Here is a 72,089-nt window from a genome sequence, read left to right on the forward strand (position 1 = left end):
GAGGGGGAGCGCCGGACCTGTCACGGAGGAGTGGGCACTGGACCTGGTCATTGGCCTGGAGAGAGAGGGCAGTTGCCAACGCAGAGGTCAGTATTCGGCAACCAAATGAGACCCCGCTGAGTTGCGATGTCCCTATAGCACATGTAACATGACCCCCCACAGCACCCCCTCACCACCCCCTCGCCTTCCCATCACAGTTGTCTCCAACACCCTCCACCATCCCAGAGACACCCATCTCAGTTAGTGAAGAGGCTCCTGGGGCACTATCTGATGTGCACCAGACATGTGCAGTAGTGAACCTGGAGGTAGGAACAGCCGAGGGAGCGGACGGTCAGGAGGCGGCCCGACCCCAGGGACTAGCTGCCGTCCAGGCGGGTCTCGGTCTTCTGGAAAGGGCGGTCCCATCGATAATGGAGATGCAGATACAGAGCCAGGGACTACGTGAGGGGGGTCAGCAACCATCCAGTGCCTGCAGGTGCACTTGGAGATGTCTAATGGCCTGCAGGGGTAGGAGGTGGTGCCAACCATGCATGCCACTGAGGCCAACACTGAATGGGTGGCATCAGCAATGGTGGCCTTGGGGGCAAAGGCATCAGCCATGGGTCAGAATGTGCAAGGTCCAGGGCACTTTGTGCGGGTGGTGGCTGAGGCATAGCACCGAGCTTCCCTGTCACAGACAGCTATGTACCAGGGCCACCTGGACATTGCAGTGGTGCTCAGGAGCTTCGTCAGTCACAATGGTTATGGCTGAGGGTATCGATGGCATAGCCTGGGCACTGGCTGACCTCAGTCAGTCCCTGGGGGAGGTGGCACAGTCATTGAGTGATCTGGCATCTCAGGATGCCGTGCACCACTCAATCTTGCCCGAGTCGTTGCATGGGCGTCATTGTAGTGTGTCTCCATGTCATTCTGTGGCCTCCGGATAGATGTCACCAGCCACTACTGCAGTGGATAACCCAAGTTGCCTATGAGCCAACCCCTCATACATGTGTGTGCCTTGAAGGTGTCAGGAACCATCGAGTGTGCCAGGATGAAGGCGTTTTGCACACTGCCCAGATATCGGGCAAAGACGTGCATGATATGCAGAAGATGGTCACACACCAGCTGCAAGTGCATCGACTGGAACCCCTTTCAGTTTGTGAAGACCGGCCCATGTTCGTTGGGGAACAGGCCCTGCCAGCGGCAGGACCGGGAACCCATGGTCGTGCCTCTGGGAATATGTCCTACCTCCTCTCTCTCGCTCTTTCTCTCTCAGCAGCCACGGCGCCTGTTTCCCGATTTTTAAAAGCAGAAGTGAACCTCACCGTTGGTAATTCCTCCTGGTGGAGGCAGAGAATACTGGGTCGGGCCCGTTAATGATATGCCAACAGCGTTTATGTACATGCTGAGTAGAATCAAGGAACCGGAGCATGGCATTCTGTCGGGCGCCCGGCGCTGGCTATGATTTTCAGTTCATGAGCGATTCTCCGCCCAGATGCATTTTGCGATTCCAGTGTTGCTGGATGGAGAATCCCGCCCATTATTTAAAGACAAACAGACTAACAAACAAGCCAAACCATCTCCTCTGCCCACCTTCGGTAACATTTCTCACAAAGAGATGAATAACAACACTGGAGACTTGAAGTGGGAAACCACAGGGAAATGCTACAAATATGTAGCGGAATCTGAAAAAGATAAAGGATGAGATTTTCCGCGCAACCTTCCATTTGTTTCACAGCAGGGGCTGTTGTCTGGCATTGGCCAGCAGAGGGATGATCCCATTGTTGTCAACGGAGTTTCCTATTGAATACAATCCTCGCCACTGGAAACCCGTGCAGAGAGTGCGCCGTCCTTCCGATCCCGCCGGTGTGATCAGCCGGAAAGTTTCGGCCAAAGAGAAAAGTTTAATATGTTAGGTTAATGTAAATAATAATACTGAACTGTAATTCTATGCTTGTTTTAATAGAATAGTATTGATGCATTCAAAAATATTAATTTACTCTTATGCCATCATTTTTGCAGATGTTTAGAGCACTGCTGTGCTAGTGGCTGTTATGTTATAATGTCAATTTTGAATTCTTTTCTGAGTGGGTAAGTGGAGAGAGAAATTGGCTGATGCCCGAAAACTGGTATGGTGATTGTGGTGCGTAATTAACTCAAAGTCATTTGTGCTGTTCCAGGCAGCAGGTTAAAATAGCCATGTGCAGCCAGCACTCCCTGAACTCGTTAATTGGCTACCATTATATAAAGGCAGCCGTTCTTCTTAAAGGGGAGTTGCATTGTGACTGTAAGGATGAGAATTTTTCCACAGTTCCACTGTGGTACTTCAGGAGAACATTTGAAAGAATAAGCACCGTCATTTGCAGACAAAGCACTGGATAACTTGATGCAAGGGATGGAGGGTGTAGGGAGGGGGGATGGAGGGTGTAGGAAGGAGGGATGGAGGGTGTAGGGAGGGGGGATGGAGGGTGTAGGGAGGGGGAATGGAGGGTGTAGGGAGGGGGAATGGAGGGTGTAGGGAGGGGGGATGGAGGGTGTAGGAAGGAGGGATGGAGGGTGTAGGGAGGGGGGATGGAGGGTGTAGGGAGGGGGAATGGAGGGTGTAGGGAGGGGGGATGGAGGGTGTAGGGAGGGGGAATGGAGGGTGTAGGGAGGGGGAATGGAGGGTGTAGGGAGGGGGGATGGAGGGGGGATGGAGGGTGTAGGGAGGGGGGATGGAGGGTGTAGGGAGGGGGGATGGTGCTCCTAACAGATCATTAGCAGGCAATGGGAACAAATACAGGTGAAGGTCAAATCCAGGAGGGCTGCTCCAAGAACATGGATGGAGTACACAAAGTTTAATCATTTAACATGAGTTGTCAAAGTCAGCGAGTTGTTCTTCAAATGTTGCAGCCTATTAACAGAATTGCTAGTCTCACCCGCTGTTCAGGTCGCTATGTATCCATCCCTCACTTATGAACATTCTTTATCAATCAGTTCTCAGCCCTAAAATCCCAATGTTTTGCCGCCTCTCCCTCTCACACACACAGCACCACTGAAAACCTCTCGCCCACAACACAAAGATTGCACAGACTGGTAGCTATTGAACCATGATAGACACTTCACCTATAAATTGCAGGACTGTCACTGATATACACCTCCGTCTGTCTTTCCTGCAAGACAAGGTGGCACATGACGGCTGGCAGAATGAAAGAGAGGAAGGGAATCAACACAGCTGCATGTTTTAACCACTGTGAAGGATGAAGGAGCGTCACTGAGGATGTGATTTCTGGCACGGTTATTGCGGGAGTGGGGGGGTGCGGGCAGGATCGATAATGAGGGAATCTGCAGAACTAATCTTCCTCCACTCAGCCCATTTCCCCCTTCTCACTGAATCCTTTCTGACTTACAAGCTGCAGAAGGTGTAGACATGCATTTTTTACTTTCTCCTCTCCCCTCAACAACCCTATCCTCGAGGAACAGGAAGAAGGAAATGACAGTGAAGAGGCACCAGTACGCAATCTTGAATTTGCAGCCACGAACTCAGCCATTGACACCAGATGAAATGTTGACGCTAGAATAGAGGAGGAATATGCATGTGAGATTGCTCTCACACGGAACAGAAACTCGTGTATCTATTCAAAAACTACTTAATGCCATTTCTTATTTTTAAACTGGACTTTTCTGCTCAACTAAGACAGTTAAGATGGTTGACTCTTTGTCTGGCAATTATCCTCGGTGGTTTCAAGAACAAACTAATTTTCTTCTCAGTTTCTGGAATGCTGCACCTCGTTATGCCTGAAGAGCTTCTAACAGACCACCTGGGACCTTACAGACCAATTTCAAAAGGAGCTACAAGAATTTCATTTGAATTTAATGAGCCCAACCTTGCTAACAGAGTCTGTGAGCGGGTTTCTCCGTCCCACCCTGCCAGATTTCAGGTTCAGCACGCCGTCGGGATTCTCCATTTCGCCGGCTGGTCAATGGGATTGCCCATTGTGGGGCAGCCCCACAGCGCCCGGGCTGCTGGCAAAATGAAGCAACCCGACCGGTGGAGAATTCAGCCCCGTGTGTCTGCTGAGGTAATTCTTCCCAAGTATCAGAACCTCAACACAGCTGGCTCCCCTTTCAACCCATAATGGCTGAGACATTATCAGTCCTGGGTTGGAAGGCAAATTCCATATGCTGGATAAATATCCTTTGTTGAAGTCACTGTGGAAAAGGAATGTCACATGACCCACGACACAGGCCTTTTGAGCAGATTAATATCACCTTTCTGAGCTGGGCAGTCAGTCAGCTGTTTAATCCCCAACTGGCAGGCCACACAGAAACAAGCTCTATCCAGGTGGAACCACCAACCCATCTAACCTGACCCTATTGTAAGATTTTGGATCCTCACCTACAGAAATTATGCTATCCTCTCCATGCCTGCTTCATCTTGCAACCTCAATACCACATGAAAAAGCAAATCTAGCCAGCTAACCATCGAATGCCTACGTGGAAGACTTCCTCATTGGACTCTGACTTTGGGACTCTAAAACTCACGTGAACCTAGATTCAGTATTTCCGTGGTCCTGGTGCTGTAAATCTTATTTTCTCCATCCCCCCTTCACTGTGTGAATGCAGATTTTGATTCCCTGCTGGGTCACTGTCTGTGCGGAGTCTGCACGTTCTCCCCGTGTCTGCGTTTGTGTCCTCCGGGTGCTCCAGTTTCCTCCCACAGTCCAAAGACGTGCAGGTTAGGTGGATTGGCCATGATAAATTACCCTTAGTGACCAAAAAAGGTTAGGGAGGGTTATTGGGTTACGGGGATGGGGTGGAAGTGATGGTTAAAGTGGGTCGGTGTTGGCCCGATGGGCCAAATGGCCTCCTTCTGCACTGTATGTTCTATGTTCTACGGTCAGAGTGGGAAGTTACAGCCACCCCTTTTCGCCTGTTTTTTGAATATGAAAAATAATCTATCTTTCTGTGTTAATCCTAACTCAGGTTTGCTGTGGGAGCATTGGTAAAATTGGATCACGCAAAAACAGAGAGGCTTAAAAAATATATCAACGCTTATTCTTTTTGAACAAAATAATTCAAAACACCTTCTGTTTATGGGCAGATGACAAGAGGAAAACTGCTTGAACTGACCCCCTCCTGTCTGTAACACGAGAATAGTACAATGGAGCTAGGATGAGGAGAAAAGGATAGAACAAATGGCAGCTCTCCAGCAAATGTGATCACACACTAGTTATGCTGCAGAAGAGCAATGTGAGGACTTTAGTTAGCCATGCCACAAAAGAAAGTTCATACATAACCAAAGATTTGATGCATTGGAAAGTCTACCAGAAAGCCGGTGCTCAACTTCAAGGAGAATGGAGGAGCCCAGCACTAACTACAGAGCGTTGTGTAGAGCTTGGAACCCATGATTTTCAAACATGGAATTTGTGGCCGCCCCCATCAGCACACCCATAGAACCAGCCAGGTCTGATGGCAAATGTTCCAGCTCCATTTGCAGCACAAAGAGCTTCCATCACATGTCTGAGTGATGCAGTCGAATCTCAGACTGCTGCCATTATGTCTCTGGATACCATTGTTCAAAAGGGTGTCCAAGTATCATAGCTGTTCAGTAATTATGGGCGGTTTCTCCGTCCCGCCACACCAGATTTCTGGTGCGGCACGCCGTCGGGATTCTCCATATCGCTGGCTGGTCAGTGGGGTTTCTTATTGTGGTGGTCCCACGCCACCAGGAAACCCCCGGGCTGCCGGCAAAATGGAGAATCCCGACGGCGGAGAATTCAGCCCTTGTTCTTTGCCACATCAGGGGGATTGCTGTGATGCTGCACTGTCAGAAGTGCCACCTTTTAGGTGAGATATTAACCCGAAGCCTGGTCTGCCCTTACACGTGGACATAAAAGATCCTAAGAGGGGCAGTGGCTCAACACAGTATGAACCTGCCATCCTCTGTCAGGATGCCAGTCTCCTTGCTTTCGCCTATCAGCCAACCAGTCCAAGCCAAACTGCTTTGGGGGATTAAAACTATCTCCACAGTCATTGCTTCGATTAATAACTTGAGTTGTGCCTTCCACAGTCTCCTACCCTTTTGCATCCCATATTTAATCTCTTTAAATTTAAACTTATATATGTGCCTTCTCATGCTAGCAAACTTACCCTATTGAACAGAGTGCTGTGCCCTCTGTATTGCCTTAACATCCCTCCAAACTGCAAACTGTACTCCACCAAGTGCTTGTGGCAGATCTCCGTGCTCATGCCTCAGAGAATGCCATAGCCAGGAGCCCGATGCTCCGATGTGGAAAAGTCAACTCATGTCATTAACCATTACCCGCTAAACTCAAATATGCGTCAGACTATGGGAAATCTTTAATTTACACATGGCAAGTTGGCACGATTTCTCCGTGTCTTTCAGTGCACCCAATGAGCACCAAGGTCAAGCCTGTAGGACATCTATCTTCTTCACAGTTGTCGCCTTTAGCTGCACCATGTGATTTAACATATTGTGTCAATTGATTTGAATTCCGAGAATTCGAAGAGAAGAGGTTAAAATTAAATATCATTGTGCTGCCTACTACAGAAGTCTGAGCTTTTATGTTGTGACTCAGACGCTTGTCAAATTTAGGTGCTAATCCCATCCGCCTATACACAGTTACTTTGTCACCTAATATTTTATGTGCACTGAGCCGTCAACCTCAGTTTTATGTGTCTGCTGATGAAGAACTCACAGGAGGTTTAACTATTTGACTGTAGTGTCAAAAACTGTACAGATAAAAAAGAAAAAAGAGACTGCAGGTTCCGGAGATATAGTGCAGCCTCCTACATCTGAAAAAAAAGATAGGTTATTAGTTCAGGTGAGAGAACTTTCAGCAGAACTGATTTCATTTAGATGTTGAGGGACCTGCTGTGTATTTCCAGAATTTTCTTCATTAAAAGATTGATCTTTGCTAGAAGAGAAGAGAAATGTTCAGGGTAGGATTTTGCCCTTTCTGACAGGACCCCAAAGTTGGGGTCAAGTAGGAGTCGCCAGCACTTTGTGAAAAACAGTGTAATTTTCTCTAAATTGGCCAATTAAGGACAAAGGCTGGAGGGTCAATCAGAGGCCCTCCAGCACTGAAGAAGCAACAGTTTGCAGTTCAGATAAGAGAGAACGCCTATATTTTGAGGCGCCCTCTCTCCAAATGTTTAACTTTAAGAACGTCTGTGGGATGCTCACACCTGCAGAGTGGGAGCACAGAGTGGAGATGACGAGGTCTGAGCATGATGAGGAACATGTGCTCTGTCAGGGATTTGGTATTGGTGGAGCGTTGTTGGGTATGGTTTTCTGCATCTATGGTACAGATTAACAATCAGACTCTGAGTTACATAGAATTTACAGTGCAGAAGGAGGCCATTCAGCCCATCGAGTCTGCACCAGCTCCTGGAAAGAGCACCCTACCCAAGTTCAACACCTCCACCCTATCCCCATAACCCAGTAACCCCACCCAACACTAAGGGCAATTTTCGACACTAAGGGCAATTTATCATGGCCAATCCACCTAACCTGCACATCTTTGGACTGTGGGAGGAAACCGGAGCACCCGGAGGAAACCCACGCACACACGGGGAGGATGTGCAGACTCCGCACAGACAGTGACCCAAGCCGGAATCGAACCTGGGACCCTGGAGCTGTGAAGCAATTGTGCTATCCACAAGGCTACCGTGCTGCCCAGTTAGAACTGCAAACTGGTAAATTACCTAACTTAACAGAAACTGCCTGGAAGTGGATCAATTGAAAGTGGTTGCTTAAATAGATATTCATTACTGTAGAACAAAGCTGACTTCACAGTTGTATCTTGGGTGTGAGTCATTGGGCGCGATTCAGCAGTCAAATCTTTAAGTCCACTTTTGGATCCATTTGGTGGAGTGTTTCTTGATAGCTGCAGTGCTGAGATTCATCTCGCTACTCAACAGCACTTTGCAATTGCTTTTTGGCCTCGTGGAGTTTGTCCCTGCTGAGGCCGTACTCAGAGATATTTCCTGCTGGCGAGCTGTTCTCACCAGCAGGAATGGCTGTTCGCAGATCAGGTCATCGTTTGAATGTTGGGTCTGATCTTCCCACTCCCCTTTTAGCCCCTCCCTTCTTTCTGCTCCCCCCTCCTCACCCTCCAAAATTGTCAAGGCCCCTGGGAATCCCCCCTCACCCCCCCCCCCCTGATCAATTGGCAATGCCCCCACCCCACCCCCCCCCCCGGGTCTGACCCCTGGCAATGCCAACCTGGCACCTGTGCACCCTGGTAGCACCATTGAGCACCCTGACCAATGCCTGGGTGGCACTGGCAGTATGCCAGGCAAAATTACCCAGGGGAGTGCCAGGACACCACCCTGTCCTTTCCCTGACCATCCAGGGGTTTCTCATGCCCTGTGAGACCCCCCTGAGCTGCCATTAGGCTTGGTCCATGTTTGTCCTGATCAGCACAAAATGGCACCCTGGTAAGGTCTCGCAGGAGCGGCTATAGACTACCGAGTGCTGGGTGAATCTGGTGTCCAGGTATTTATCAATAAAATATGCAGATCTAGATCTCGCGCAGTGAGGGTGACATCCAGATTGCGCCGAGTGAAGTTAGTCAGGTGAGCAGCGATATTAGTGTGCCATCATTGCAACCTGTGAAAATCTGTGAATTGTGTTGCAGTCCCAGGCAACCATATTTGTGGTAATCGTGGCTTGAATAACTTCAGCTCTGAGCTGAAATTTGAGTTTCTTACCTGATATATACACCAGAAAGGAGGAGAGTTGCTGGCACACATTGCTCCAGGGGCAAGTTATATCCCTAAGGTTAAATAGAACTTTAGAGTTGGTCAATGCTCAGGGACAGGAGAGTATTACTTAGAGTCAGGTAGGTGTAAGGATTCAACAGATAATGATGGAAGAGCCTCAGCCTGTGGCTTTGACTTTGTGGAGATGAGGAGAAGAAATGCAAGGCATACAAGCAAACTGAACATCAGTTCAGTTGGTGAAGGTCATCGATCATAGAATTTACAGTGCAGAAGGAGGCCATTTGGCCCATCGAGTCTGCACCGGCTCTTGGAAAGAGCACCCCACTTAAGCCCTCACCTCTACCCTATCCCCGTAAACCAGTAACTCCAGCTAACCTAAGGGCAATTTTAACATGGCCAATCTACCTAACCTGCACATCTTTGGACTGTGGGCAGAAACCGGAGCACCCGGAGGAAACCCACGCAGACACGGGGAAAACGTGCAGACTCCGCACAGACAGTAACCCAAGCTGGGAATCGAACCTGGGATCCTGGAGCTGTGAAGCAACTGTGCTAACCACTCTGCTACAGTGCTGCCTGTGAAGAACTATTCAAGGGGAGGGTTGAAGAGTGAGTGTAAAAGAACATGGTAGTTATAGGGCAGTACAGTCGGGGGATAGATACTGTTCTCTGTCGCTACAATCGGGAGTGCCAAAGGTTGTGGTTACAATCGGGAGTGCCAAGGTTGTAGTTACAATCGGGAGTACCAAAGGTTATGTTGCCTGCCCAGTGCCAAGGTTAAGGACACCCTCTCATGGTTGGAGATGAACTTGGAGTAGGAGGGTGAGGATCCAGTTGTCCTGGTCCAAATAGAAAGATACAGTGGAGGTAGAATTAGGAATGATGTTCTGCTGAGATACCTTGAAAAGATTGGGTCCAAATTAAAATGCAGAACATCAAAGCTAATCATTTCTGGATTGTTACTTGTGCCATGTACATGGTATAAGGTCAAGCCGATTAGGGAATTAAATATGTGGATCAAAGAGTGGGTTGGGAAGAAAGGAGTTTTGTTTCGTGGAGCACTGGTACCAGTACTCATGAAAGAAAGAACTGTTCCATTGGGATGGGCTTCACTTGAAATGGGCTGGAACCAGTGTCCTGGTGAATCATATAATAAGGACTGTGGATGGGGAGTGGGGCCCTATATGTGATTCTCTCTTCCTTACAAACGTCTGTATGTCGGGGAAAAATTCCATTGAAATCCAGGTATCAGACCGCCATTTTGAGCGGACGGCCTGATACCAAGGTACAGTCTTGTACAGCCCCACAATGTAAATCCTGCACAGGTCCCCCCCTCCGCTGACAAAAAGGGGTATCCTCCCCCCACCATCACAGAAATAACGGGTCACCTCCCTCTCCCCCTCTCATCACGCATGCATAAAGGTGACTGGACCTTCACCAATTCCCCCCTCAGAACCCCCCCCCCATCAGAGACCGCCAACAGAGACCCTCTATCAGATCCCAGGTAAGATCCTCCATCAGACCTCTATCAGAGACCCCCAACAGAGACCCTCATCAGACCACCAACAGAGAACCCCAATCGCACCTCCATAAGAAACCCCCAACAGAGAACTCCTGCAGAGACCCCCCATCAGAGACCTCATCAGCGCCCCGACAGCCCCCCCCCCATCAGACCTGCCCATCAGACCCCCAAAGAGAGAACCCCCATCAGACCCCAAAAATCTCTGATGTGGTGTCTCTGATGCTGTGACTCCAATGGGGGGTCAAATTGGGAAGTCTAATGACACAGGCCATGTATCATACTCCTTCCATCGGAGAATCGGAACAGCAGGCGGCGATCCCATTTTTAGCACCGATATTCGCTTCTCTGCCGGAACAGGAACCCAGTTACTGGCCGGTTTGGTGGACAATCCACCAAGTGGTGACCAAGTCTGGTAAATAAATACTCCAGTGCAAACAATATTTTGAAAAGACAGACGTAATGGCAAAGGAGGACGGGTAGCCCCAATAGCAATGAATAAAATCAGGATAATGGCGAGAAAGGATGGATGGAAATGGCGTCCACATGGCACAGTGGTTAGCACTGCTGCCTCACAACTCGAGGGACCCAAGTTCAATTCTGACCTCGGGTGACTGTCTGTGTGGAGTTTGCACTTTCTTGTGTGAGTTTCCTCTGAATGCTCCAGTTTCCTCCCACTGTCCAAAGATGTGCAGGTTTGGTGGATTGGCCATGCTAAATTGCCCCTTTGTGTTCAAAACATTAGGTGAGGTTACTAAGGATAGGGTGGGGGCCTAACCCCAGGCAGGGAGCTTTTTCAGAGAGTCAGTGCAGACCCGATGGGTCGAATGGCCTCCTTCTGCACGGTAGGGCTTCTATGAAATTAGGAATAGCAAGATGCTGGTGGGAGTAATTTATAAACCCCTAGCAGTAGCTATATTGTTGAACAGAGCATTTGGTAATAAATTATTGGAGCATGTAACAGAGGCAACGTAATAATTGTGGTGGATTTTCGTCTTCATAGAGAATGGACCAAATTGTAAGAGTGGGCTACAAAATGAGTCTGCAGAATGCTTTTGTGACAGCTTCCTGAAGCAATACATTGTGGACCCAACTAGGGATAAAACTAATTTAGATTAAGTATTGTGTAATGACACAGGGTTAATTAGTAATGTCACAGTAAAAGTTCCATTGGGAACTAGTGATCATAATACAATTGAATTCTGTAAGTTTGAAAGTGACCCACTCCAATCACAAACAAGAATCTTAAACTTAAACAAAGTCAATTCCATAGGTATGAGGGGAGAGCTGGCTAAGACCGATCGGGTAAATAGACTAAAAATCATGGCTGTAAGTAAGCAATGGAAAACATTTAAAGAAATGATTCCAAATGTTCAACAATACACATTTCATCAGGAAAAAAAAACTCAGCAAGAAAGATTCATCTGTGACTCACTCCAGAAGTTAAGGACTGTAATAATTAAACTAAGAGGCTGAGATGGTTGCAAAGAACAGCAGGACGTCTGAGATTTTGGGAATGTTTTGGAAACCAGAAAAGCCCAGGCCACCAAAAAGATGATAAAAGGGAATAAATAGAATATGAGAGCAAATGTAAACAAATTGGAAGAGATTTTAAAGTATACAAGAAGGAAGACAATAGCTAAAGTGCCAAGATGTCCTCATTTGTTGCAGCCATTTCTTCTCAGACATTTGGATTTGGTTGAGGTGAGACCAATATACTCAGGGACAGGCTGGCACCTGGTTGGCTCCCTTCTGGCTGTCATCAGCATTTGAACAAGCCACAGGATGATTTCCTTGATGGTCTTTGACACTTGTGCATCTGGACCCAGTTCCACCCTCCCTCTCTGCCACTCTTCCTCTCCCGAAGCTCCAGGTAAACTGAATGGTCGGGACACATTGTAACTCCAAAAGCTCCACAGATATCATTGACCCTGGCAAGCCTGTGTCCTCCCCAAAGTGACCCTCGACCTCTCACGCAAAGATCCGCAGCCACCTCCTCCCTCTTCATATAAAGTTTCTGTGGTGTGGCAGGCAGCAGCAAATAGCTCACCATACTCTCATCGGCTAACTCGTCAACTTTACATGACCATGAAACTGAACGCATGTGATCCTTGTGTACCTCACACTTATAATTCCAAAGGTTCCATTTAATCACTAAAATGTTCATTTTGCGGCAATGATATGCAAAGCCATTGAAATTACCTTTATTCCGTGTGGCATCAGTATTGTCTAGGTTTCTCTCTGGTCCTTTTCAGTGAATCAAGGGTAATGGGGGATATGGCAGGAAAGTGGAGGAGAAGATTATCATATCAGACCAGTCATGATCTCATGAAATGGCTGAGCAGACTCGATGGGCCGAACACCTTCCTCTACTCCTACGCCTTATGGTTTTACGGTTCTGGTCTTATAATCCGGGACTTTTTATCCCTAGCACCTTTTATACATGGCACCTCCCCTGTGATTCAATATGTCCCCTTCTGGACTCGGCCCCTGCTCCCACCCCATTCCTCATTGTTACCCCTGTGCCCTTCTGCCCTGTCCCCCACTCCATTGGCCAACATTAAATTCTGTCCATTAACTCTGTCTCTCCCTTCATTTTCTTACCCATATTGCCAGACCTGCTGTATATTTCCAGCATTTTCTGTTTTATGATGAGTTCCAACAGCCACAGTGCTCCGGTCTTGTAAAGTTTTGCTGAACCTGTTTAACACTGCAGGATAGAAAAAACTGCCTCTCAATGTGATCTGCTTCTGTCCTTCTCCATTTTCACTTCAATTTGATCTTCCTCTAATATGTTTCTATTTCTCACCAATTGCATAGCCTTCGATGAACTGAACGTAAGTGACAACATTATAGAGATTTTTTTACAACTTTATTATAAAATCAAATGTCATTTTTGTTTGATAGAAATATAAATTAAGAATGAAATGTAATACAGTGGAGCCCTTTCACCAGCATGCATGGTAATACACACTTTACTTTCAAATTAGTTTTTCTAAAGCCTCAGTCTATTGTCCTTAATTAAATTCCTCATGGAAAAAAAGGTCACTATCCTTTGGCAAAATCAAGTTCAATTTATAAAGGTTTGATGCAATTTAAGATCCAAGAGCATCAAAACTAGCCTGATCCATTTATAAGGTAGAGTGTTTTATGTGATTCTGTGGCAGGCTTTCTATTTAGAGAACCTTCCCAAAGGTGCAGGCATTCTGGGACAAAGACCGTAACTTTCTTTCTTTGTGTCCTTCAGTGCACTGTCCCTTGTCTCTTGCTTCATCGGCAAGAACACGAGGGATATGTCGTCTACCTTTCGTTTGCCCAATTCTTTTCTCCCATCTTCATTAATCTTCCTCCCTTCTGAGAGTGTACCATCTTTTTCTTACTGCGGCCATGTTTACAAGGGTACTGCTCTGTCAAGAAAAGTCATTCACATCTGCTGCTTATGGAACTTGGATTGAATGAGACAAAAGACTCTTTTTTTTGTGTTTCCCTCTATGTATTGTAACAATTAATTGGAATGAGATTAAATGAGAATGCCACAAAGATTTAGAAAAAGCTGTGGCTATTGTCAAATGATATGAATGTACTCAGTAATTACATTTCCATCATATGCAAGACATCAAACCGATGAAAAATCTATGGGCAATGTACTGGTTTAATATATTTTCAATGGATTATTCACCTGAATGAATCTATATTTATAGATACTTCTCTAATGATTCTCTAATCATAATCCCCAGCCTCAGAGCACTCATTACTTGTCTCGAAACAATCAATCACAGCCAACAATGGCACTCATTGCTCCCTAACACAATTAGCATCATTTCCTGCTTGAACAATATCAGTCCCAGGTACAGAGCATCTTCCATCTCACTAAATTCATTTAATTTGCTCTCTTGTTTCAGTAAACATTGCAAGGTTAAAAAAAGGCTACTGGTTTGCTTTTTACCCCGAATAAACCTTAAATTCTTTATAATATGCATTTCTCGAGTGCTCTCCATATGTGGTGAGACATCTCATCCAAGGTTTAAGTTACGCTTCCATCTATCTTTATCATATTTCTTCAATAAAAGATTAGGTGCTCATTCCACACCACAGATCCCACCTTACTTGGTTCATTCTCTTCTTGAACACATTAACATTAATAAGGACATTTGCAGTGCAAGAAGTCATCCAGTTTAATTAACATTAGAACTACTGTTTCAAAGTTAAAGCAAAATTGAACTACACTGTTCAGGAAAATGTTCAGTATTATGATTAAAATGCCTCTGGAGATAGATAAATAGTGCTTCACTCAAAGATTCTCAATGCAAATTTGTTCAATTTTGGACAAGAAGTTCAGTCCTTAAGGGTTAGCAACACTTTAAATAGCACTGTTGCATCTGGCAGAAAACAATAGTCTTCAAAGTGTAGTAAATTATAGGTATGTTGTTATTCAGTCATTCAGACAAAGGATGCTCCAATATTCAGCGAAGAAGGCCCATTTTGTCATTAATGGGCAGCAGCTTTCCAAGCAGGTAACTCAGACCGTTTGGCAGGGTTGAATGTCCACTGTACCATTTAGTTAACCATAAAAGAATTTATGATCTTAGCAGGTTGATCAATGTCGAAAAAAAAACATCTCCCCGCCATAACCAATATTAATGCCAAGTGTTAAGCCTTACAGTGCTTTGTTTCGTATGAATGCCCATTTTGCACCAGGATGCACTTCATATCAGTCAGTCCTGATTGATTAGATAGTGATAATCGCAACTAACTTTTGAAAGATTGAAATTGATACAGTCCTCCTGACATTTTCAATTTTTCATTGGTTTACTTTGTTTGCAGTAAAAAGACAATAATGAGGAGAGAACCGTGCCAACGTATTAGATCCTTTGATGAGACAGCCTAAAAAACCCAGTTGGCAGAGAGACCATTGTGGGATTGGAGGATGGAGAAGGAAGACATCTGGGTACATCTTTCACGGTCCTTTCTATCATCCTAGTTAGTCAACAAATCATTCAGACAGTGACACCAAAGTGTTCAAAAAAGAAAACAGCAGCAAGTTGTATTTACATAGTGCTTTTAATCTAGAAAAAAGCTTCAAGGTCACTTGATAATGAATTAAAGAAAATATAGAAGATGTGACAAAAAACTTTTCAGTTAGATAGATTTTAAGGAGGCTATGAAAGAAGGATAAGTTTAGAGATGAAATGTGTGAGCATAGGGCCGAAACAGCTGAACACTTGACAGGAAAGAGATAGTGGGAGATGCACAAAAGGATAGAGTTGGAGTAATAGAGAGTTCTCAGAACTTTGCAGGTCTAGATAGGGCATGTATAGGCCATGGAGGATTTGAAATAAGGAAGAGTATTTTAACTTGGAGGTGCTGAGCGGCCTGGGATCAATGCAAATCAACAAGAGCAGGAGTAATGGTTGTACGGGACTTGGCGAGAGTTAACAAATGCTCATGCCAGTGCAATTGCAGGTCAAGAGGTGGTTGCCTTCTCATGTTCTTCATATGGACGATGGGATTAAAGTAGTCTTCCTCACATGGCAGCTCACTCCTGCTGGCTACGTCGCTAGAGATGGTAAATGAACAGCATAGTGTCATCTCCCTTGTTCCAATGATTTGGTCTCTGAACGGGAAGGCCAGAGGCCTGGCACGTGCTATAGTTATGAGAGACAAAAGTGTCGGGCAAGTGGTTCCTCGTTATCTTGCAGGAAAAGAAGGCACTTAAGATGCAGGCTTGTGGCTGAGTGATGTGTACCAAATGAAAAGGGGGAGGACGGGGTGCATCAAAATATTTGCAGTTATTACCCTGTTAACGTACAAAATACTGAGGTAGCGTTTTCTTTTAACCAGACTTAAAATGAGGGGATTTTAAAATATACATCAGAGGAACAAGGCCTTTGTTCGGATCTGGAGTGGCTGGGTCTGGAGAAGTAACTTCGGCTCTGCTGGGCTCATCCGTTTGGTAGCGATCGTTGATCTTGAACTTGCTTCTGGTCGTGGTGATGCAGTTGGCTTCAGGTATAGGCCGGGCCGAAGAGTGCCGGTGTGCCAGGGCCGAAAGAGATCGAACACATGGCATGTCTCTTTTTATCCTTTGAGGTTTCACGCTCTTTTGGGCGGTCCTTAGCTTTGGACCCAATAATTCGGCAGGCTTCGATTACTGCCTTTGATTTGAGCCAATAAAGGGGCGGGTGCCTTGGCTGGGTGTGTCCTGAGCGGTCTTTGGCCTTGGCTGTTTGGGCTTCCTGGGTGAAGGGAGTGGCGCCAATGTGTCTGGAATTGTGTCTGATACCTGAGTACCAGTCCTTTGTCCTGGGGAAATGGGCAATTAGAATGCAAATCAGCTAGGGGTTTCGATACTGTCTGGTTCTCTGTTCGCAAATATACATTTAGGCTCTGAGTTTGCCTGAATCCTATATTGGCCATATTTCCCTTGAGTCTTTGCAAGTATCCATGTTTCCTTGGTAAGTGGCCATTCCAGATGGCTACAGTCCGTTCTCTTGATCCTTCATCTGTTCTTTGGTGTTCCGGGTACCCGTGGTCAAGGATAGGTTCTATACTACTTTGTCCTATGTATTGGAGCATTTACCTAAGTTTTTAATACATCACACATTCATAAATTCTAAAGGAGCACTATAACATTTCATCATTCATTTAACTTCTTTACACAAAGGGGAACCTCTAACTGTCCTTGCCTAAACTACACTTATGCTGCTCACTAATAACCAAAAAGAACTTATATTACAGTACAAACATTTTAAACAATGGCAGCATCACATTCCGACTTTTAACTTATTACATTTACCAAAACACGAACGTTATTTATCAGAAAAGGGTTCAAAAAGAGTGTGGGGTCTGTTGAAGTCCAACAAAAGGGGCTCGGAGTGTGTATATCGGGGAGCAGGAGGATCTCCTTCGCCATTTTCGAAGTCTAAGTGTCTGAACGACACTGCAGAGCATTGCAATAACTAATAGGGCTTCTACTGTGTATGAGAGGGAATACCATTTTACGATGTTATCGCACCATGTGGGGGTATCAGTGTTTATTTTCATGGGAGGTGTGGTGTCCGGGCTAGGGGTATCGTGTGGTACGGTTGTGTTTGGGGCCAATGTGGTGTGGGTTACAGGGGCCGTCGACGCACGCAACTGTAGTGATCCAACGATGATCGTGATGGAGGTCATCAGTTCTGTCTTCATCTTGTCTTTTTGTTCCTTGTATCCTCGTATATTCCTGGGGGTGCAAGCATAATATCTGTTATTATCTTTGTATAATATCTCGTTTGTCTGTCTGTTTCTCCTTAATATCAATTTCCCATTAGAATTGTCACTATGTGTGACACCCTCATTTTTTTTTTAAACCAACCATTTTGGAGACAAGACATCTGAAAAGAACATTCCTCGAAAGTGCAAGGAATTCTCGCAGTGTGTGGTCGATGCGTTGAGTGGGAGGATAATGTCTCCATCCAGCGCTGAGGTAGTTTGTGTAATAGCAGCAAATTTTGTTTCAACCAAGTGTGTTGAACATGTAAATAGCAGTTGGGGTTAGTGACCGAAGGGTCGCCGGAAACCAAAGTTGAGGCAGAGACTGCGGCAAAGAGCATTCTTTAAACCACACGCAAAAAAAAAAACAGATCAGGGGAAACAAAGACCTGCCAGAGACAGTAAAGAGTTTTAAAAACTTTTACAAATCAGTGATGGGAACATGAGGTGCGTATGAGCCCGCGGCAGGGCAAGAATGGGTGGAATCCCCGGGTAGGGCGGTGATCAGTGCCGTTGCTCCACTACCCGAGCTTGGCTGACCGAATACATAGGGGATCCTCAGGCAGGGCGGGGATTAGTGCCATTACTCCAGTGCCTGGGTGACCTTACACGAGTGGAAAGAGTCTGTAACATATGGACTCTGAGAATGTGCAGACGAGCAATCATGACTGCATCAAGAAATGTAATGGATGGGTGACATTAATTACACATCCGAGATCGGAACAATAAAGTGTATCAAGAAATTCGAGAAATAAAGGCGACCAGGCTCCATCAGAGAATAGGACATCGTAAATCTCAATCGGTTCGTTTTTCTCGTCATCTGGACACTCAGGGTTCCATTTCAAAAGGCATCGTGAAAGGGTTACCTTAACGGGAGTCAGACTCGGAGTCATCATCATCTCCCGATTGCCAAACTCGTGTCTGGCGTTTCCGTGGTGTTGCCGCGTGGGCCATCGTGGGATCCGAATCGTCATTCTGTATCAATCGACGAGAGTTATCGCGGTGCCAATGGGGAATTCTTTGTCAGTAGGGGTGGTAGCTGCAAAGGGCAAATTTTTATTGTCGGGCGTTGGCGGTGGCTCTGGTTGTGGCAATGAAACGGGGTATGAGGGGCCAAACATATATTGGTCGGGGTTCCTGGGGCTGGACCGACTGGGGCCTGGGCGGTTGTGCCATTGGTCGTTGATTTCAAGTAAGTTTGGAGTGCTGTCGCTAGCGTCCCAATCAAGTTTAAGGTGGAAAGTCGTTCCTGGGGGCGGAGTCACGGTCGGATCTGTGGACGTGCTGTCCTGGCTGGGGGAGGGTGGATGTGCTGTCCTGGCTGGGGGAGGGTGGACGTGCTGTCCTGGCTGGGGGAGGGTGGACGTGCTGTCCTGGCTGGGGGAGGGTGGACGTGCTGTCCTGGCTGGGGGAGGGTGGACGTGCTGTCCTGGCTGGGGGAGGGTGGACGTGCTGTCCTGGCTGGGGGAAGGTGGACGGGCTGTCCTGGCTGGGGGAGGTGGACGTGCTGTCCTGGCTGGGGGAGGGTGGACGTGCTGTCCTGGCTGGGGGATCGTGGACGTGCTGTCCTGGCTGGGGGAGGGTGGACGTGCTGTCCTGGCTGGGGGAGGGTGGACGGGCTGTCCTGGCTGGGGGAGGGTGGACGTGCTGTCCTGGCTGGGGGAGGGTGGACGTGCTGTCCCGGCTGGGGGAGGGTGGACGTGCTGTCCTGGCTGGGGGAGGGTTGGACGTGCTGTCCTGGCTGGGGGAGGGTGGACGTGCTGTCCTGGCTGGGGGAGGGTGGACGGGCTGTCCTGGCTGGGGGAGGGTGGACGGGCTGTCCTGGCTGGGGGAGGGTGGGCGTGTTGTCCTGGCTGGGGGAGGGTGGACGGGCTGTCCTGGCTGGGGGAGGGTGGACGTGCTGTCCTGGCTGGGGGAGGGTGGACGTGCTGTCCTGGCTGGGGGAGGGTGGACGTGCTGTCCTGGCTGGGGGAGGGTGGACGTGCTGTCCTGGCTGGGGGAGGGTGGACGTGCTGTCCTGGCTGGGGGAGGGTGGACGTGCTGTCCTGGCTGGGGGAGGGTGGACGTGCTGTCCTGGCTGGGGGAAGGTGGACGTGCTGTCCTGGCTGGGGGAAGGTGGACGTGCTGTCCTGGCTGGGGGAGGGTGGACGTGCTGTCCTGGCTGGGGGATCGTGGACGTGCTGTCCTGGCTGGGGGAGGGTGGACGTGCTGTCCTGGCTGGGGGATCGTGGACGTGCTGTCCTGGCTGGGGGAGGGTGGACGTGCTGTCCTGGCTGGGGGAGGGTGGACGTGCTGTCCTGGCTGGGGGAGGGTGGACGTGCTGTCCAGGCTGGGGGAGGGTGGACGGGCTGTCCTGGCTGGGGGAGGGTGGACGTGCTGTCCTGGCTGGGGGAGGGTGGACGGGCTGTCCTGGCTGGGGGAGGGTGGACGTGCTGTCCTGGCTGGGGGAGGGTGGACGGGCTGTCCTGGCTGGGGGAGGGTGGACGTGCTGTCCTGGCTGGGGGATCGTGGACGTGCTGTCCTGGCTGGGGGAGGGTGGACGTGCTGTCCTGGCTGGGGGAAGGTGGACGTGCTGTCCTGGCTGGGGGAGGGTGGATGTGCTGTCCTGGCTGGGGGAGGGTGGACGTGCTGTCCTGGCTGGGGGAGGGTGGACGGGCTGTCCTGGCTGGGGGAAGGTGGACGTGCTGTCCTGGCTGGGGGAGGGTGGACGGGCTGTCCTGGCTGGGGGAGGGTGGACGTGCTGTCCTGGCTGGGGGAAGGTGGACGTGCTGTCCTGGCTGGGGGAGGGTGGACGTGCTGTCCTGGCTGGGGGAGGGTGGACGTGCTGTCCTGGCTGGGGGAGGGTGGACGTGCTGTCCTGGCTGGGGGAGGGTGGACCTGGATTGTGGGTGATAGGCAATATGGAATTTTTGTTTTATCCCCAAAATCGTCAAAACGTTCTGCATGACTCTTCCTGTAAAATGTGAACCTTGGTCCGATTCAATGCTGCGGGGGAGTCCTCAGCATGCAAATATTTGCTGTGTTAAAATTTTGGCTGTTGCCTTAGCCGTGTTTGTCCTGGAGGGAAATGCTTCCACCCGTTTTGTGAAGGTGCCGATTACCACCAACACATATTTAAAACAATTTCTGACGGGGGGGGGGGACTAATATAATCTAGCTGTACATTCATCTATGGGCCATTAACAGGGCGGGTGTGTCTTAACGGACCTTTCCTGGAGTATCCGTCTGGGTTATTTTGAACGCAAATTAAACAATTCTCAACATAATGTGTGACGTCTGCTTTTAAATCGGGCCACCAGCACAAAGGTCTTCAGTGGGCAATGGTGGTTTCTATCCACTGATGTCTGTGTCCATCATGAAATTGACAAATAATCTGGTTCCTGTCCTGGGTGCGGATCACATAAATTCCATTCTTTAATACAATTCCGTCCTGTACCATCACTGTGTCCTTGAATTTGTTGTAGGGGGCAGGGAAGTTACCGTTTAAAATTTGCTGAAGAGTGTCGTCTGCTTTTTGGGCCTGTGCTAAATCTTGGTTATTCGTCTGTGAGACCTGGACTGCGTGTACTGGGGCACTCTCGGGGGGTTGTCAAAAGTGACCGTGTCGTGATCCTGCCTTTGCTAGGGCGTCTGCTTTTATATTACCGGGTGGGGAGGAACGATGATGGCTTCTGACTTTTATTATGCCATATTTGCGGTCTTCAGCTGTCTCATGAATGTGCTTCAGTAATGGCTGAGGGTAGGCATTTACCATCGGCGGATATGAATCCTCTACATTCCCATAGGGGCATGAATTCCGTCAAACTGTTACAGACATATAAACTCTCCGAATATATATCTGCGGGTGTCGGGAAAGAATCTGGGTGCTGTACTATGTATGCGATGGCTGCTAACGTGGCTGCCTGTGATCCTAAATGACCTGGTAATTTTAGTGATATCTCCTCTAATGCGCATCCTTCACATATATATACCACATCCTGCAATCCTTTTTCCATTATCAACGGTGGAGGAGCCATCTACGTAAATTTTTAAAGATTTATCCGTGGGTTGTGTTCTCTGCGGTCTGATGCCTGCTTTTGTGGGTAGCGATTTAGGAATAAAGGGTCCTGTGGTGTGCCTGGCTGCGATGATTTCACATTCATGTGGGGTTACTCCATACTGCAAATTATCTGCTAAAAATGTGTGTGTCTTTGTCCTTTTTACTGTGATGTACCTGCCTTGTAAGAGTAGGGTCCAGCGCGCTGCTCTAATCTGGCTAACTGAACCGTCCTTTAACTTACCATCTAACAGTAGTTGCGTTGGGGTGTGCTTGGTTAAAATCATTACGGGGTTGAGGCCTGTGATAGATGCGAAGTACTGAACAGCCCAAAAAACTGCGAGCAAGTGCCTTTCGCAGGCTGAAAATCCTTGCTTCACTGGGTCTAAAACTCATGAGGCATAGGCTACGGGTCCTAAACGATCGTGCCTTTCTTGGAGTAGTACGGGCGATAGGTTTGGTCGGTGGTCGCTACTTCTATGGCGTATGGGAGTGTGGGTCTGGTACCTGCAAAGCGGGGGCCGTAGTTAGGACGCGTTTTAATGTATCAATGGCATCTGTATGCTGTGGAAGCCATTCCCAAGGGGGGTCCCTTTTAAGGAGTTCGGAAACTGGGGCTGCCTTGGTTGCGAAACCGTCTATATGGCTCCTACAGTAACCAAACAGTCCTAAAAATGACCAGAATGCAGTGACATTGTGGGGCACGGGCAATTTAACAATCGAATCAATCCATATTTGCCCTATCTCTCTTTTTCCGTACGTGATGACTGTGCCTAAAGAAAATACCTTTTCTTTTAGGATTTGGGCCTTTTATGGATTGATTTTACACCCAATTGAGTGTAGGAGACCTAACAGTTCGGAAAGAAGCGAAATGTGCTCTTCGTTGGTATCAGTTTGTAGGAGGAAGTCGTCCACATACTGAATGAGGCATTCGGGTCGGGAAAATTTGGATAATCCATTTACCAATTGTCGGTGGAAAATGGAGAGCGAGTTGTGGAAACCTTGCGGAAGGCATGTCCAAGTATATTGCCGTCCTTGGAACGTGAAGGCGAATTTGTATTGGCAATTCTTATCTCATGGAATGGACCAGAAGGCATTGCTAATGTCCAGTACCGTAAAATACCTTGACTGTAGTCCCTGCTTTAGCATTGTCTCGGGACTTGTGGCAGCGGTGGGGGCTGCTAATGGATTTACTTTATTGAGTTCTCTGTAATCAATGGTCAGTCTCCATGAACCGTCTGGTTTCCTTACGAGCCAAATTGGGGCACTGTTTGTTGAGGCTATGGACCGAATTACACCTTGGTCCAGCAAACTTTGAATTACTTTTGCAATTTATCCCTCGGCTTGCTGTGGGAAGCCGTATTCCTTCTGGGGCTTGGGATTGGGACCTGTAATGGCGACTGTTCCCGGAATGTTTCCACAATCGTGCTTGTGCTGGGCGAAGGATGCTTTGTGTTTTCTTAGGACCTCTCTAATCATCCTATCTGTACTAATGGCTTGCGGATCAAACCAATAGTCGCCTACTGTGTTCGTAGTCTCCTACGGTGAGCGTGGCGGGGGCTCTCGCTGTTCCAGCCATTTTCCAAACACACTTATTCACGGGGCCAAAGGAAAGTTTGTGTGAACTCATGAAGTCGATCCCTAAAATGTGTTCTGCTGTTCGGGGCAAATCTACTCAAACAACGGGGTGCTAGGCATTAACGTTTCCGATTTGAATATCTACGGGGGCCCTAATATATCCCTGCTGGATACGTCCTGTAAATCCGCTAAGAGTGATAGTGTCTGTAGCGGGCCATTTGTCTCGCTGAAACATTGTGGATGAGTTTAAAGTGGTGCGGGACCCTCCTCTGTCCCAAAGGAACTCTACGGGGTGTCCCTGGACTGTGCCTGTGACAACTGATCTCCCTGACTTGTCCCAGAGTGTGTCGCAGACCCAAGTTGGGGAGTCCGAACACCGTCAATCTGTGCTATTTATGGCAGAATTGTCTGGGCAGGCGCTAACACTGTGTTTCGGCCTGGCATTGTTTCTATGTGGGGGGTTCGCTTGCTGATTCCGTTGCTGGTTCGGGAGGGCATTGCATTCACCCTTTTGTCCACAATTATAGCATCCCTGTGCTCTGTGGTGCTGTCCGTCATGTCTACCTTTGTTTACCCATGCAGGGTCCTGATGTCTCCTTACTGGATTCATATTTGCTTCTTCCTTCTGCTCTACCTTTTTATGTAGGGATTGTTCCCAAGCTCTAGAAAGTCTCTTCAGAACCCACGCTTCATTATGTGTGGCGTCTGAAGGGTCATAATTCGCACGGGCTTTTTGACCTGCTTCTGAAGCATGGGAGACTAAAATACGGGTCCATTTGGTTGTGTTTTCGACATTTAAGTGTGCGCGGACTAAATCTCCAAATACCGTTTTAAAGTATATCCAAAGATGTCCTGTGTATGCAGTCGGATGCTCTCCCTTCTTTTGTCTGCAGTGATTTAGACCTTCTACGGGATCTCCTCTGTTTTAATCAATTGCATCTAAAATAGCTGCCATCATGTCTTGGAGGCTTCCTCCCACTACATTCTGTGGATCGGGTAATGCTGAACTAACGGATGGGTCAAGGCTCATCACCATAAGTTTCACTTCCCCTGGTTCGTCCAGACTGTACATAACTATCTGTTGTCTTACTCGCTCAAAGCAATGATGCGGGTCTGCTGTGGATTGGAATGGTTCCATTTTGGCGCAGGCATCGCTCAATTGTGTGATGGTTAGAGGGGTGGTGTACACAAAATCGGGTTCGTCGTCAATCGGTGACTTGCGCTGTGTGGTGACTGGATTCATAGGGTTGTGTGCTGCCTGTGTAGTCGGTGGTTCGGGTGGTTTCCTTTTCTGGGCCTGGGGGGCTCTATTGTGATTTTCGGTGTCTTCTACATATCTATAGGCAGTTTCATTTGAGTTCCTGCCAATCGGGGCCATCTTCCTGGTCTAAATTTGGTCCAAAGGTGTCTCTGAATCCGTTGTGCACTGAGAGCAGTGACTGTAACCTTGAAATTTGCTGCCTGCATTTGGCGTGGTCTACTGAACTCTGCCTTTGTTCCGTTGTGGAACTGTGGAGTGCTCGTAAAGCTGCCTTCAAGTCTGCGCATTGCTTCTTTAACTGTTCTATCTGCTGTTCAGACTCTTCTCTTACCATGATTGCGCATTATGTATCTTGGTAGGCCTTATCGTACTGTGTCTGAAAGCTGCTTAGGTGAACTAAACAAGATTGGTGTGCCCGTTTGACATCAGCCATTTCCTTGTCTTTTGCTGCTAGCTGCTCTCGGAGTTGCTCATTAACTTTTTCGCACTTGCTAACGTTTCCCTTGCTCTTCTCCTCTTTCTCTACAAGCTGTCTGCGGAGCGTCCTCATGACCTCCTCTGTCAGCACACTATTGCCATCGGCTTACGAACTTTCCCTAAACTCTTGTTGTGTTTCTCAGTTAGGTTATCCCACCAAGTTTGTCCTATACTACCAGGACCTGACTGTTCATTCGAACAAAACTCAGACCAAAGGAGCCATCCTTTCCCCTTTAAGGATTTCCTTAGTTCCTCTTCCCCTATGGGACACTGCTCTGCTCTGCTGGTTGCTGCGACCATGGGTTCCTGTGGGTTCAGAAGGCGTTCCATTGCCTTTGCTGCCATTTCTACTGGTATCTCTTTTCTGTATCCTAAATTTGGGACAGGGGGGAATAGGGCGGTGATACAAACAGTGGGTATGGCCTTAGCTATTTTCCGGTTCACAAAACTCCCGATAGTTTTACGCAACAAAATCTAATGAGTTTACCTTATATCCATGTTAGTACGCATGCAAATTACTTCACACTTCCGAATCTTGGAGGTTTGATCAAAACGGGTCTTACACTTATGGTTTCTTTCACTTTTCCAATTGGGTTTCTAATTCAACGTTTTGTGGGTTCTCTCAGAGTGATCACTTCTAGGTCAAGTCCCGTCAGATGTCGCCAATCGGCACCCGAAACGCCAATACTGTTGCTCTATTAATACTGAGTGGGATACTATCCCACCAGCTTCACCAATAATGTTGCCAAGTAATAATGATGATATTGTTTTTCAGAGTCGCCAGGTATCAAATGATACCACCACAAGGTTCAACCGGATATTGGTCAAAGACCCAACAACCAGTCAGTTAGTTCAAGTTCAATAATAGTTTATTTACACCTGCAACTTAAAAACACTACAAGCTAAATTATACCTAACGCTACAACAACCTGTACTTAACTTCAGGCACCCGGCTTTGGCAGAGAAACATTTTCAGGGAACTATGTACGTGGACACCGAGATCTCTCTGCTCATCCACACTGCCAAGAATCTTACCATTAGCCCAGTACTCTGTCTTCCTGTTATTCCTTCCAAAATTAATCACGTCACACTTTTCTGCATTAAACTCCATTTGCCACCTCTCAGCCCAGCGCTGCAGCTTATCTATGTCCCTCTTTAACTTGTAACATCCTTCCGCACTGTTCACAACTTCACCAACTTTTGTGTCATCTGTAAATTTACTCACCCATCCTTCTACACCCTCCTCCAGGTCATTTATAAACATGACAAACAGCAGTGGCCCCAAAACAGATCCTTGTGGTACACCACTAGTAACTGGACTCCAGTCTGAACATTTCCCATCAACCACCACCCTTTGTCTTCTTCCAGCTAGCCAATTTCTGATCCAAACTGCTAAATCACCCTCAATCCCATGCCTCTGTATTTTCTGCAGTAGCCTACCATGGGGAACCTTATCAAATGCTTTACTGAAATCCATATACACCACATCAACTACTTTACCCTCATCCACTTGTTTGGTCACCTTCTCAAAGAACTCAATAAGGTTTGTGAGGCACGACCCACCCTTCACAAAACCATGTTGACTATCTCTAATCAAATTATTCCTTTCCAGATGATTATACATCCTATCTCTTACAAACCTTTCCAAGATTTTGCCCACAACAGAAGTAAGGCTCACTGGTCTATAGTTACCGGGGTTGTCTCTACTCCCCTTCTTGAACAAGTGGACAACATTTGCTATCCTCCAGTCTTCTGGCAATATTCCTGTAGACAAACATGACTTAAAGATCAAAGCCAAAGGCTCAGCAATCTCCTCCCTAGCTTCCCAGAGAATCCTAGGATAAATCCCATCTGGCTCAGGGGACTTATCTATTTTCACACTTTCCAGAATTGCTAACACCTCCTCCTTATGAACCTTAAGCCCTTCTAGTCTAGTAGCCTGAATCTCTGTATTCTCCTCGACAACATTGTCTTTTTCCTGTGCGAACACTGACGAAAAATATTCATTTAGCACCGCTCCTATCTCCTCGGACTCCACGCACAACTTCCCACTACTGTCCTTGACTTGCCCTACTCTTACCCTAGTCATTCGTTTATTTCTGACCTATCTATAGAAAGCTTTAGGGTTATCCTTGATCCTACCTGCAAAGATTTCTCATGTCCCCTCCTGGCTTTTCTTAGCTCTCTCTTTAGGTCCTTCCGAGCTAACTTGTAACTCTCGAGTGCCCTAACTGAACCTTCATGTCTCATCTTTACATAAGCCTCCTTCTTCCTCTTGACAAGTGTTTTGACTGCTTTAGTAAACCGCGGTTCCCTTGCTCGACCATTTCCTCCCTGCCTGACAGGTACATACTTATCAAAGACACGCAGTAGGTGTTCCTTGAACAACCTCCACATTTCCATTGTGCCCATCCCCTGCAGTTTTCCTCTCCATCCGATGCATCCAAAGTCTTGCCTCATCACATCATAATTGCCTTTCCCCCAGATATAACTCTTGCCCTGCGGTATATACCTATCCCTTTCCATCACTAAAGTAAACTTAATCGAATTGTGGTCACTATCACCAAAGTGCTCACCTACTTCCAAATCGAACACCTGTCCTGATCCATTTCCCAGTACCAAATCCAATATGGCCTCGCCTCTCATTGCCTATCTACATACTGTGTCAGGAAACCCTCCTGCACACATCGGACAAAAACAGACCCATCTAAAGTACTCGAACTATAACGTTTCCAGTCAATATTTGGAAAGTTAAAGTCCCCCATAACAACTACGCTGTTGCTTTCGCTCCTGTCCAGAATCATCTTTGCAATCCTTTCCTCTACATCTCTGGAACTTTTCAGAGGCCTATAGAAAACCCCTAACAGGGTGACCTCTCCTTTCCTGTTTCTAACCTCAGCCCATACTACCTCAGTAGACGTGTCCTCATCAAACGTCCTTTCTGCCACCGTAATACTGTCCTTGACTAACAATGCCACGCTGCCCCCTCTTTTACCACCTTCCCTGAGCTTACTAAAATATCTAAACGCCGGCACCTGCAACAACCATTCCTGTCCCTGCTCTATTCATGTCTCTGAAATGGCCACAACATCGAAGTCCCAGGTACCAATCCATGCCGCAAGTTCACCCACCTTATTTCGGATGCTCCTGGCATTGAAGAAGGCACACTTTAAACCACCTTCCTACCTGCTGGTACACTCCTGCAACTTTGAAACCTTACTCATGACCTCACTGCTCTCAACCTCCTGTATACTGGAGCTACAATTCAGGTTCCCAAGCCCCTGCTGAACTAGTTGAAACCCTCCCGAAGAGCATTAGAAAATTTCCCCCCCATGATATTGGTACCCCTCTGGTCCAGGTGTCGACCATTCCGTTTGTAGAGGTCCCACCGACCCCAGAATGAGCCCCAATTATCCAGAAATCTGAAACCCTCCCTCCTGCACCATCCCTGTAGCCACATGTTCAACTCCTCTCTCTCCCTATTCCTCGTCTCACTATCACGTGGCACGGGTAACTACCCAGAGATAATAACTCTGTTTGTTCTAGATCTAAGTTTCCACCCTAGCTCCCTGAATTCTTGCCTTACATCCCTATCCCTTTTCCTACCTATGTCGTTGGTACCTCTGTGGACCACGACTTGGGGCTGCTCCGCCTCCCCCTTAAGGATCCCGAAAACACGATCCGAGACATCACGCACCCTGGCACCTGGGAGGCAACACACCACCCGAGAGTCTCTCTCGTTCCCACAGAATCTCCTATCTATCCCCCTAAATATGGAGTCTCCAATGACTAATGCTCTACTCCTCTGCCCCCTTCCCTTCTGAGCAACAGGGACAGACTCTGTGCCAGAGACCTGTACCCCATGGCTTACCCCTGGTAAGTCATCACCCGCAACAGTATCCAAAGCGGTATACTTGTCACTAAGGGGAACGACCACAGGGGATCCCTGTACTAACTGCTTCCTCCCAGCCCCTCTCACCATCACCCATCTATCTTGATTCTTCGGAGTAACTACATCCCTGAAGCTTCTATCTATGACCATCTCTGCCTCCCGAATGATCCGAAGTTCATCCAGCTCCAGCTCCAGTTCCCTAAAGCGGTTTCTGAGGAGCTGGAGATGGGTGCACTTCCCACAGATGAAATCAGCAGGGACACTGACGGCGTTCCTCACCTCAAACATTCTGCAGGAGGAACATTGCACTACCTTCCCTGCCATCCCCTCTAGATAAAAAAAGAAAAAGAAAGAAAGAGATTACCTGTTATTCACTCCTCTTCTCAGCAAGCACTCACTCAGCAACCTCTGCGCCCCGCACAATAACACCTGAGGGAAAATAAAATAAAAACTACTTACCAGTCACCAGCCAGTCGTTTACCTGGAGGCTGTGACATTACGGTCCAACTTCTTTCGACTTCTACCTGCCCTCGAGCCTTCCTCTCGGCTGGGATCCTTACAGCGGTTGTTGTTGTTTTTCGGTTAGAGGAGGGGGTAGGGAAGGAAACACTGAAGAAGTGTTTTGGGTTTAAGTGTCACTTGACAACAGCTCCTCCACAAACCACCTTCAGGTTAGGGTGAGCACACGGACGTATGCAAATTTCCCCGGCAACAGCCAATCAGCCGCTCCGCTCTACTGCCCTCTGCTGGATGCTTGTCTTCACTTGAACAGCTAGGGTCTCTTGCTGAGGTACACCTTCAAGTTAGGGTTCGGATCTAGAGTGGCTGGGTCTGGAGAAGTAACTTCGGCTCTGCTGAGCTCATCCGTCTTGTAGCGATCGTGGTTCCTGAACTTGCTTCTGGTCGTGGTGCTGCAGTTGGCTTCAAGTATAGGCCGGGCCGAAGAGTGCCGGTGTGCCAGGGCCAAAAGAGATCGAACACATGGCATGTCTCTTTTTATCCTTCAGGGTTTCGCGCTCTTTTGGGCGGTCCTTAGCTTTGGATGCAATAATTCGGCAGGCTTCGATTACTGCCTTCGATTTGAGCCAATAAAGGGCGGGTGCCTTGATGGCTGGGCGTGTCCAGAGCAGTCATTGACCTTGGCTGGTTGGGCTTCCTGGGTGAAGGGAGTGGCGCCAATGTGTCTGGAATTGTATCTGACACCCGAGTACCAGTCCTTTGCCCTGGGGAAATGGGTCATTAGAATGCAAATCAGCTAGGGGTTTCAATACTGTCTGGTTCTCTGTTAGCAAATATACATTTAGGCTCGGAGTTTGCCTGACTCCTGTATTGGCCATATTTCGCTTGAGTCTTTGCAAGTATCCATGTTTCCTTGGTAAGTGGCCATCTCAGATGGCTACAAGAGCCCTCAGGTAAACTTCTTGTCACAGGTGCCTGGCATTCTGCAGCTCCCGACATCGGTTTCCTCAACCAGGTCTTGCAGGTTATATTCTGAAATTGCGATGTCTTCTCATCTTGCCCGGCTATCTTGATAACTGTGTGTGTCTGTTGCCCCTCCACCAGATGTTGTTAAAAAGTGGCAGGAAATACTCATGAGGCATGCCAAAAAATTACTTGACAAGCAAGTGAGTAGGCCGAGGCCAGCTCCTTCATTACCCGTGACTACCGTGTTCAGCCACCACTGTTTTTAAATGACGCACTCTAATTTTCATGCAATCCAGCAAACTACTCCAATTGTACAGCAGATTTGTGCTAATGACATCTCGAAATTGTATACAGATGTGCAAATCCAGGTGCAGGCCGACTTTGAGTAAGTATTTGCCTCTGTTGATGTGTGCAGTCAATGCACGGTGCAGGGAATATAAATACCATTCCAGATGACACGCCTTTTTCTCAGGGTGTCAAAACAATGCAAATTACTGCATTGAAATTCTAAGCCTAAAACATTCACTCCTAAACTTCCCCAGCACGCAAAGATCAAACCAACAAATCACGTAAGTATGATTCACAAAAATTAAGAAGGTTGACTCATAATTAAGTTGTAAAACAGCTTATTCACTGAAAATAATTGCACTTGCAGAAGTCCATCGAGGGAATTAATTGCTGCCTTTGAGTACAAGTTAAAGCTGAATAATTTGTGGAAACATTGAAATGTATTTTGGGCTCTGACATTTGGACAGTAAAGGTTTTGCTGGTCTGTTGATCCAATCCCGTTCAGCCACTTTGCCATCCAATGTTGCCCTTGCAACATTCATGTAATCTCTTAGGAAAGGAAGGAAAAGAAGCAGACAAAAAAAAACTAAACCTAGGGAAATAATATTTTGGAACTGGTTTCTGCCAGTAACTTCTACCAAAAATCAATGACCTTCTGACATCAAACTTTCGACGCACCTCACCGTGGTCTTCAGTCCCCAGATTCCAATTCACTCAACTTAGCTCTTCCGGCATCCCCCCTCCTTACTCCACCCCTTTGGGTTAGTCACCCTCAGGCCCGAACCCTGACACGGGCAACCTGACACCCATGCACCTTGGTATTGCCAGCCTGGTACCCTGGCAGTGCCCCTACCAGCCTGTCAGTGCCACTGTGACACAGGGGCCTCTTGAGGGATTCAATGGCCTTGGCCGACACCAAGTCAGGCACGACAAGGTGGTAAATTGCCCTCTATCATTTTAAATATTTCAAACATGCTTCTCTAAAGAGTTCCAGATCCTTGAATTTATGATAACTAAGAGATTTTAAACTTGGTATTAATCTATTGATTCTATTTTGAATCTCTCTCACGGATTCATTGTCCCCACTGTGTGACTTGACCAGAACTAATGACTAATGACACATGGACCCAGAGTTTAAATGCTAACATATTTATGGAATAATTCCTGAAGATGGGAGCCATATAAGTCTGAATGACTATATGATTGCTATGGAAAATGAGCGTCTAGCACGCATTTGATTTTCATTTCCCAGGAACCCGACATTGGCAGCGGAATTAGAGCTGGGTCCTGCAAGTAATGATAAACTGCATTAATAAACAAGGATCACACAGCAGACTTATAGTTAATAATAAAGGCAGCAGTTATGGGAAACAGATGGAACATCAATGAAGCTTGAAGTTTATGGTCAGTTGGAGAAACTAAATAATTGAATTCACCAAGGCCTGCCATCATGCCTCTCCAGATGGAAGAGCAGGAAAATGCTCCTTGTTCTAATTCACAGGTTATAACATTGGCTATGATCCATTGTTCAGGAACTGAGGCTTACAAAGTGCCAACCTAACCCTCTGTGCCCAGATGTGTTGTCCGACATCATATCCCAGCAGTTAACTAATGAGACTCATTATGCAGACATATTTGGTGGGCTACATACGTCCAGCAAAGTACTCAGATCTTTGATTCCAAGTGAGTATCTAAACAATGATTAACTTTTCAGTTGCAATAAGCAATATGAGAGTTGAAATCAGACTGTGTCTATTAGGAATCAGCATATCAAAATCTTGCTGTGAGGTCCCGGATACTTTAATGAAATTGCTAAACTGTTTAAAATAAAAGTGTGTCACTGATATCATATGGCATTATTTCAACCTTTCCCCTTTGAGAACTGTAATTGTTATTTCAGCATCTGGGGCGAGATTCTCCGACCCCCCCGTCGGGTCGGAGAATCGGCGGGGGCTGGCGTGAATCCCGCCCCCGCCGGTTGCCGAAGTCTCCGGCACCGGATATTCGGCGGGGGCGGGAATCGCGCCGCGCCGTTTGGCAGGCCCCCCCACGCGATTCTCCGGCCCGGATGGGCTGAAGTCCCGCCGCTAAAATGCCTGTCCCGCCAGCGTAAATTAAACCACCTACCTTACTGGCGGGACAAGGCGGCGCGGGCGGGCACCGGGGTCCTGGGGGGGGCGCGGGGCGATCTGGCCCCGGGGGTACCAATCTGCGGGCGGGCCTGTGCCATGGGGGCACTCTCTCCCTTCCGCCTTCGCCACGGTCTCCACCATGGCGGAGGCGGAAGAGACTCCCTCCACTGCGCATGCGCGGGAATGCAGTCAGCGGCCGCTAACGCTCCCGCACATGCGCCGCCCGGAGATGTCATTTCCGCGCCAGCTGGCGGGGCACCAAAGGCCTTTTCCGCCAGCTGGCGGGGCGGAAATTCGTCCGGCGCCGACCTAGCCCCTTAAGGTTGGGGCTCGGCCCCCAAAGATGCGGAGCATTCCACACCTTTGGGGCGGCGCGATGCGTGACTGATTTGCGCCGTTTTGGGCGCGAGTCGGCGGACATCACGCTGTTTGCGGAGAATTTCGCCCCTGATTGCTATTAAATATATTGGGCGGGATTCTCCAACCCGGCAGGGGGAGGCAAATCCCGCCCCGACGCTGGCTGCCCTATTCTCCGGCGGCGTTTTTTAGGCGGGGGCGGGATTCCCGCCACGCCGGTCGGGGGTCATTGGCAGCGGGCCCCCCGGTGATTCTCCGGGCCCCGATGGGCCGAGCGGCCGTCCATTTATCGTCAGTCCCGCCGGCGTGGGTTTCTCAGGTCCCACATGGCGGGACCTGGCAGGTGAGTATGCATGGGTGGTCCTCGCGGGGGGGGGGGGGGGGGGGGGGGGGGGGGCGCGGGGGATCCAACCCCGGGGGGGCCCCCAAGGTGGCCTGGCCCACGATCGGGGCCCACCGGTCTGCGGGCGGGTTTGTTCCATGGGGCACTTCTTCCTTCCACGCCGGTCCCCTGTAGGGCTCCGGCATATTACCCGGGGGCCGGCGCAGAGAGGAGAACCCCCTGTGTATGCGCAAAAATACGCCTTCCGGTCTGCGCATACACGGAATCACGCCGGCCGTTCCGCACATGCGCAAGCTCGCGCCAGCCTTTAACCAGCGGCTGGAGGAGCGCCATCCACTCCGGCATCCACCTAGGCCCCTAGACAGGTGAGAATTCCTCACCTTGGGGTGCCGTTGATGCCGGAATCGTTGGCGCCGGTTTTCCCGCCGGCATGGGGACTTAGTCCCCAGAAGGTAGAATCCCGGCCATTAGCTCTGAAGGTACATTGGCGACACCATGCAGACGCTGCGACAACGAATGAACGGGCATCGTGCGACAATCACCAGGCAGGAATGTTCCCTTCCAGTCGGGGAACACTTCAGCAGTCAAGGGCATTCAGCCTCTGATCTCCGGGTAAGCGTTCTCCAAGGCGGCCTTCAGGACGCGCGACAACGCAGAATCGCCGAGCAGAAGCTTATAGCCATGTTCCGCACACATGAGTGCGGCCTCAACCGGGACCTGGGATTCATGTCGCATTACATTCATCCCCCACCATCTGGCCTGCGAAATCCTACCAACTGTCCTGGCTTGATACAATTCACACCTCTTTAACCTGGGGTTACCCCACCTCTGGATCTGTAAAGATTTAATCACCTGCTAATGCTTGCATTCCAAGCATTGTCTGGCATCTTTGAATCTATCTATATATATGTTTCTGGAACATACCTCTTCATTCACCTGAGGAAGGAGCAGCGCTCCGAAAGCTAGTGACATCGAAACAAACCTGTTGGACTTTAACCTGGTGTTGTAAAACTTCTTACTGTGCTCAACCCAGTCCAACGCCGGCATCTCTACACCATTTTATTTAGATTATTCACTCCACGATATGCAATTTAAACAGCATGAAACTGTGCATGTCATCAACATACCTCAAACGTCTGCATCACAATAGATGCTGCACAAAATCACTGCTGTGATACGTGAAGGTGACCGGTCGGGAGGAGTGGAAAGCAGTTTTAAATGAAAAAAAAGTGAAATGATTAATTTACATTACTACTTTAACAAAACAAGATGGTTGTTTCCACTTACCAGTAATTCTAAAATGAAGGTACAATGCCAGTTTTGGAGAGTTAAGAAAATGCCAGAAACACTCAGCATAGAACATAGAACATTACAGCGAAGTACAGGCCCTTCGGCCCTCGATGCTGCGCCGACCTGTGAAACCACTCTAAAGCCCATCTACACTATTCCCTTATCGTCTATATGTCTATCCGATGACCATTTGAATACCCTTACTGTTGGCGAGTCCACTACTGTTGCAGGCAAGGCATTCCATGCCCTTACGACTCTCTGAGTAAAGAACCTACCTCTGACATCTGTCCTATATCTATCTCCCCTCAATTTAAAGCTATGTCCCCTCATGCTAGACATCACCATCTGAGGAAAAAGGCTCTCACTGTCCACCCTATCCAATCCTCTGATCTTGTATGCCTCAATTAAGTCACCTCTTAACCTTCTTCTCGAAAACAGCCTCAAGTCCCTCAGCCTTTCCTCATAAGATCTTCCCTCCATACCAGGCAACATTCTGGTAAATCTCCTCTGCACCCTTTCCAATGCTTCCACATCCTTCCGATAATGCGGCGACCTGAATTGCACGCAATACTCCAAATGCGGCCGCACCAGAGTTTTGTACAGCTGCAACATGACCTCATGGCTCAGAAACTCAATCCCTCTACCAATAAAAGCTAACACACCGTATGCCTTCTGAACAACCCTCTCAACCTGAGTGGCAACTTTCAGGGATCTATGTACATGGACACCAAAATCTCTCTGTTCATCCACACTGCCAAGAATCTTACCATAAGCCCAGTACTCTGTCTTCCTGTTATCCCTTCCAAAATGAATCACCTCACACTTTTCTGCATTAAACTCCAATTGCCACATCTCAGCCCAGCGCTGCAGCTTATCTACGTCACTCTGTAACTTGTAACATCCTTCCGCACTGTCCACAACTCCACCGACAGCAGGTCAGGAAGTATCTGCAGAGAGGAAAACAGTGTATGAAAATAATTCCAACCTAACTTGCCAAATGAGAATCCCAGCCAGTTTTATACTCAGTCAAATATTAGTCACGACTGAAAGTGGGTGAGGTGTGAAAAACTATTGCATTTTATCCTCTATGTTTTTCAATGGACAGCACAGACTAAATTTGCCCCATCAACTCTGTTTATCTCTCCACACACCCTGCCTGACTGGCTGAGTGTTTCCAACATAGAAATTAGGAGCAGGAGTCGGCCATTTTGACCTCTTGAGTTTGCTCCATCACTCAACTAGAACATGGCTGATCTTCTACCTTGTGGGATTAACAGAATGGATATATTAATCTATGGAATACATGAATTGGCAATAATATTAGGAAGGTGTGTGTGTGTGTACGGAACAGATGGGCAGCCTTGAGGGGAGATGTACCTTCTTGATAACGCACTACGTACATATTGTACATAAATTAGCTTTAAGTAAAAACCCTGATGTGCCTGCGGCTCTCCCTTCCGAGAATCCTATCCTAGCACCTTCTACAACATGGTAGCAATGGCAGATGTACCAATTTTGTCTGCAGCATTCACACTCAAACACCAACCGGACCCTGGCATCATCTGTCCTTCCTCACCAGCAGGTCAGGAAGTATCTGCAGATACTTGGTACAAAATAGGGTTTGATCTCTTTGATTGTATGGCAAAACTTACATCATGGTTTTTGATTATTATTCTTGATGGTTTCATACAACCCAGCAGAACTCGTTATCAAACCATCTTTTAAAAAGTGGTCCCTTCTCCTCCCCCAAGTCAATGGGGAAGCTGATTTGCAGTCCGTACGAGCAAGGATCTGGGGCGTCATTCTCCGACCCCCCAGCGGGTCGGAGAATGGCCGTTGGCCGCCGTGAATCCCGCCCCCGCCGGTTGCCGAAGTCTCTGAAGGGAGAAAAGTCGGCGGGGGGTTAATGGCGCCGCTGATATCGGAGAATGGCACGGGTCTGCGCAAGGCAGCCGATTTTTGGCCTGCCGATATTCTCCCTTCCGGATGGACCGAAGTCCCGTCGACGTGATGACCGTTCACGTCGACGTAAATCAAACCTCCTTTTCATCGGCGTGACCCGGTGCTCCAGGTTCACGCCGACCAGCGTAGAGGTGAGTGACGGCCTGGGGTGTTGGCTGCTGGGCAGGCGATGGCGTGGCCACAGTCTGAATGTGTGGGGAGAGGTGTGTCTCGGGTTGTGTGTGTGTGTGTGCGGCGGGGGGGGGGGTGGTTAGAGTGGGCTGGGCTCCGGGGGAGTGCCGGGAGGGGGTTCCGTGCTGGGGAGGAGGATGGGGGGGTCCGTGCCGGGGAGGAGGATGGGGGGGTGGGGGGGTCCGTGCTGGGGAGGGGGATGGGGGGGGGTCCGTGCCGGGGAGGAGGATGGGGGGGGTCCGTGCCAGGGAGGAGGATGGGGGGGTCCGAGCCGGGGAGGAGGATGGGGGGGTCCGTGCCGGGGAGGAGGATGGGGGGGGTCGTGCCGGGGAGGAGGATGGGGGGGGGTCCGTGCCGGGGAGGAGGATGGGGGGGGGGTCCGTGCCGGGGAGGGGGATGGGGGGTCCGTGCCGGGGAGGGGGATGGGGGTGTCCGTGCCGGGGAGGGGGATGGGGGTGTCCGTGCCGGGGAGGGGGATGGGGGGGGGGTCCGTGCCGGGGAGGGGGATGGGGGGGGTCCGTGCTGGGGCGGAGGATGGGGGGGGAGGGGTCCGTGCCGGGGAAGTGGATGGGGGGGTGGTCCGTGGCGGGGAGGAGGATGGGGGGTCCGTGCCGGGGAGGGGGATGAGGGGGGGTCCGTGCTGGCGTGGAGGCTGGGGGGTCCGTGCCGGGGAGGGGGATGGGGGGGATCCGTGCCAGGGAGGAGGATGGGGGGGGGTCCGTGCCGGGGAGGGGGATGGGGGTTCTGTGCCGGGGAGGGGGATGGGGGGGACCGTGCCGGGGAGGGAGATGGGGGGGACCGTGCCGGGGAGGGGGATGGGGGGGTCCGTGCCGGGGAGGGGGATGGGGGGGACCGTGCCGGGGAGGGGGATGGGGGGGACCGTGCCGGCGAGGGGAATGGGGGGCACCGTGCCGGGGAGGGGGATGGGGGGACGGGACATGCCGGGGAGGGGGATGGGGGGGGGTCCATGCCGGGGAGGAGGTTGGGGGGTCCGTGCCGGGGAGGGGGATGGGGGGTCCGTGCCGGGGAGGAGGATGGGCGGGTCCGTGCCGGGGAGGAGGATGGGGTGTCCGTGCCGGGGAGGAGGATGGGGGGGGGGTCCGTGCCGCGGAGGAGGTTGGGGGGGGTCCGTGCCGGGGAGGGGGATGGGGGGGGGGTCGGGGGGGTCCGTGCCGGGGAGGGGGGGTGCGAGGGCAAGTGAGTTGGTCCACCTGGACAGGGGCCAGCCTCCAACAGTTGGACCCATGCGGTCCATGCCACCTGGCTGGGGGGAAGGAGGGAATATGGGCAATGATGACATGTCGTCGTTCCCCCCCCCCCACAACCAGGACGTCATGTTTTCCGATCATCCAGCGATGTTGCCCACATTGGCGGCATCCGCTAATGTCCATGTTGCCCTGGATGAGGAGGAGGAGGAGGAGCGTGTCAGAGAGGCGTTTCAGGCTGCCGCAGAGGGGCATGCGGCAGCCGCCCAGGCTGTAGGGACACCTGACCGACAGGACGAGGAGGGGGAGGAGGACGTCGCGGCCCCACGGCAACGGAGGCACCCGAGGGCGCCCCGTGTGTACCGGCCCCGGCAGTCATACCAGGACCTCATGGACCGGGAATGCAGGAGGAGATTCCGGATGAGGCGGGAAACCGTGGCACACATCTGCTACCTGCGGGCACACCTGTCACCGCGTGGCACTGGCGGGGGACACCCTCTCCCCGTGTCCGTCAAGGTTACGGTGGCCCTGAACTTTTATGCAACGGGGTCATTCCAGGCACCGAGTGGGGACCTGTCCGGCATATCGCAGACATCGGTGCATCGGTGCATCCGGGCAGTGACAGATGCCCTATCTGCCATGGCGCACCGCTACATCCGCTTCCCTGTGGACCGGGCCAGCCAAGATGCCCGGGCCGTGGGCTTCTCTGCTGTGGCCGGGTTCCCCATGGTCCAGGGCGCGATTGATGGGATGCACGTCGCCGTGCGGCCACCTGCAGATAACAGGGCCGTGTTCACCAATAGGAAGGGGACCTATTCGATGAACGTACAGGTGGTCTGCGACCACTGCATGATGATCCTGCAAGTCTGTGCCCGTTACCCAGGCAGTGTACACGACTCATACGTGTTGTCGCGGTCATCCATCCCCAGCATGTATGAGGGACGCCATCCCCGGCTGAGGGGCTGGTTGCTGGGCGACAGGGGCTACCCATTGCGATCGTGGCTGATGACGCCTATACGGAGGCCACGCAATGAGGCGGAGAACCGCTACAATGATGCCCATGTAGCGACAAGGGGAGTGATAGAGAAGAGCTTTGGCGTGCTGAAGATGCGTTTCAGGTGCCTGGACCTCTCTGGGGGCGCCCTCCAGTATCGGTCAGATAGGGTCGGCCGCATCACTGTGGTATGCTGCGTCCTGCACAACATAGCCCAGCAGAGGGGCGATGTGCCGCAGGCAGAGGAGTGCGGAGTGGAGGAGCAGCAGGAAGAGGCGCAGTCCTCCCCAGATGAGGGGGATGGGGGCAATGGTCAGGGCAGACGGGGTAGACACAGGCGGGTGGCTGTCCACCGTTACCGGCTGGCCCAGCGGGCACGGGACAGACTGATAGCCGCCCGCTTCACTGACTAGATAGGCGTGAGAATCGGGTAGTATGGCCACAGACCGCACACCATGGCAACAGCCGTCCACCCACACCCCCCACCCATCCACCCACCCAGCACCCTCACCCCCCTCCCCAACTCCACACACCCCACCCGCATGCACCCCCCCGCCCCCCCATTGCCGATCCACCTGCGGCACAACGGGCCGGGCTCACACAGTTGCGGGTGGACACGTGTCTATTGCAGGCCATGGAGGATGATGACAACCCGCCCTGCAGTGAGCTCCTGGCTCCACATCGTTGGACTCTGTCTGACCCATGGCCACAGTACCACCATCCACCCGGACCATCCCTGCATGCGGCTGTGACACTGCAGCGCACGGTCCCGTCCTCTGCCCGGGGGATGTTGATGGCGGCCCAGGGGGAACGGGGCAGACTCACCTGGGGCTGAGGTAAGACCACCCCTCACACACACACTTGCGCTCAACGTACATGACACCCCCGCACGCTTTGGACAGAGCACAAAGGCAGCTTCTGTAGTATTAACATTGACTTTAATAACCAAATGAGTTCATGCACGTGCCCTAGCCCCTAAAACTCATCTGTGCCCTGCACCCGTGCCAACTTACTCAGTGTCTAATTGTTTGGCCTTACGGGCCCTTTGACTATGTCTATGTGGTTCCCCAGATGGTACAGCAGAACTGGAGGTGGACTCCTGTGATTCCTGCCCTCTGACACGGGATCCCTTTGGCGGCCGTTTCCTGGGGCGTCCTGGCCTAGATGGGCCAGGCTGCGGCCCGGGTGACTGGGATGGCGAGCTGCCAGCCTGTCCTGCCCATTACCCACCCGATGCACCTGGAACGGAAGGGGGGGGGGGGGGGGAGTCCGAGGTGTCGCGGTGTACCGGGACCTCCCCTACAGGGGGCGCCGGGACGGACCACACCACCTCCTCCTCCCTCGGGGTGCCCGATGGCCCCCAGGCCTCTACATGGGTGGGGGATGTGAACGGACTGGCCATCCGACGCCCCCCTGACATCTGGCGCTGCCAGTCCTGGAGGCCCGTGCTGGTATCAACAGGGGTCTGCAGGTTTGCAGCCATGGAGCCCGGGAGGTTGGCAAACCCTGCCTGTGACAGTGCGACGCCGGCTCGCACATGGCCACAGGCGCCGATGCCCTCAGCGATGGCCTGCTGAGACTGGGCCATGGCCTGCAGAGACTGGGCCATGGCCTTCAGAGACTGGGCTATGGCCTGCTGAGACTGGGCCATGGTGTTGAGCGCCTCTGCCATCTGGCGCTGGCACTGGCTCATGGCCTCCTGTAAGAGGGCAGCCGTGTCCTGGGCCACAGACGCCGCCTGCACGGAAAGCCCCAGGCCTCGCAAACCGTTCCCCATGTCTGACACCGTCGCACCCATTGCCTCCACCGTGGACGCCACCCGTGCGGTGTCGGCCTGGGTGGCACGCATGACCGGCACCACTTCCAGCTCCTGGACGCGGGTGGACTCCTCCACCTGCGACTGCAGCCGCCGCAAGCCGGCCGTCACCCTCTTCGCTCGTCTCCGGGTCGGTGGTTGCATCGGATCTATGTGTGGGTGTGGAAACTCCAGGAACCCGGGATCCATCTGGGAGGCAGATGTTCGCTTGGGCTGGGCTGCCCTCCGACCGCCCGGCCCCTCTGCTGCTCCTACCTCCACCTGCTGTACCGGGACGGCTGTGTTGTGCGCACCAGTGAGTGTACCAGACGCCTCATCACTAAAGTGCCCAACCGAGGGGAGTGTTTCTGCGATGGTGGAGGGTGTTGGTGACAGCAGTGGCGTTGTGTCGTGCTCTTCGTCCCACTCTGAGTCCATGGCACTTTGGGGTGGGGGTTCGTCTCCAACCATCCACTCAGAGTCACTGTCCGGTATTTCGTCTTCCTGGGTAGTGCTGTCCCGGGTAGTGGTGTCCTGGGTAGTGGTGTCCTGGGTAGTGGTGTCCTGGCTCGGATGTGACGGGGGCCTGTGGCTGCCCCCCTCGTCGCTTTGTGGTCGCTCCCGCACGTGACGGGGGTGTCGTCTCCCTGTTGCTCCAGGTCTCTCCATCTCCCGTGGCCTCCGAGGGGCATCCTGCGGGTGTCGCATGCCGGAGGTTCCGGGTCTCTCTGTCTCCAATGGTGTGCGAGGGGCATCCTGCGGGCGTCGCATGCCAGGGGGTCCGGGTCTTTCCGTCTCCCGTGGTTGCCGTGGGGCATCCTGTGGCCATCGTCTCCCTGTTGCTCCAGGTCTCTCCGTCTCCCGTGGCCTCCGAGGGGCATCCTGCAGGCGGTCTGCATCTGCGGGGATGGGTGCCTGGACGTTTGGTCCTGCGATACACAATGAAGCATGCATGGTTAGACACGCAGGCAGTGATCAGGTGATATGGGGGAGGGGGATATAGGGGAGGGGGGATATGGGGACGGGCTGTTGGTGGCTCACTTGCTACTACGCCCCCGACCTCTGCATCAGCAACCTCCCGGTCGCCAGGTCCGCCAGCCAGTTCCAGGGCCCTTTCCTCGTGTTCGGTCAGTGGCCTCTCATCAGCGGGGCCTCCTCCAGTCCTCACATGCTCCCTATTGTTGTGTGCGCGCTTCTCCTGTAGGGGGGGGGTGGTGGCAGGGGTAAAAGGCAACAGTGTTAGGCAGGTATATGAATGCACGCCATCGGTTGCGCGTGCATTGCAGAGGTTAAGGTTAGGGCTGGATTCACTTGGAGATGTGGGGGATGGGGGATATGGGGGAGGGGGGATATGGGGTGGGGGGATATGGGAGAGGGGGGATATGGGGAGGGGGGATATGGCGGAGGGGGGATATGGGGGAGGGGGGATATGGGGGAGGGGGGATATGGGGAGGCGGGATTATGGGGGAGGGGGGAATATGGGGGAGGGGGGGAATATGGGGCAGGGGGGAATATGGGGCAGGGGGGAATATGGGGCAGGGGGGAATATGGGGCAGGGGGGAATATGGGGCAGGGGGGAATATGGGGCAGGGGGGAATATGGGGCAGGGGGGAATATGGGGGAGGGGGATATGGGGAGAGGGTATATGGGGAGAGGGGATATGGGGATATGGGGGAGGGGGGATATGGGGAGGTGGATATGGGGGAGGGGGATATGGAGGAGGGGGGATATGGAGGAGGGGGGATATGGAGGAGGGGGATATGGGAGGGGGGATATGGGAGGGGGATATGGGGAGGGGGGGATATGGGGGAGGGGGTTATGGGGGAGGGGGGATATGGGGGAGGGGGGATATGGGGGAGGGGGGATATGGGGGAGGGGGATATGGGGGATATGGGGAGGGGGCATATGGGGGAGGGGGGATATGGGGAAGGGGGGATATGGAGGAGGGGGGATATGGGGAGGGGGGATATGGGGAGGGGGGATATGGGGAGGGGGGATATGGGGGAGGTGGGATATGGGGGAGGGGGGATATGGGGGTGGGGGGATATGGGGAGGGTGGATATGGGGGAGGGGTGGATATGGGGAGGCGGGATATGGGGGGGATATGGGGGAGGGGGGATATGGGGGAGGGGGGATATGGGGAGGGGGGATATGGGGAGGGGGGATATGGAGGAGGGGGGATATGGGGGAGGGGGGTTATGGGGGAGGCTCACCCTGCCTGCTCTGACGAGGTCGTTCACCTTCTTGTGGCACTGGGTGCCTGTCCGTGGTGTCAGGGCCACAGCGGTGTCGGCCTCTGCCACTTCCCTCCACAGACGTCGGCTGTGGCGTGGGGCAACTCTGCGGCCGTGCCCGGGATACAGGGCGTCCCTCCTCTGCTCCACAGCGTCCAGGAGCGCCTCCACATCCCGTGACTGGAACCTCGGGGCTGAGCGCCGGCCAGCCATCCAGTCGGGTGTTCTGGTCGGGTGTTCCGGTCGGGTGGTGGGGAGCAGCGCGGCCTTATGAGCCGTCACGCCGTGCGGCGTGTATGAACCACGTGCGCAAGCGCGGATCCCGTCACGTCGCTGCTAGCCCATTTCGGGCCGGAGACTTTTTATTTTTCCGGCGTGACGCAAGTCGGATTTGCGCCGTTTTTTTCACCGATCGGCGGACTTTGCGCCGATAACGTAGAATTTCGCCCCTGATATCCAATAATTCAGATTGTTATGTAGCTCTCATGCAGTATCGGGCTACTCCCTGGTCAACAGATTCTCTCCAGCCGAACTTCTTGTTGGCTATCATTTAAAAATGGAGGTTCCGCTGTAGCCTGTAAACCTTCAGTCGCATGTCTCACCAGCGCCAGGGTCCCAGGTTCAATTCCCTGCTTGGGTCACTGTCTGCACTTTCTCCCCGTGTCTGCGTGGGTTTCCTCCAACCAGTCCTGAAAGATGTGCTGTTAGGTAATTTGTCCATTCTGAATTCTCCCTCTGTGTACCTGAACAGGCGCTGGAATGTGGCGACGAGGGGCTTTCACAGTAACTTCATTGCAGTGTTAATGTAAGCCTACTTGTGACAATAAAGATTATTATATTATAACACAGTCAGGGCAGAGGAGTTGAACCTTCGGGAAAAACAACACCAATGGTACAATGCCAGACACAGGGGGCTGGATTCTCCACAGCGGGATGCTCCATTTTGCCGGCAGCCCGGGGGTTTCCCGAAGGCGTGGGACTACCCCATAATGGGAAACCCCATTGACCGGCTGGCGTAACGGAGCATCCCGCCGGCGGGGTGAAGCGGAAATGTGGCGCGGCGGGACAGAGAATCCAGCCCCGGAAAACACACCAGGACAGCGAGTCTGGTTTGGGACCAAAAAATTGAAGGCTTCATTCTCACTAGCATAGAACACCTGCACCCGTATCTGGTCCAGACATTGTCTGGTACTATCCAAAGGAATAGACAAGCCCTCATCACGCTCAATCCCACCAGATCACAGGTTTGCAACTACCACAAGTTGTAGCCGGATGACCCCTGAATCACTCCAGATGCTGTGAGGGATGTTGACCTAACCCAGGCTCCACTCCCAGTCCTCTGACCCAGTGGAGCTGTCACCAGGATACGCTCAGATAGAGCCTTCCCAGAAACTCAATCTGTAGCGGGGTGATTCAGTGGGTGGGTTGAGGGTAGAATGAGGGAGTAATGTAAATAACAAAAACTAGGGTCATGCAAGTAGTGAGAAAGATAGTTTCATATTGTTACGAAGAAGACAATGCATTTGGGGAAGGTTTGTGTAAGGAGTTAACTGAATGGATATATTAATCTATGGGGCACATGATGATGTGTCATTGACATCAAAGAGACATGGGGATGCACAAGTGATTAGCACTGTGGCTTCACAGCGCCAGGATCCCAGGTTTGTTTCTCTGCTGGGTCACTGTCTGTGCGGAGTCTGCACGTTCTCTCCGTGTCTGCGTGGGTTTCCTCCGGGTGCTCCGGTTTCCTCCCACGGTCCAAAGACGTGCAAGTTAGGTGGATTGACCATGATAAATTGCCCTTAGTAACCACAAAAGGTTAGGAGAAGTTATTGGGTTTCGGGGATTGGGTGGAAGTGAGGGCTTAAGTGGGTCGGTGCAGAATGGCCTCCTTCTGCACTGTATGTTCTATGTTCTATGTGAGATGTTGCAGGGAGCAGACTGGCAGCCCAGCGGAGAGATGTACCTTCCCGATGACTCACTGTGAAAACATCACAAATGACCTAAACACAATAGTTTGAAGTAAATACCCTGGTAAGCCTGTGGCTCTCACCCTAAAGAATCCTGGCTTATCGCCTTCTGCAACATACCTCAAACCAATTTACTCGCACTGTCCCTATATTTATTGACGTGTCTAATGTGTAGAAGTCTATCAATCTCTGACTTAACTATACCCAAGGACCATGGGGCGGGATTCTCCACTCCCGCGCCGAAGTGGCCGTGCCGTCGAGGTTCACGACGGCGCGAAACGGCCCCGATCCCGACCGATTCAGGCCCTGACAATGGGCCAGGATCGGGGCCGCGTCATCGACACGCGCCAGGCCTTGTCGCCCGCGTAAAGGCGGCGCCGCATAGATGACGCGGCCGGCGCCGCATAAGGGGCGTCATCCGCGCATGCGTGGTTGCCGTCTTCTCTAAGTCCGTCCCGCAAGAAGATGTCTGACGGATCCTGTGGGGCCGCGGAAGGAAGGAGGTGCTCCTTCAGAGAGGACGGCCCCTTACGATCGGTGGGCACCGATCGCGGGCCACCCCACATTTGAGGTACCTCCCGGTGCAGGATCCCCCCTCGCCCCCCCCGCAGGCCGCCCCCCCCCCGGCGTTAACGCACCATTCACGACGGCAGCGACCAGGTGTGGACGGCGCCGGGGGGAACCCGCCGTTTTGGCCTGGCCGCTCGGCCCATCCGGGCCTGAGAATAGCGGGGGTGCCGGAGAATTGCCATTTTGGGTGTCTCCGCCGATTCTCCGGCCTGCGGCCCGCAAAACCTGACCGGGCCGTTCCCGCCGCTTGGGAGAATCGCAGGAGGGCGTCGGACCGGCGTCCCGGGAAATTTTGGTGGCCCAGGCGATTCTCCCAACCGCCACGTGAGTGAAGAATCTCGCCCAGAGTCTCCACAGGCCTCGTGGCGAAAAATTCCATATTTTCACACCCCCAGAGTGAAATAATTCCTTGTTATCTCAGTTTTCAATGGCCTACCCCTTATTCTGGGACTGTGCCCATTGATTCTGGACTCCACCAAGCCAGGGAAAAGACCCTTCCTGCATTTACTCTGTGCAGCCCTGCAAGAATGTTGTATGTTTCATTACGATCACCTCTCAGTCTTCTAAACTCGAGAGAAAACATGTTCTCTTTTTAATTTCCAGCATCCTCAGTTTTTTGTGTTGGATAAACAGAAGGGCCTGGACTTTCATCCTTGAAGCAAGTATTGGGAGACAGGGGGCATAGTGACACCAGCCCCACATTAATGCGGTTGACTCTTAAATGGCCAGACAGTTCAAGCACAACTAGGAATGGGCAATAAATGTTGGCCTAGCCAGCGATCCCCAAGTTCCATTAATTAATTTTTAAAAAGCTACTGGAGATATAAGGGACATCTCAAAATTTGGAGTATACTGTTGTAGTGAGGCCCTCTGCTCAAAGAGAGATGACTTAATTTCCTTTCCTCTTTCTAGAAAGAATCAGGAGGAGTAAGCATTCTGGTTTGAAAGACTGCAGGCTTCCTTATGGTAAAGGACACCATTGCTTGCAAACATATGTGACTGGATTCTCCAATAATGGGGCTATGGCGTTTCACTCTGGACTTTAGCCATGAGCGATTCTCCTACCTGCAGGGGGCTGGCAGGGGCCCGGAGTGCTTCTTGCAGCTCTGGCTGCGGATACGGGGCCCCGCTCTTCAGGTCACCCTGTGTGACATGGCGGACCCGGACCATGGAGCATCATCAGAATTGTAGGCCCCCCCCCCCCCCCCCCCCCCCCCCCTGGGATGGCACATGCCCGCGGTTCCGTGCCGCCCGACCGCTCCCCTGGCCGTCCATGAGGCCCCCCCCCCACCCCGGTGATTGATTCCCCCCCCCCCCCCCCACCCCACCAGGACAGCCGCGGACTGAGTTCACAGCCGCCACCCAAGGTTCCTGACGGCCGATACGTGGTTAGAACTACTCCATCGGGAACTCGGCCGCACGGAGAATCGCAGGGTCCTCTGTTAATGGCCCCCTAGCCGCGTCGCATAGCGCCCTTGCGAGCGATTCTCCAGGGACCGGAGAATCGCGGGAGCGGCGCCCGCTACGATTTGCGGGTAAATGGTCATTCGCAATTTCGGCGTGGAAGCTCGGAGAATCCAGCAATGCCGAAATTGCAGCTAAATTGTTCTAATCTCTGTTCATACCTGGAACATTGGTCAGATGTCCAGTGGAAAAGATGCATTGGCCAATATTTGGCTGCACAGCCAAGAACAGAGGATTACACCCTCTGTACATGTGTTCAGAACTGTACATATGGTGATCAAGATGGTGGTGAGATAGTGGCATAGTGATAATAGCACTGGACTAATAATCCAAAGGCCCAGGTTAAAGCTCTAAGAGAATGGGTTCAAATCACATCACAGCAGCTGGTGGAATTTTAATTCAACTCATAAATCTTCAGTTTCAAACTCATATCAGGAATGGTGACCATGAAACTCCCATCAATTCTCATAAACACACATAATGGGCTTCAGGGAAGGAGATATTGTTTCTTTACTCAGTTTTGCCTCCAAACCCACTGCAATCTGGTTGACTCATAATTTCCACTCAGTTCAAGGGCAATTAGGAATAGATAACAAATACTGGCCTTGCCCAGCAATTCCCACAACCCATGAAAGAATAACGGGGGAAAAATAAAGTTACTCCTTGCACCATGGTCCATTCACTGAGTGGTCAAGGGTGATGTCACCCTTCCTGGACAGAGTCCCTATGAAGTGTTCAAAATATACTTTTTGACAGTTAAAAAACTCCTAAAGAAACCAACATCCCACCTGTTTGATCAACATCACCCAGATGTCTTCCTTCACACTGCTGTAAGGTTCCTCACCCCCTTGACGATGAATCTGGAACCAGAAGGAGTTAAAGATTTCCTGAATGAGGTTCCCCCTGTCAGTGTTTTGGGTATCATAGGTATTTGTACCAGTGGAATGTTTATGATGGGGGCAGATCCCAATTATGGGCTTTTGATCATTTTATTGCCTCTATCCTGCCTTAGGAATGCAGCACACAGAATATTTCTGTCATGTGCTTATTAGACCAGCTGAGTTGACCATTTTTATTTTTCACTGACCCTTGTGTTCCCACAAAGATCAGGCTACAAAATTCAACAATGGCCAATTCAACTTACATCATGCATTCTCATAGCATAGCAGTCATAACATTAGTCATGGTATTCTGCTGGAATTTGATCAATTACACCATCAATTGAGTCACTTCAGTCCATATTTACAATGAACAGTTGATGTGTGACCACACAGCACCTCATGGAGGGCAATCCCCTGTATCCTGACAACAATTACAATGGATCTTCTCTGTCCTTCATGTCAGTTACATTGCAACTACCATGGGGCAAGCCAAAGGGTGACTACTGTGATAATAAGGGTTACCCACCAGTAACGTGGTTCATGACTCCAGCCCTCAACCATCCACATATGCACAGCAGACATACAAGAGATGAGACAAGAAATCAACTTGAGCTGATCATTGGCATCCTGAAGCAATGCTTCCACTACCTGAATTATTCTGAAGGAGCTCTGCAGTGCTCAACTGAGCAGATTTCAATATTTATTTGGAATTTTGAAATAAAAGCTACAGAAAACAAGTGTATTCGTAAATAAGCTAATTGACCAGATAATCAGTTATTAAAACAATACAAAAGACGGTTGAAGGATTGTCTAAATATTTTTTTTAAGCTTTCAGAGCCCAAACAAGTGTAGAGAGAATAGACAGTGTGCCAAAAACATGTCAAATTGAATACTATACTTTGTATTTGATGGTTAAAATACCACAAGAACAATAATAATAATCAGAAGCGAAGAGAAAGAAAGGATCTGCATTTCACCTCGTCATTGAAGTTCTTCATGATGCCCTTGGTGAAACTTATGTGAAAATATTAGTTGTATTCCCTGCAAAACTAGAACTAGTTGCTATAATTGCCACATGGATGTGCTTTTTGAAGATATGGGGCACGATTCAGTGATTGTATTGTGCCCGGCGTGAAGCTGGGTACACCGAGTGAGTTCTGGGGGCCTCAAACCCAGACTTTGTGGAGTCACCCCACCCTGGAGTCACACCCCCCCCCCCCCCGACCCCCCTGATTTGCTCCGTCAGGCGCAATCTGGATATTGCCCTCGCAGGCTGAGCTGCTACAAAACACTATTTCACATTCCAGAGAGTTGGAATGAAGACAGACAAAAAATCTCCTGGAATTCTCCTGATTATACATACCACAAGTGGATTTGCAAATGTTTCTGTGGTGAGACATCAAAATTCAATGACCTGTTCTGAAACAATAACTGCAGCAGGTAGCCAAGTCCCTCTGGAATATACAACCAGCGAAGATTTTCAAGGAAAGCCCTGTCAAGCAGTAAAGAGGAAGAAGTGAAAAGGACAATGGTGTCCTCTGAGGCTATTGAGGCCATGTGCCTTCTCTCTCTCTTTCTGAAAGTATTTCATTGGTTTGTAAAGTGGCCACTCTGAGACTGAGAAGTGGAATCTTTTAAAATGTGGAATTCTGATTAGTATGACTCCATCACGGAGTTTAGCTAAGCTGAATGGCTGCAATACTGAATCAATGCTTCAAGACCAACTAAGGAACAACTAATCATGTCCCCAATTTTTTTTTCATGGATTTTATAATCCTTAAAAACTTATTCTCATACACTGCCATCTGTACTTGTGTGTGTGTGTGTGTGTGTGTGTGTGTGGGCCCAGGCTAATGTGCGTGACCATATGAATGATGTTGTTTGCTTTTTGGTTAACAATAGTTTCAATAGTATTAACTCATTCTTTGTTTAACTGAAGAAAACCTGTCTGAATAATTCTCTGCAACCTCAACACTAACTAGTAGGATACTAACTAGTAGGATACCAACACAGAATTGGCAAAGCACATCCTCTCTAAATTATTTTTCAAAAGTCCTTCTACAGTTAAATGAGGAGTGAGAGAATAAGAGTCATTTCAACCCACCTCACCTGGTCGTAACACAATTACACCCTGAAATTTGCTCTGATTTTATGAGACAGTAAGGGTGTAAACCAAATTGATCAGAGTGGATGGTAGGGAAAAGGGAATTGGGAGTGTATTCTCAAGAATAAAATACTTCCTTTGAGCGAAGACAGCTGGGAATGATGGAAATATCTGACACAAATGTGCTTCATGCATAAATAGGTGATACATTACTTTCAGTCTTCAGCAAAGGATTATTTGAAAAGAATAGATGTTGCATGTTGCATTTAGCCTGTTCAATAGTAGTGCATCATTGATATTTGCTTCCAAAGTCAGTGGTAGTTCGTTTTGCAAGCATATCTTTTCTCCAGAGAGATTTTAAGTTGAATTTATAAAGGGTGCAAATACCAGAGTGTCTGTCAACTCCTCGAATTACAAACATGTCAGACTACAATCATGTTGTTTTATTTTGTTTGCCATTGCAGCTCTTCGCAGTAAATGTCACAAAAAGTCACATGGGAGTATTAATACATGTTGCAGTGATTGTTGACTTGACCTGAGAATGAATAACATTCAGAAATATTCGGGAATTAAATCTGCAGAGCATACGATAAGAGTCAGATGATCCAGTCTGAGGAGGTGCATTCAGCACAAGAATCTAAGCACAAACAGACAAGGTAAAACAGGGATCGCCCTGACCCTGATAAATAATTGCCACAGCTGGATCAATATTTGTACTTTCTTACATGTCAGAAATTTCTATCACTTTCAGTAAATGTTTCTAACCAGTTGTGAATAATATGATAGAAAATCACTGCTGTCACATTGTAATAGAATGTTTTCGTTTTGATTTGATTTGTTCATGGGATGTGGTTGTCGCTGGCAAGGCCAGTATTTATTGCTCTTCTCTAGTTGCCCTTGAGAAGGTGGTGGCGAGCTGCCTCCCTGAACCATCGCAGTCCATGTGGTTATCAGAAGAATAAGCATGCTGAATGGCTTGGCCAGACCAACCGCATAATGTTTTGAGATGCTTCAGTCAAGAAAATAAGACTGATGTTTTACAGCCAAATCTAATTTCTGGCAGGGTAATTATATTTAAACTCAACGTCTGCTAAAAGGGCAATCGCCTGTAACTTTGTAGATTCCCGACTTCAGATTTGGGGCTTATTTCCCTGGACAATTGTGCTAAGCTGGGAGCCATTCAACAAAGCAATTTAAATCGCTAACTTCGGATGGCTCTGCCAGTTTTACATACATAGTTACTCTGAAAAGGATAGAATAAAGGAAACCACTTTAACTTCAGTTTCACTATATTAAATATCCAGATCGATTGCCGCGTGGAGCTTCCCCACACCCCCGACTCCCCCAAGGGGGCTCCCCCAACCCCCTCTCCTCCACTGAGCATCCTCCCATGGTATTCCCCACCCCGGGCACCCAGGAAGTTACAGGCTATTGCCCTTTTAGCTATTCCCTACTCCTCAACCGGACCCCCCCCTCCTCCAACAAGACCTCTGACCAACTGGACCCCCCACCCCAACTGACCACCCCCAAACCAGACTCCTCCTGACTCAAACCCCCTGATATGACCCCACCCGACTCAAACCCCTGATCCCCCAACCCGATCTAACCGACCCCCACTGATCTGCCCCTCTGATCCAACCCATGTACACCCGTCTCAATATCCAGTCCTCCCATGCCCCCATGTCCAACCACGCACCCTCTCATGCCCGACTCCCCCACCCTACTGACTCACTCCACCTCCTCTAAAACCGACCCTTCCACTCCTCACATGCGCGACTCCCTTTCCCCAATGTCCGACCTCTGCTGATATCTGAACCCTCCACCCCCACTGATGTCCAACTCCCCTCGATGTCTGGAATCCCCCTCCCATATCCAACCTCCCCATCCCCACATGTCCAACCCCCCAGATATTCAAACCCCCTGAAGTCTGATACCTCTAACTCCCAAATCCCATCCACTTACCTGAGACACTTACCTTCTCCTGACCTGTTAGTTGCATCTTTAAACTCGCATGCTTTCCAGCAGCTGGTGCCATGAGAAGGGGAATGTGCCCTGTTGCTGCGACTCTTTTGAACCCAGGATCCTGCTGTGCTGCTTGAATTTTGTCCGGTCTATCAGGAAGGTCGGACGAGGCAGGCACTGAAGACATTTATCATAGGTAAGCGGATACAGAGTGGCAATCCGATGCTGAATGCCATTCCATGGAGGTTATGGCCCGTTGTCTTTCAATAACTTTCAATTATGTTGAAATGGGGAAATGGAATCAAGGCACTCAAACAAGAAACTATTTGTCTGATGTCTTTGGTCATAATGAAACTGAATGTAGTGGAGGGAAGGATTATGGATTAACCTCAGGATATAAAATATACCACCAAATGTCAATAGAATGGTCACTTAATTATTTTTGTGTGGTATTAAACCTTTAATAAACATCCAGATAATTATTAACTGCCTGTGAATGAGACCATTAGCATGAAATGTCATGTGGGAGGGGTTATTTAACTTTGGGGATGTTGAATATCCAATGGTACAGGATCAGCGACCAATTGCATCAAACCCCAATTTCCTTTCTATCGCTTTCCAATGATGGAATAAACTCAGATATGGGGCGAGATTCTCCGACCCCCCGCCGGGTCGGAGAATCGCCGGGGGCTGGCGTGAATCCCGCCCCCGCCGGTTGCTGAAGTCTCCGGCACCGGATATTCGGCGGGGGGTTGGCGGGCCCCCCCCGCTCGATTCTCCGGCCCGGATGGGCCGAAGTCCCGCCGCTAAAATACCGGTCCCACTGGCGTAAATTAAACCACCTACCTTACCGGCGGGACAAGGCGGCGCGGGCGGGCTCCGGGGTCCTGGGGGGGCGCGGGGCGATCTGGCCCCGGGGGGTGCCCCCACGGTGGCCTGGCCCGCGATCGGGGCCCACCGATCCGCGGGCGGGCCTGTGCCGTGGGGGCACTCTTTCCCTTCCGCCTCCGCCACGGTCTCCACCATGGCGGAGGCGGAACAGACCCCCTCCACTGCGCATGCGCGGGAATGCAGTCAGCGGTCGCTGACGCTCCCGCGCATGCGCCGCCCGGAGATGTCATTTCCGCGCCAGTTGGCGGGGCACCAAAGGCCTTTTCCGCCAGCTGGCGGGGCGGAAATCCCTCCGGCGCCGGCCTAGCCCCTCAAGGTTGGGGCTCGGCCCCCAAAGATGCGGAGCATTCCGCACCTTTGGGGCGGCGCGATGCCCGTCTGATTTGCGCCGTTTTGGGCGCCAGTCGGCGGACATCGCGCCGTTTCCGTAGAATTTTGCCCCCGTTCTCGAAATCGATTTTGATCCGTCAGACCACCACCCAGGCGGTCAAGTTGAAAATCTCCAGAATATTATGATAAAACCCCTTATCTCAAGATTCTGATGGATTGGAAGGCTGTGGAGTAAATAATTTCATATGGGATTGGATTTGAATTTCAAGAGGAGAGAGAACGTGCCAGTTTTGAGCCCCTTTTTCAGCTGTCACTCAGTTGGCAGCACTCTACCTCTGAGTCAGTTTTGTGGGTTTAAATTCCACTCCAGGGGCGAGATTCTCTGACCCCCCCGCCGGGTCAGAGAATCGCCGGGGGCTGGCGTGAATCCCGCCCCCGCCGGTTGCCGAATTCTCCGGCACCGGAGATTCGTCAGGGGTGGGAATCGCGCCGCGTAAGTTGGCGGGCCCCCCGCCCCGCGATTCTCCGGCCCGGATGGGCCGAAGTCCCGCTGCTAGGATGCCTGTCCCGCCGGCGTGGATTAAACCACCTCTTTTACCGGGGGGACAAGGCGGTGCGGGTGGGCTCCGTGGTCCTGGGGGGGGCGCGGGGCAATCTGGCCCCATGGGGTGCCCCCACGGTGGCCTGGCCCGCGATCGGGGCCCACCGATCCGTGGGCGGGCCTGTGCCGTGGGGGCACTCTTTTTCTTCCGCCTTCACCACGGTCTCCACTATGGCAGAGGCGACTCCCCCCACAGCGAATGCGCGGGGATGCCGTGAGCGGCTGCTAACGCTCCCGCGCATGCGCCGCCCGGCAATGTCATTTCCGCGCCAGCTGGCGGGGCAGTTCCGTCAGCTGGCGGGGCAGAAATCAGTCCGGCGCGGGCCTAGCCCCTCAAGGTTTGGACTCGGCCGGTCAAGGGGCGGAGGATTCTGCACCTTTGGGGCAGCGCGATGCCGGACTGATTTGCACCGTTTTTGGCGCCGGTCGGTAGACATCGCGCCGATACCGGACTATTTCGCCCCCAGATCTTAAGAATTAAAGTCTAGACTGGCACTCCAGTGCAATATTAAGAGAGCCTCGTCTTTCAATCGAATGAGACATTAACCAATGGTCAGTCTACCCTCGCAGGTGGATGTAAAATTATCCCTTGGCATGATTTTGAAGAAGAGCCATCCCTAGTGTCCTGCCAAATATTGATCTCTTAAACAACATCACAAACCAGAATAGTCAGTCATTATCACATCATGTGAAGTTACTGGGCGGGAGTTTCCGCTTGCTCCCACCCCGGAGTCTGAAAATTCTTGTCTGACGTCTCGCGGACCTTTAAATGGTCAGTTAGATTATCCATCCTGCCCACAACGCTTCCCGTGGAGGGCGGGACCAGAACATTTGTCCCACCATGTGCGATTTGGCTGCTGTGTTTCCCACATTACAACAGTAACTATACTTAAAAAAAATATTTAATTGGCTGTAAAGCACTTTGAAATGTCTTGTAGTCATAAGTGGTGCTATATAAATGCAGGTTTTTCTTTTTCAATTGAAATTCCATCCTAATTCCACTGGAAGCGAGATGCAAGATGATTTTTGCCCTAGTTAATGTTAAGCCATATAAATGATGGGTTTATACAATGTGATATATCATGGCCTTTATGCTTGTCTCAGTGCCACGCCAATCTCCAGCAGAAATACTGCAGCAGCAAGATCAGAATTGCAAGGGTGAATTCCTCTTTTTCCTTTTCTATAGCTTTTAGAATTCTGCTAGTTTCCTTCCGCACAAGCCCCCCTACCCTGTGCTTGTTAGGTCGTCTTAAGAAGCATTTTCTTTTGATGCAACAATATCTCTGCCGTTGATAGGATTTACCTGTTACTTCATACCATACAAGCAAGAAAAGCAACACAGCAGCTTGAAGACAGCGACTGCTGTGAATCTTATTGAAATTTTATTACCAAGAAAAGGTGACAAGTCAAAACTCACTGAAATGTCTTCACACGTAATGGTGTGGGCAGTGTCACCATCTGTAATTACATCAGCACCAGACACTGACATCAACGCCTTGCCGTTACACACTTTGACAGCGCTAAAAGAAGATATTGAAAAGAGTTAAGCAAGATTTACAACACTGTCAAGAATACAAGGTCAACTTTACAGGTCATACAAATGGCTTGAAAATTTGAAGCTAAATATATAACCAATCAAGAAACAGTTATTTAATCAAATAAGCACTTTTTTTCCCAGACAGTGCTACATGGAAAGATAAGTGGTTTTGAAAGGTTTAACTGGGAAAAATGCAGAGGAACCTGGAACCGCTTATAGATTCAGAGAACACCAACCTGGATAATGTAAGCCATATCCTTGCATTAGCTTGACTTTAAATTGGCAGTTCAATTTAAAGAGGATTCATTGCAAAGTCCATCAAGCAATGTTTATGTTGCCATTACTTTCAGCTGAAAGGTGCTGCTTTCGGTCTTTGCAATATAAAGAAAAAATCTTTCACTGTTAGGCACAAACGACTAATTTATAAATCGACCGCTAGTCCAAACTGTCCTTACTTTGTACCAATAGCATTCTTCCTTGTTGTTGAAGGTAGGTTGTCTTAATTAAAAAAGTAAATTATCACTTGTGTTTTTTTTCTTATTGCTTCTCATTTCATATAATTGTGCAAGGCTACATATTTTCTGATTGGTAGAATTATGCACGCCAACACAATTCTGACATGCAGGGATTCAGCAATGGCACAATGTTTCATTTTGTCAGCTCCCACAGCATTCATACATAAACTATGTCCCAGTAACATTAACAGGGATGATTCAGCAATAATGAGCTGGTTTTCAGTTTGCCGGGTTTGATGTGTGAATCATGTCCAGCCTGGCTGGATAAAACACTGCTGCAAACAAGTTACATCCTGCCTTTGCAGGTGATATTTCTTAAGCCTGACCCGCTGGAATCTTGACTGTGGCAATCAAAATGGTGAAAATAGATGGAATATTGAGTGTTGTTAAGACACCCTGGACCAGGGTGGGGTCAATTCTAGCCCCACTTGACCCAGAGTCACAAAACAAGTGAATTAACCAATAATTCTGAGGAAAATAGCCGAAGTCACCTGTCTGTAAGCTTAAACACAATTACTGATTATTTATACCAAGAACTAAAAGGGAAACAAACAGAGGCGAGAAAAGGGGTAAAAAAATAAGGGGCAGGATTCTCCGAAAGGGAGGCAGAGTGTCCGTGGCATCGTGAACGCCGTCGCGTTTCACGATGGCGCGAAACGGGCATGGGCACTACCGATTCCGGCCCCCACAGGGGGCCAGGACAGTGCTGGAGCGGTTCATGCCACTCCAGCCTCCCTTCCCGACACCAATTGGGCGCCGCACTAACCCACGCATGCGTGGTGGACTTGCTCAACGCACCGGCCCCAAAGCAACATGGCGCGGGGGTTCAGGGGCCAGTCGCATAACAAAATAGGGCCTTGGGCCGGAGAGGCCGGCACGCGATCGGTGGGCCCCAATCGCGGGCCAGACCCCATTGGAGCCCCCCCCCCCAGTGAAGGAGCCACCCTCCCCACCACACAGGCTACCCCCCCGACCCTGCGCGCAGAGTTCCTGCCGGCTTGTAGCAGGTGTGGACGGCGCCACCGGGACTCTGCTGTTTCCGCGCGACTGCTCGGCCTATCAAGCCCGGAGAATTGGCGGCCTGTGACCGGCGCCGCGCCAAACGCGCCGGCGCAAATGGCGGCGATTCTCCGCTCCTCGGAGAATCGCGTGCCAGAGTTGGGGCGGCATGGCGCAGTGGCGCCGATTCTCCGGCCTGGCGCGGGGTTCGGAGAAGGTAAAGAGAAAAAAAAGTCTTTGTTTCAAATGGGTGTTTCCAGGATGTTACTCCTTTTAAGACTTTGCTTTCAGTTAAATGTTTTTGCTGTAGTTTAAGGGGTGCAGCTGGTCTTTGGGTGCAAACTGTCATGGTTTTCCTGTACATTCATTCATTCTGGTTCTCTGCAGCTTCCTGAATACAGCATGCACAGTCTTTCTGGAGAGGGAGAGAAAGCTTGTCCTTGTCTTTCTGTGTCTAGGACACAACAGCTCCCTCAGGTCTCTGAGAACCATCCCACAGGGATAGGATCCAATCACCACATGTTACCGGGCAGAGTACGGCTTTTTGCCCAATTCATTGGCCACCAGTCAACCAATCAAACTGAGCCTAACCCTACCCCGTCTCTCTCTCTCTCTGGTGCCAAGAAGTCTGAAGCTCCTGTTCAAACTAGCAGAGATTAGCAGACTGTGCTCTCCTGTAATTTCTGAATTCCTCATTTTACTTAAAGAGCCATGTCCATTAATCATCCATGGATCAAAAATGATAAGGCAAAATAAAAGAATGGGACATAAGGGAATAAACAGGAAGGACCCTTACCGTGTTCCCATATCAATGCAGCATGACCTAAATGATAATCCAGGCTTGGATTGATGAATGGCAAATAACACCACCAATATACTGGGGTTGAGGTCAAATTGGCTACCCCTGAACTGGAGCAGCTACCTAAAATGGGAAGGCATTCACGACGGCGTGGACACTCTGCCGCGGGATGGGAGAATCCTGCCCCAGATGACTTAAATATCCAATCCATCAACCATTATTATAACTTGGTTGCGGTGTGTGCCATGCATTGAATGTATTGCAGCGAGGTGCCATAAGTCTCCATAATACATCGTAATGGAAATTAGATTTCCTACAGTGCAGAAGGAGGTCATTCGGCCATCAAGTCTGCACCAACCCTCTGAAAGGGCACTCTGCCTAGGCCCACTCCCCTGCCCTATCCGCGTAACCTCACCAAATCTCTGAACACCAAGGAGCAATTTAACATAGCCAATCCATCTAACTTTGGATTGTGGGAGGAAACCGGGGCACCCGGAGAAAATCCACGCTGACATGGGAGGAAGTGTAAACTCCAGACAGCCAGTCATCAAAGGCCGGAATTGAGCCTGGTCCCTGGCACTTTGAGGCGACAGTGCTAACCACTGTGCCACCGTGCTGCCCCTTGGTGCCCTGCTACAAAAACAAATGGCATCAAGTTAAAGAAAAGATTTGTGCAAATGAAAACGAAAGTGAAAATCCCCACGAGCTATAAAAAGGAACAAAATAATGCAAAAAAATAATGGGATTTCCAATAAAAACCCATCGGGTTGACGAATGCCCTTTAGGGAAGGAAATATGCCATCCTTATCTAGTCTGGCCGACATGTAACTCCAGACCCATAACAATATGGTTTACTCTTGGGCAGCACGGTAGTGCAGTGGTTAGCACTGCTGCTTCACGGCGCCGAGGTCCCAGGTTCGATCCCGGCTCTGGGTCACTGTCCGTGTGGAGTTTGCACTTTCTCCCCGTGTTTGCGTGGGCTTTGCCCCCACAACCAAAGATGTGCAGGGTAGGTGGATTGGCCACGCTAAATTGCCCCTTCATTGGAAAAAATGAATTGGGTACTCTAAATTTTTTTTTTTTAAATATGGTTTACTCTTAGCTGCCCTTTGAAATGCCTGAGCAAGTCACTGAGTTCAAAGGTAATTAGGGATGGGAAGCTTTAACAGTGACACCCATCTATTTTTAAAAAGGAAACTATTTCATTTATTCATTTACTGGATGTGGGCGTTGCTGGTTAAGCCAGCATTTATTGCCAATCCCTAGTTGCCCTTCAGAAAGAGATGGTGAGTTGCATTCTTGCACTGCTGCAGACCTCGAGGTGTAGGTACACCCACTATGCTGTTAGGGAGGGAGTTCCAGGATTTTGACCCAGCGACAGTGAAGGAACGGCGATATAGTTCCAAGTCGGGGTGGTGAGTGACTTGGAGGGGAGCCTACAGATGGTGGGGTTCACAAGTATCTGCTGCTCTTGTCTTTCTAGATGGTAGTGGTCGTGGCTTTGGAAGGTGCTGTGTAAGGAACCTTGGTGAGTTACTGCAGTGCATCTTATAGATGGTACACAAGGCTGCCACTGTTCGTTGGTGGTGGAAGATTTGAATGTTTGTGGAAGGAGGAGCAATCAAGCGGGCTGCTTTGTCCTGGATGGTGTCGAGCTTCTTGAGTGTTGTTGGAGCTGCACTCATCCAGGTAAGCACAGAGTTTTCCTTTATAATCGTGACTTGTACCTTGTAGATGGTGGGCAGGCTTTTGGGAATCAGAGGAGGTGAGTTAGTCGCCATAGGATTCCCAGTCTTTGACCTGCGCTGGTAGCCACAGTGTTATTGTGGCTAGTCCAGTTCAGTTTCTGATCAATGGTAATCCCCAGGATGTTGATTGTGAGGGATTCAGCGATGGTAATGCCATTGAGTGTCAACGGGCGATGGTTAGATCCTCTCTTGTAGGAGATGGTCAGTGCTTGGCATTTGTGTAGTGCAAATGTAACTTGCCACTTGTCAGCCCAAGCTTGGATATTGTCCAGGTCTTGCTGCATTTGGAGAGGACTGCTTCTTCCCACCTCTTCTTCCTTTGTTTCTTTGTTTCCTTGAGGCAGTGTCTCATGATGAATGCAGGTTCACAATTGTTGATGGCTCTCCAGTATCTGTCATGAGTAATTATCCTTCACATGTGACCTTGGACAGTGAACTTTTATAGATGGGAGGACGTCACAGATATATATGATCCTGTCCTCACTCATTGTTGACATAAATTCAATGCACCAGTGGCTACTGGATAGTGAATGAGAACAGGTAAACTAGGGCCGGGATTCTCTCACCCTGGGGCCGGGCCGGAGAATCGCCGGGACCGGCGTGAATCGCGCCACGCGGCCAGTACACCAATCCGCCGATTCTATGGACAGCGTAGATTCGGCGCAATTGGTGCCAGCGCGGTCGGAGCGGCGCCGGTCGGGGGCCGTTCTATGGGGCCCCTCCGGCGATTTTTGGCCCGGGATAGGCCGAGCGGCCATGCTAAAAAGTCGAGTCCCGCCGCCGCCGTCCATACCTGCTCTTATCCAGCAGGACCTCGGCGTGGATGCACCTAGGGGTGGCCTGGTGGGAGGGGAGGGAGTTCCAACGCCGGGGCAGGCCTCCGCTGTGGCCTGGCCCGTGAACAGGGCCTACCAATTGGCGGGCCGGCCTCTCGGGCTGGGGGACACTTTTGTTCCATGCCGGCCTCTGTAGCCCTACACCATGTTGCGTTGGGGCCGACACGGAGAAGGGAGCAAGTGCGCATGTACACATTGGCGCCGGCCCCACTGCCTATGCGCAGACAAACGGCGCCCATCTGACACCGGGGATCGGCAGCTGGAGTAGCGTGGGTTGCTCCAGTGCCATGCTGGCTCCCTGTAGGGGTCAGAATTGCTGCTCCTGAGGCCTTGTTGACGCCGTCAAGAAACGCAACGGCGTTTACGATGGCGTAAACATTTAGCCTCAGGATCAGAGAATCCCACCCTAGATGTCTTGGCCGGGATTCTCCGAGACCACGCCGGGGCGGAGAATCGGCGGTGACGCGGGAAATTCCTGCCACGCCGCTCCGATGCCGGGACGCGATTCTCCAGTGACCAGAGAGTCGGCGCCAATCGTGCCTGCGCGGTTGACGTGGCGCAGGTTAGGTGTCGCTAAAAGAGGCCCCGGGGCGATTTTCCACAGTCGACCGGCCGAACTCCCGCCGAGTTTCACTGCGTCCCGCCTCTGTGGTTCCAACCTGGTACCACCCGGCGGGAGCTCGGGCCCGCGGCTGCGGTGGCCGCCCTGGTGGAGGGGAGGGGGGATCAGTCTCCAGCGGGGGGGGCTCCACGCCATCCAGGCCTGTGATCGGGGAGTACCGATCGACGGGCGCCCGCGATCAGGAGGGGGCCCGCTGTGTCGCTCTGCCATGTTGCTCGGCGTCGGCGCGGAAACGGCCACCACGTGCATGCGCTGGAGCGGAGATGGCCGTCATGCACATTCGCGGACCCGCGCCGGCAGTGCAGGGCCGCCTTTTGGAGCTGGAGCAGCGCGCAGCACTCTGTTCTCGTGCTGGCTCCCTAAGGGCCGCTGAATCGCTGGGCTTGGAGGCCCGTTGACGCTGGCGTGCACCAATCCGGTGTTTATCCCAGCCCCTATTTCCCTCCCTTTGTGGGGCAAGAAAACTTAAGTGTTGCAAACACTGCCTTGAATGAGGATAAACTGGGTCTAATCGGCTGGCGTAGGTTCCGAAGGTTGGCCGGCATTGGTCCTGAAGGTCGGCCAGTTGGCAAAAGTGAGTCCCAAGAAAAAAGGTTTGAAAAACACAGCCTTAAAGCCTGCCTATAATTTACAAGACATCAATCAGGAGTGTGATGGAATACTTGCCACTTGCCTGGATGAGCGTATCTTCAATAACACTCAATAAGTTTGACATCACCCAAGAGAAAGAAGCCTGCTTGACTTGTACCCTTGCCACCACCTTTAACATTCAGCCTCTCCACCATCAAAGCATAGTGGCAGCAGTGTACACCATCTACAAAATACACTGCAGCCACTCAGCAATGGTCTTTTGACAGCTCCTTACAAACCTTTGACCTCTACCACGTAGAAAAACAAGGACAGCAGATGCATGGGAACACCACCACCGCAAAGTACCCCCCAAGCCACACACCATCCTGACTTGGAAATATACCGCAATTCCTTCACTGTCACTGGGTCAAAATCCTGGAACTCCCTCCCTAACAGCATTCTGGGTGTTCTTACAGCACATGGACTGCAATTCAAGAAGCTGCTCGCCCCCATTTTCTTAAGGGTAATTAGCGATAGCCAATAAATGCTGGCCTAACCAGCGAAGTCCACATCCTGTGAAAGAATAAGTAAAAATAAAAGAAAATGGCAGGCTTATAAAATTGACCGTTTCACAGAAATACAAAAACATGAAACACCAAAAGCAAAAAGAAACCTAAAAATAAATATTAACAAAAAGGTGGGGAAATTGTAGCTTCATTTGTCATAATTTTCCAAATATCTTTAAATTCAATGGTTGTGGATTTGGAAGGAAAATTGTAAATGCCACTCCATTATTTAAGGAGGAAAATAGGGATTTGGAAACCAAAATATTCCTGACTTGCCCAGATAACCTTGAGCGTGAGGAAGACACTGGAATCCATCATCAGGAGCAGAATGACTAAACTCTTTGAAAAGTATGAACTGATGAAAGAGAATCGGCATGAATTTGTAAAGGGTAGCTCATATCTGACTAATCTGGTTGAATTATTTAAGGAGTTGGATAGTGAACAGTCTCTGGATTTTATCCTCAGGAATTTGCAAAAAGCATCTTATAAAAAGCCTAACATCGGTTGTGGGGAAAATGCTTCAATCCATTATCAAGGACTTTATCGCGGAACATTTAGAAAGCAGTGGCAGGATCAGTCAGAGTCAGCATGGATTTATGAAGGGAAAATCATGCTTGACAAATCTGTTGGAATTCTTTGAAGAGGTAACCAGTACAGTCAACAAGGGGGAGCCAGTCAATGTGGTATATTTGGACTTTCAGGAGACGTTTGACAAAGTCCCGCAGAAGAGATTATTGTGCAAACTTAAAGCGCATGGGATTGGGGGAAATGTATTGAGGTGGATAGAAAACTGGTTGGCAGAGAGGAAACAAAGAGTAGGGATTAATGGGTCCTTTTCAAATTGGCAGGCAGTAACCAGTGGGGTACCACAGGGATCGGTGCTGGGACCCCAGCTATTCACAATATATATCAATGATTTGGATGAGAGAATAAAATGTAACATCTCAAAGTTTTCAGATGATACCAAATTAGGTGGGAGGGTGAATTGTGACGAGGATGCAGGGATCCTGCAGCAAGACCTGGACAGGTTGGGCGAGTAGGCAAACCAATGGCAGGTGCAGTATAATTTGGATAAGTGTGAGGTTATTCATTTTGGAAGCAAAAACAGGAAGGCAGGTTACTACCTGAATGGTTGTATATTGGGAGAGGGGAGGGTGCAGTGGGACCTGGGTGTCCTTGTGCGTCATTCGCTGAAGGTAAGCATGCAGGTGCAGCAGGCGGTAAAGAAGGCTTATGGTATGTTGGCCTTCATTGCAAGAGGTTTCGAGTATAGAAGCAGGGATGTGTTGCTTCAATTGTACAGGGCCTTGGTGAGGCCGCACTTGGAGTATTGTGTGCAGTTTTGGTCTCCTTCTCTGAGGAAGGATGTTCTTGCTCTCGAGGGAGTGCAGCAAATGTTTACCAGACTGATTCCAGGGATGGCGGGACTGTCATATAAGGAGAGATTGACGAGGTTGGGATTGTTCTCGCTGGAGTTCAAAAGGATGAGGGGAGATCTCATTGAGATTTATAAAATTCTAACAGGACTAGACAGGGTAGATGCAGGGAAGATGTTACCAATGATGGGTGTGTCCAGAATCAGGGGTCACAGCCTGAGGATTCAGGGTAAACCATTTCGGACAGAGATAAGGAGACATTTCTTCACACAAAGAATGGTGAGCCTGTAGAATTCATTACCACAGGAAGTAGTTGATGCTAAAACTTTGAATATATTCAAGAGGCAGCTGGATATAGCACTTGGGGAGAATGGGATCGAAGGCTGTGGGGAGAAAGCAGGATTAGGCTATTGAGTTGGATGATCAGCCATGATTGTGATAAATGGCGGAGCAGGCTCGAAGGGCCAAAAGGCCTCCTCCTACTCCTATTTTCTATGTATCTATGTATATATAAGACTTTACACACAGGATTATCAGCAAAAATAGAACTGCGCAAAATGGAGGTAAGTTGGTGACATGGCTTGTTAATTGGTTGGGTGGTAGGAGACAGAAAGTGTTTTCAAATCAGAGTTGACTCACCAACCAATCAGCATTCTTTACGCCTTGTCGTAACAAGTGTTATGATCTTTTGAAATTTGGTATTCCTGCATTTGTTCTGTTGAGTGCAAGATGAAAAGCTTCAGCGACATGTCTGTCTTTGAAGCAACATTGGAAGGCACAATAAATTGTACAGACAGGAGCAGTATGTTACAAAGGGACATAGATAGAATAAATGGGGGACACCCAGGCAAAACTGTGGCTGATGGTGATCAGCCGTGGGGAAGTCAGAGGTCTTTGACTTTGGAACTGTGAAAAACAAATAGGATTAGTTTTGAAATGATGAGAGATTAGGAACTGTGGGGGAACAAAGAGATATGGTTGTTTATGTATACAAATCAGTAAAGGTTCGTGCACAGCTCCCAAAAGTAATCAAAAAGGCTGATAGAGTGTTACAAACGGTCAGAGACAGATCAAATGAATGTCAAAACTTTGGCTGATGGGGTTCAATGTATGCAAGTGGAAAGTCATCCAGCTTAGATCCAAGAAAACACTTTCCCAATTTGATGCCATTTTATCAGTGTATTGATACCGAGGCCGCATTGATGCAGGGTATCACCTCCCATCAGAAATGTTATTGCTGCTGCTTCGTGTATCTGCAGAGGTAACATTTTGATTAATTTTAATAACTTTTTGAACTCCTAATAATCTATCTCTATTAAAAGCACCTTGGATATCAAACTTCCAGTGACAGACTGGTTGCATGGAATAGTGAATTAGAATCATCTCTAAAAGCTTTGTTTCTTTGCTATACTTTGTTAATGGGTGTGAGTAACCCTTAAATGGTCGTATTTATGCAACATCTGCAGTTGCATAGAGATCATTGAAAATCAAACACATGCAGGCTGGAGACATATAAAGGATGATATTTTCCCTTCTCTGGTGGTGGAATTTATGACAATACAGTAGTTTTTGTGGTTTTTAATTCAAGTTGTTATAGTGGGTTTTAAACTCAACACCTCGGGACTGTTAAGCCAATACTGTGCACAGTAACTCTATGCATCAAGTGTATAGTACAGTGCAATATTTGGGTTAGCAATAAAGCTCACAATCTACAGTTCCATACACGCCAGTGCCACTTCACAGAATATTGGCCTTCAATCTGAATAAAATGACACCCAAAATATATCTCTGGACTCCCAAATCTCTCTCTGATTAGCACATGTGCAAACTTTGCTTTAAAATACTTCTGTGCTTTGAACATTTGGTTAGAAATGTAAAATATATGCAATCACTCATCGGTTTGCTTAGTTAGGCTTGTTTGACATCTGCTCTGGGAGCAAGGCTGCAAAATTAGGTGTCCTAGGAGATGGATGATGTTCTCTGCATGCTTATATTTGCAGCTGTTGTTGTTTCATTTTGGCACTCCACCGTGCCTTCTTTTTGGCCTGAAGTGGCAACCAGACCATGAGCTATGTGCAGCACAACCTCAACTTACCATCTTGATAGCTTTTTTTTCCCCATCAGCTGATTAATGGATGAAGGCAGTCATTTAATGATGGATCTATCAGAAACACCCACCATACTGAACATCAGCAAATGAAGTGCAAAGTGACTGTGGTTATTTATTTTTCCTTCTCACTAATCTTATGGAGCAATGCTGGTGTTTTATTGATCCAAATGTAAATTTTGCAGGTCCTGAGTTGCAGTATATTTATCGTCATACTTTGTCATCAAGTTTGCTGCCATAACTTGCAACTGGAGCGTTAAGCTTCTGCAATCAGGTTTTTTTTTCTCAGCCCGGAGTTTGCAGTTGGCAATGGAGCACAAAAGTGCTCAGCGCTGAGCTGAAAGTAAGTTCCGCCGGGAGACCGAGCAATCGCTCTCGCAAAGAATCTCAGTTTGCTCGCTGTAGGTCTGCACTCAGCTTCACTCTTCCTCACTGGAGATTGCCCAGCCTGGGGTGAGTGATGGCCAAGCAAACAATTGCCTTAAAAGGGGCTCACAGACATAGAAAAGAGGGAACAATAAATTTGAGGAATAAAAACATCTTCAACATTTTTTTTTACACAGAACAAATTGATAATTTGTCCAAAGATGTGCAGGTTAGTTGGAGTGGCCATGCCAAAATTGCCCCTTAGTGTCCAAAGGTTAGGTGGGGCCACGGGGGTAGGGCGGGTGCGGTGCTCCTTCCGAGAGTCGGTGCAGACCTGATGGGCTAATTGGCCTCCTTTTACACTGTAGGGGTTCTATATTACTAAAATATTCTGGAAATCCATTTAGAAATAGTTAAAAAGGATAATTAATTATTTAACAGCACCCCATGAATATAAAATTATTATTTTGTGACGGGTTCTATTGTTCGTCCATTTTATTAACACATGGCCTTAAAAAAAAAACCAATTGCACCTGACTGAACAAGGTGTAATTTATTTTAAAATCGGGCTTTTGAACAGCGAGGAGAGGAGGGAAAATTGAAGTTCCCGCTGAAATTAATGTCCCAATTGCACTATTTGCAGCCCTGCACAGATTTCTGTCCCAGATCCTAAAAAGATATGTTGAGATTCCAGAGTGCAGCCACCGAAGACATTCACGGTCCTCTCAGATGCACTGTCACTCCACCATGGAAGAAAGAGAGACATTTTGGGCCAATTTGTGAAGCTTCGGCCTTCCAATGTACCACAGGGTGGTATCACATCTCTTAAGCGTACTCACTTTAGCCCTGACAAACCAACACCACCCTAAACACATTAATAAATGCATTAATGCACCTTTTGGTGTTTTTATTCCAGCACAGTGGTTATCAATGCTGTCTCACAACGCGAGGGACCTGGGTTCAATTCCGGCCTTGGGTGACTACCTGTGTGGAGTTTGTACATTCTCCCTGTGTCTGCGTGGGTTTTCTCCGGGTGCTCTGGTTTCCTCCCAAAGTCAAAAGATCTACAGGTTAGGTGGATTGGCCATGCTAAGCTGCCCTTCAGTGTCCAGGATATGCAGGTTAGGTTACGGAAATAGGGCAGGGTAGACGGGGAGTGAACCTAGGGTCGGTGCAGACTCGATGGGCCGAATGGCCTCCTTCTGCACTGTAGGTATTCTATGATTCTATGACTGCTGTGGAAACAAGAATGCTGTGTTTGCCAAATAACTATGCATTGCATTTTAATCTAATTCATTGTATGCACAGTAGTTTGAGACATTTTCTGAAAAACGTAGCAAGATATCGAAGACATTTTTTTCTTCCTCAGTCCTATTTTCCACTTGGATTAATTTTCCAGTTGGAGTTGACCGCAGGAAGCCTTCCCATGACCATCAAATAACAGAAAGTCAAAGGCAGGCTCCTGCTGCCACTGTCTAATGGTGTCCTTCCCCACCTTAAAATGACCTCCTTTGGTGTAGTGCTACAGACTAATACATGTTTATTCAAAGATTCTCAAACATACCTAACATGCACAACTCAATTTTGACTCCGTCTTCCAAGAGTGCACGAAAAATTGATCATTCCAACTGGAGTCACACAAGAGGTTTCAGACTTTGCTTTAAGGCTCGGTAAATTGTACACAACCAATCTGATACGTGCCCTCAGACAGGCCAGTCTTTCTGAGAGGACTGTAAAATCACAATCTTACACCTTTTATTTAGAAACAATGCCATATTGCCATTTACATAGCTATATTGGGTAAAATCAGCATGGTGCTTTACTCATTTATATTTCATGCACTGTGTGAGAGGGTGGATAAGTCACCAGGAAAATCAGAGGTACCCCTTGACAATTTAAGAGCTTTTCAAGCAGAATTCACAAATGTCTCCTGCTGCTCTTACAAAGGTCCCTTTCTGAGGAATACTTAATTTGCTTTCTTTAGCGACTGTCACTATGGGAACTGATGCCTCTTATGTGGGAAACAAGGTGTAGTTACCTTTGTGTGATTAAGTTGTTTTGTAATTTTAAAGCCAAACATTTTAAAATATTCATGGAGAAGTTTTAGGCAGGCGTTTACTTCTCAAACCAAAGTAGGGAATCAGAAACTCCCTTTGAATGGTAAATATTATGGATTATTTTCTCCAATATCATCCAACATAATAATTGTGATGTGGAGATGCTGGCGTTGGTCTAGGGTGAGCACCGTAAGAAGTCTTACAACACCAGGTTAAAGTCCAACCTGAAACAAACCTGTTGGACTTTAACCTGGTGTTGTAAGACTTCTTACTGTGAACATAATAATTGGCATTTCTTAAAAGTTTTTCAACCAAAGTAAAAACAGAAGACATTCTAAACCCAGTATCCTGGTTGAATAAAAATATCTAACCATCAATCTGGACAAAATAAAAAGCTTAGAATAAAAAGAAGTGAAGTCCAAGATTCTGATCCTGGACCTTTATTCCATCGCAGAACACAACGGGATGCTGATGATTGGAGCAACAAAACAATTGAGATCTGGGGCGTCATTCTCCGACCCCCCAGAGGGTCGGAGAATGGCCGTTGGCCGCTGTGAATCCCGCCCCCGCCGGTTGCCGAAGTCTCCGAAGGGAGAAAAGTCGGCGGGGCGTTAATGTCGCCGCTGCCGTCGGAGAATGTCACGGGTCTGCGCAAGGCAGCCGATTTTCGGCCTGCCGATATTCTCCCTTCCGGATGGGCCGAAGTCCCGTCGACGTGATGACCGTTCACGTCGACGTAAATTAAACCACCTTTTCATCGGCGTGACCCTGTGCTCCAGGTTCACGCCGACCAGCGTGGAGGTGAGTGACGGCCTGGGGGGTTGGCCGCTGGGCAGGCGATGGCGTGGCCGCAGTCTGAATGCGTGAGGAGAGGTGTGTCTCGGGTTGTGTGTGTGTGTGTGCGGCGGGGGGGGGGGGGGGGGGGTTAGAGTAGGCTGGGCTCCGGGGGAGTGCCGGGAGGGGGTCCGTGCCGGGGTGGAGGTTGGGGGGGGGTCCGTGCCGGGGAGGGGGATGGGGGGTCCGTGCCGGGTTGGAGGTTGGGGGGGGGTCCGTGCCGGGGAGGGGGATGGGGGGTCCATGCCGGGGTGGAGGTCGGGGGGGGTCCGTGCCGGGGAGGGGGATGGGGGTCCGTGCTGGGGTGGAGGTTGGGGGGGGTCCGTGCCGGGGTGGAGGTTGGGGGGGGGGTCCGTGCCGGGGTGGTGGTTGGGGGGGGTCCCTGCCAGGGAGGAGGATGGGGGGTCCATGCCGGGGTGGAGGTTGGGGGGTGGTCCGTACTAGGGTGGAGGTTGGGGGGGGTCCGTGCCGGGGTGGAGGTTGGGGGGGGTCCGTGCCGGGGAGGGGGAATGGGTGGTCCGTGCCGGGGAGGGGGATGCGAGGGCAAGTGAATTGGTCCACCTCGCCAGGTGCCAGCCTCCAACAGTTGGACCCATGCGGTCCATGCCACCTGGCTGGGGGGAGGAGGGGATATGGGCAATGATGACATGTCGTCGTTCCCCTCCCCCCCACCAGGTGGCATGTTTTCCGATCATCCAGCGATGTTGGCCGCTGTGGCGGCAGCCGCTCATGTCTATGTTGCCCTGGATGAGGAGGAGGAGGAGGAGGAGGAGGAGCGTGCCAGAGAGGCGGTGCAGGCTGCCGCAGAGGGACAGGCAGCAGCCGCCCAGGCTGGAGGGACACCTGACCGACAGGACGAGGAGGGGGAGGAGGACGTCGCGGCCCCATGGCAACGGAGACACCCGAGGGCGCCCCGTGTTTACCGGCCCCGGCAGTCATACCAGGACCTCACGGACCGGGAATGCAGGAGGAGATTCCGGATGAGGCGGGAAACCGTGGCACACATCTGCTACCTGCGGGCACACCTGTCACCGCGTGGCACTGGCGGGGGACACCCTCTCCCCGTGTCCGTCAAGGTTACGGTGGCCCTGAACTTTTATGCAACGGGGTCATTCCAGGCACCGAGTGGGGACCTGTCCGGCATATCGCAGACATCGGTGCATCGGTGCATCCGGGCAGTGACAGATGTCCTATATGCCATGGCACACCGCTACATCCGCTTCCCCGTGGACCGGGCCAGCCAAGATGCCCGGGCCGTGGGCTTCTTTGCCGTGGCCGGGTTCCCCATGGTCCAGGGCGCGATCGATGGGATGCACGTCGCCGTGCGGCCACCTGCAGATAACAGGGCCGTGTTCACCAATAGGAAGGGGACCTATTCGATGAACATACAGGTGGTCTGCGACCACCGCATGATGATACTGCACGTCTGCGCCCGTTACCCAGGCAGTGTACACGACTCATACGTGTTGTCGCGGTCATCCATCCCCGGCATGTACGAGGGACGCCATCCCCGGCTGAGGGGCTGGTTGCTGGGCGACAGGGGCTACCCATTGCGATCGTGGCTGATGACGCCTATACGGAGGCCACGCAATGAGGCGGAGAACCGCTACAATGATGCCCATGTAGCGACAAGGGGAGTGATAGAGAGGTGCTTTGGCGTGCTGAAGATGCGTTTCAGGTGCCTGGACCTCTCTGGGGGCGCCCTCCAGTATCGGTCAGATAGGGTCGGCCGCATCATTGTGGTGTGCTGCGTCCTGCACACATAGCCCAGCAGAGGGGCGATGTGCCGCAGGCAGAGGAGGGCGGAGTGGAGGAGCAGCAGGAAGAGGCGCAGTCCTCCCCAGATGAGGGGATGGGGGTAATGGTCAGGGCAGACGGGGTAGACACAGGCGGGTGGCTGTCCACCGTTACCGGCTGGCCCAGCGGGCACGGGACAGACTGATAGACGCCCGCTTCACTGACTAGATGGGCGTGGGAATCGGGTAGTATGGCCACAGGCCGCACACCATGGCAACAGCCGACCACCCACACCTCCCACCCATCCACCCACCCAGCACCCTCACCCCCCTCCCCAACCCCACCCGCATGCACACCACCCCCCCGCATTGCCGATCCACCTGCGGCACAACGGGCCGGGCTCACACAGTTGCGGGTGGACGCGTGTCTATTGCAGGCCATGGAGGATGATGACAACCCGCCCTGCGGTGAGCTCCTGGCTCTACATCGTTGGACTATGTCTGACCCATGGCCACAGTACCACCATCCACCCGGACAATCCCTGCATGCGGCTGTGACACTGCAGCGCACGGTCCCGTCCTCTGCCCGGGGGATGTTGATGGCGGCGCAGGGGGATGTTGATGGCGGCCCAGGGGGAAGGGGGCAGACTCACCTGGGGCTGAGGTAAGACCACCCCTCACACACACACTTGCGCTCAACGTACATGACACCCCCGCACGCTTTGGACAGAGCACAAAGGCAGCTTCTGTAGGTGTAACATTGACTTTAATAACCAAAGGAGTTCATGCACGTGCCCTAGCCCCTAAAACTCATCTGTGCCCTGCACCCGTGCCAACTTACTCAGTGTCTAATTGTTTGGCCTTACGGGCTCTTTGACTACGTCTACGTGGTTCCCCAGACGGTACAGCAGAACTGGAGGTGGACTCCTGTGATTCCTGCCCTCTGACACTGGATCCCTTTGGCGGCCGTTTCCTGGGGCGTCCTGGCCTAGATGGGCCAGGCTGCGGCCCGGGCGACTGGGATGGCGAGCTGCCAGCCTGTCCTGCCCATTGCCCACCCGATGCACCTGGGACGGAAGGGGGGGAGTCCGAGGTGTCGCGGTGTACCGGGACCTCCCCTACAGGGGGCGCCGGGACGGACCACACCACCTCCTCCTCCCTCGGGGTGCCCGATGGCCCCCAGGCCTCTACAAGGGTGGGGGATGCGAACGGACTGGCCATCCGACGCCCCCCCGACATCTGGCGCTGCCAGTCCTGGAGGCCCGTGCTGGTATCGACAGGGGTCTGCAGGTTTGCAGCCATGGAGCCCAGGGGGTTGGCAAACCCTGTCTGTGACAGTGCGACGCTGGCTCGCACATGGCCAATGGCGCCGATGCCCTCAGCGATGGCCTGCAGAGACTGGGCCATGGCCTGCTGAGACTGGGCCATGGCTTGCAGAGACTGGGCTATGGCGTTGAGCGCCTCTGCCATCTGGCGCTGGCACTGGCTCATGGCCTCCTGTGAGAGGGCAGCCATTTCCTGGGCCACAGACGCCGCCTGCACGGTGTCATGATATTCAAACATACACATCATGATAGACACACCAACAGACAAATCAGAACACACAACACCACAACCAATGACAGAAAGATATAAAAGCACAGACATGACCCCCGGTGGTCAGTATTAGCTGCAGAGGAGAACCAGGACACATCTGTTACCAAACACACTCAGGGAGACAGCACGTGCA

General features: G+C 50.5%; 1 long non-coding RNA gene across 2 annotated transcripts; it reads right to left on the minus strand.

Moving 5' to 3' along the window:
- Nucleotides 1-15,310: 15,310 nt before the first annotated feature.
- LOC140387687 (uncharacterized) lies at nt 15,311-55,687 on the minus strand. 2 transcript variants are annotated; one of them, XR_011933945.1, is made up of 3 exons: nt 55,466-55,687; nt 55,110-55,212; nt 15,311-17,450 (listed from the first exon to the last, which is right to left on the minus strand). It is a non-coding gene; the product is annotated as an uncharacterized lncRNA (long non-coding RNA). The 2 variants fall into 2 exon arrangements; XR_011933946.1 differs by lacking the exon at nt 15,311-17,450 and adding an exon at nt 49,199-49,296.
- Between the last annotated feature and the right edge of the window lie 16,402 nt (nt 55,688-72,089).

Source organism: Scyliorhinus torazame, chromosome 13 (genome assembly GCF_047496885.1).
Source record: "Scyliorhinus torazame isolate Kashiwa2021f chromosome 13, sScyTor2.1, whole genome shotgun sequence".
NCBI lineage: Eukaryota > Metazoa > Chordata > Chondrichthyes > Carcharhiniformes > Scyliorhinidae > Scyliorhinus > Scyliorhinus torazame.